At 39.3% G+C, this 72,089-nt stretch overlaps 4 protein-coding genes and 1 pseudogene across 8 annotated transcripts; 3 read left to right on the top strand and 2 right to left on the bottom strand.

The window, feature by feature from the left end:
- LOC18785659 (50S ribosomal protein 5, chloroplastic) lies at positions 19,476-20,983 on the top strand. The gene is made up of 2 exons (XM_007218486.2): positions 19,476-19,651; positions 20,313-20,983. The coding sequence occupies exons 1-2, from the start codon at positions 19,546-19,548 to the stop codon at positions 20,663-20,665; spliced, it is 459 nt and encodes a 152-aa protein (XP_007218548.1). The 5' UTR covers positions 19,476-19,545; the 3' UTR covers positions 20,666-20,983.
- Positions 23,119-23,457, bottom strand: LOC18787257 (annotated as a pseudogene).
- LOC109947286 lies at positions 27,847-29,034 on the top strand. Its single transcript, XM_020557219.1, has one exon. The coding sequence runs from the start codon at positions 27,847-27,849 to the stop codon at positions 29,032-29,034; it is 1,188 nt and encodes a 395-aa protein (XP_020412808.1).
- LOC18787238 (beta-glucosidase BoGH3B) lies at positions 41,860-50,248 on the bottom strand. 4 transcript variants are annotated; one of them, XM_007218884.2, is made up of 12 exons: positions 49,683-50,248; positions 48,389-48,648; positions 47,248-47,452; positions 46,892-46,982; positions 46,611-46,756; positions 45,751-45,994; positions 44,830-44,934; positions 44,509-44,691; positions 43,984-44,194; positions 42,926-43,418; positions 42,417-42,496; positions 41,860-42,289 (listed from the first exon to the last, which is right to left on the bottom strand). In XM_007218884.2, the coding sequence occupies exons 2-11, from the start codon at positions 48,612-48,614 to the stop codon at positions 42,424-42,426; spliced, it is 1,977 nt and encodes a 658-aa protein (XP_007218946.1). In that variant the 5' UTR covers positions 48,615-48,648; positions 49,683-50,248; the 3' UTR covers positions 41,860-42,289; positions 42,417-42,423. The 4 variants fall into 4 exon arrangements, with proteins under 4 accessions (XP_007218946.1, XP_020413935.1, XP_020413936.1 ...); XM_020558346.1 differs by lacking the exon at positions 49,683-50,248 and adding an exon at positions 49,100-49,176; XM_020558347.1 differs by lacking the exon at positions 48,389-48,648 and having other exon boundaries at positions 49,683-50,246.
- On the top strand, positions 60,899-63,316 carry LOC18785465 (inactive protein RESTRICTED TEV MOVEMENT 2). Of its 2 annotated transcripts, XM_020558660.1 has the most exons (3): positions 60,899-61,347; positions 61,817-62,558; positions 62,637-63,316. In XM_020558660.1, exons 1-3 carry the CDS (start codon positions 61,209-61,211, stop codon positions 62,992-62,994), a joined length of 1,239 nt encoding a protein of 412 aa, XP_020414249.1. In that variant the 5' UTR covers positions 60,899-61,208; the 3' UTR covers positions 62,995-63,316. The 2 variants fall into 2 exon arrangements, with proteins under 2 accessions (XP_020414249.1, XP_007220699.1); XM_007220637.2 differs by having other exon boundaries at positions 60,904-61,347; positions 61,817-63,316.

The following is a 72,089-nucleotide window of genomic DNA, read 5'->3' as shown; positions in this document are numbered from 1 at the left end:
CTGGCCACCTTCTTCTTGATCAAAAATGCCAGACATTGGTGGGATTCAGTCAAGAGGCGATACAGGGATCCTTTAACCATTACATGGCAAGTCTTCAGAGCTGCATTTGACAGTCAGTATTACCCACAAGCGTACCAGAATTTGAAGATGCAAGAGTTTTTGCAGCTGGAACAGGGGATGATGACTGTATTAGAGTATGAGAAGAGGTTTCATGATCTGTCTAAATATTGTCTCCCACTGGTGGAGGATGAAAGTAAGAAGTGTCAGCTGTTCACTATGGGGTTAAAAGCCTCCATCCGAGATATTGTGATCAGTCAGCGGTTGACCAATTTTGGTGATGTGGTGATGTCTGCCTCGCTGATTGAAAGCAGCCAGATGATGGCCAGACCACGGGGTGAACTCCGTAGGCAGCAGTTTGAAATAGGTGGTCCTAGTCAAGGATCATCTAAGAGAGGCAGTTATAGTTCGAGATCATCCAGTGGTCGCAGCTATGGAGGTTACCGACCTGGATTCAGCTCCAGCGGAAGTTCCAACCAAAGTAGCAATTCTGGAAACCGCTTAGGGGGTAGTACAGCAAGAGGTGCTGGAAGACAGTTGCTGTCAGGATCTGGCAGGAGGAGTCGCCCCCAATGCGCCAGGTGTGGTAGGTACCATTCTGGGCCTTGCCAGCAGGGTACTACTGGATGTTATTACTGTGGACAACCTGGACATTTTCGGAAGGATTGCCCGTTGTTCCTGCAGACTAGAGAGACCACAAATGCGCCAATTCCAGGGACAGTTATGCAGGGTCGATCACAGGAGATACCACCATTTGTGGAGGCTTCGTCCAGTGGTGGTGCCCAGACCAGTGTGGCCAGTCGGGGTAGTAGTCAGCAGAAGGGACGTGGTGGACGTTCCAGAGCCACAGGCAGAGTATATAACATGTCCCAGCAGGAAGCACATGCATCGCCTGACGTAATTACAGGTATTTTACCGGTCTTTGGCATTCCTGCTAGAGTTTTGATTGACCCTGGGGCTACGCACTCGTTTGTCACACCTAGTTTTGCCCTTAATGCCAACGTTAGACTTTCGGCTCTGCAGACTGAACTGGCGATCTTAGTACCTACAGGAGAGATTTTTAGGGTAGGTACCGTGTATCGCGATAGTACAGTGCTGGTGGGAAATGTGTTTTTGGAGGCAGATTTAATTCCCTTGGGCATGGTTGACTTGGATGTCATCTTAGGGATGGATTGGTTAGCCAGACATCGTGCCTCAGTAGATTGCTTCAGGAAAGAAGTTGTATTCCGTAGTCCCGGACGACCTGAAGTAACTTTTTATGGTGAACGCCGAGTGCTTCCATCTTGCCTCATTTCAGCTATGACGGCAAAACGGTTGCTGAGAAAACAGTGTTCAGGATACATAGCACATGTCATTGATACCAGAGATAATGGGCTGCGATTGGAGGATATTCCAGTCGTACAGGACTTTCTAGATGTATTTCCTGAGGATCTTCCTGGATTACCTCCTCAACGGGAGATTGAGTTTGTTATTGAACTCGCTCCAGGAACAAATCCTATTTCTCCAGCACCATATAGAATGACACCAGCAGAGTTGAGGGAATTAAAGACTCAGTTGCAGGAGCTGGTAGATAAGGGTTTCATCCGCCCCAGTTTTTCTCCATGGGGTGTTCCAGTTTTATTTGTTAAGAAAAAAGATGGCACCATGAGGTTATGCGTTGACTACAGACAGCTGAACAAGATCACAGTGCGGAATAGATATCCCTTACCTCGCATTGATGACTTGTTTGATCAGCTGAAGGGTGCCAAGGTCTTTTCTAAGATCGACCTGAGGTCTGGATATCATCAGTTACGGGTTAGAGAAGAGGATGTGCCTAAAACTGCGTTTCGAACGAGGTATGGGCACTATGATGGGCACTATGAGTTCCTGGTGATGCCATTTGGATTAACGAATGCGCCAGCTGCATTTATGGATCTCATGAACAGAGTGTTTCGACGTTACTTGGATCGCTTTGTGATTGTGTTCATAGATGATATTCTGGTGTATTCAAAGAGTCAGAAGGCACATATGAAGCATTTAAATCTTGTGTTGAGGACTCTGAGAAGAAGACAATTGTATGCCAAATTCAGCAAGTGTCAATTTTGGTTAGACAGAGTGAGATTCTTGGGACACGTGATCTCGGCAGAGGGCATTTATGTTGATCCTCAAAAGATTGAAGCAGTAGTAAATTGGCTACGACCAACCAGTGTTACTGAGATACGAAGTTTTCTGGGGTTAGCCGGGTATTACCGTCGCTTTGTGGAAGGGTTCTCCACCATAGCGGCACCTCTCACCTATTTGAAACGGAAAGGAGTTAAGTTTGTGTGGTCAGATAAGTGTGAGGAGAGTTTCATTGAACTCAAGACCAGGCTGACCACTGCTCCGGTTTTAGCACTTCCGGATGATAGTGGGAACTTCGTGATCTACAGTGATGCATCTCAACACGGACTTGGGTGTGTGCTGATGCAGCATGGTAGGGTGATCGCCTATGCTTCTAGACAACTGAAGAAGCATGAGTTGAATTATCCTGTTCATGATTTGGAACTTGCTGCAGTAGTTTTTGCCTTAAAGATTTGGCGGCATTATCTTTATGGAGAAACATGCCAAATCTTTACAGATCACAAAAGCTTAAAGTATTTATTCACCCAGAAGGAATTAAATTTGAGGCAAAGAAGATGGTTAGAGCTAATAAAAGATTATGACTGTACCATCGAGCATCACCCAGGAAGAGCTAATGTTGTTGCTAATGCACTCAGTAGAAAATCTTCAGGATCTATAGCTTATCTTCGAGGGAGATATTTACCATTGATGGTGGAAATGAGGAAGCTCAGAGTTGGGCTAGATGTGGATAATCAGGGAGCACTGTTAGCTACTCTCCATGTGAGACCAGTGCTAGTAGAACGAATACTCGCAGCTCAATCTCAGGATCCTTTGATTTGCACACTGCGAGTGGAGGTTGCAAATGGCGACAGAACTGATTGTTCTGTAAGAAATGATGGAGCGTTAATGGTAGGTAACAGGTTATATGTCCCTAATGATGAAGCTTTAAAAAGGGAGATTCTTGAGGAGGCCCATGAATCAGCGTTTGCAATGCACCCTGGAAGCACAAAAATGTACCATACTCTGCGAGAGCACTACTGGTGGCCTTTTATGAAGAAAGAAATAGCAGAGTATGTCAGAAGATGCTTAATTTGTCAGCAAGTAAAAGCTGAGCGACAGAAACCATCAGGGCTATTGCAACCACTTCCAATTCCTGAATGGAAGTGGGAGCGGATTACGATGGATTTTGTGTTCAAGCTGCCCCGAACACACAGTAAGCATGATGGAGTATGGGTCATCGTGGATCGACTCACCAAGTCCGCTCATTTTCTGCCGGTGAGAGCAAATTATAGTTTGAACAAACTGGCGAAGATTTTTATAGATGAGATCGTGAGACTTCATGGAGTACCAGTATCCATTGTGTCAGATCGAGAGCCACGATTTACATCCCGGTTTTGGACAAAGTTAAATGAAGCTTTTGGAACCCAATTGCAGTTTAGTACTGCATTTCACCCCCAGACAGATGGTCAGTCTGAGAGGACCATTCAGACACTAGAAGATATGTTAAGAGCTTGTGCACTTCAGTTTCGGGGTGATTGGGACGAGAAGTTACCACTTATGGAGTTTGCATATAATAACAGTTATCAAGTAAGTATCGGAATGTCTCCATTTGATGCTTTGTATGGGAGACAGTGTAAAACTCCATTCTATTGGGATGAAGTGGGTGAACACAGATTGGTCGTATCTGAGGATGTTGAACTGACCAAGAAACAGGTGCAAATCATTAGAGAACGACTCAAGACAGCCCAGGACCAACAAAAGAGCTATGCGGACAATAGAAGAAAAGATCTTCAGTTTGAAGTTGGAGACTGGGTGTTTTTGAAATTATCACCTTGGAAAGGTGTAGTGAGATTTGGTAAGCGGGGGAAACTAAGTCCTCGCTACATTGGACCCTATGAGATTATAGAGCATGTGGGTCCAGTCGCTTACAGGCTTGCCTTGCCTTCAGATCTAGCTCGATTGCATGATGTTTTCCATATCTCCATGCTCCGAAAGTATATTTCCGACCCTTCCCATGTATTAGAGGAGCAACCAGTAGAATTGGAGGCTGATTTCACCTATGTGGAGCAACCAGTTCAGATTTTGGATTGGAAGATGCAAGTGTTGCGATCGAGAGAGATTCCACTTGTGAAAGTTTTATGGAGGAGTCATACTGTAGAAGAGGCTACATGGGAACCCGAAGACCAAATGCGGGAACAGTACCTTCACCTCTTCGAGTGACAGGTGCGTAAATTTTGAGGACGAAATTTGTATAAGGGGGGTAGGTTGTAAAGACCCAAACCTAAAATTCACATGTAATTAGTAATTTATTATGCGAAAAGACAATTTTGCCCTTTGACTCACTTATGAACTCAACGTTGACTTTTTGACCAAAAAGGAATATGACAATTTCACATACACCGTTGCATAGAGCACGATGACACGAGTTCATAGACACGAAGTAAGCTCGAATTGGAGTTTAACGAAGAAAATACGATTACAATATCACGAGGGGCAAAATGGTAAATTGGAAAATCAGATTTTATAAAATCGTTTCTCTCTCTCTCTTCCCCATCAGTTTCTCTCTCCTCTCTCGCTCTCTCCCGCGCGCGACGTCCGTCGCCTCCTCCCTTCCCGTCACCACACCAGCCACCACAGGGCACGCCGATCTCCGGCATTGGTACCAGCAGCTTCGTCTCGCCGCCGCCGTCACGCCACGACCTGCCTCCACCCCTGCACCGGCCGCAGCTCGCCGGAAACGGGAGGAGAACTGTCAGTTTTAGGCAAAACTTCATCTCCTTCGTTCTCCCTCAATTCTCAACCAAATCGTTCGAGTAAGGTATGGATTCTCACCTATTTTTCATGCTCTAGCTGATGGTTGGATAGGTTTTGATCGATTTTAGCCGTAGATCACTCGATTTTTGAATTGAAATTCGGCCGACTTTCGACCTCCGTGTTCGGCCACTTCCGGTAAGTTTTTGGGGTAGATCCAAGAATAAAAGTGACTCCAAATAGGGTGTTTTACCTAGGATAGGAGTTTGGAGTCCTGGTTCCGCGATTGTTCGACCACCCGAAATCGCTTAAGACACCCAAATCTGCCCGCACGTGCTGGGGCGCGTGGGCGAGGGTGGTGAAGTGATTTTGTATAGTTTTGTGACCCTCGTGTCGTCGCGAGCGCGTAGAATTTCGCAGATCTCGATTCGGAGTTCGTTTGAGCCCCGAACGAATTTTTCATATCACGCGATCCTTGGGTGCAGTGTCGTCAAATCGTTGGATCATACTGAATTTTGGATATGTCGGTCGACATGATTTCAGGATCGTGTAGGATTCGACGGATTGTGAATCGGAGTCCCGGATACTCCCAAAACGCCAACCCTAGGGCTAGGGTTTAGAAATTATGCGATTACACGATCGTAATTAATCCGACTGTCCGATTGACACCAATACCCTCAGGGCATGTGTCCTAAATATATTGGACCTTCTAGCGGCATCCGGATCATATTGTACCCGTGGGGTTCCGGATTGACTTTTTGTACTGTAGCGCTTTTTGAGTCCCAAGATACCGCTAAACGATCCCACGTGGAAGGAAAGCTGTTATGGGCATAGGGATCACTTTAAATTGACGCACGTCTTTTTAGGAGCCGGGGGTAGGGTTTTTAATTTAATACTATATTGTATTAATAGAATATTTTGGTCATTGATTCAGGCACCCGGGCACCAGTTGACCCGCAGGAGGGACCTTCAAGAGGTCCAGCGAGTTCAGACTATCAGTGAGTGGACTCTTTGTTTTCATAAAGGAATTTAAGCACTTCAATTTCAGTTATTAGCTGTTTTATTCTGTTAAATATTTTATGTTGCATGCTGCCGAGTGACATTTCTGTTAAAGACTATAGAAACAGAGATTCTTGTTCATTATCAGATAAATGGCAGCAGAATTTTAAAGGTTACAGAAAGTTAATTATTCAACAGATTTCCTTCAGAAACTTTATATTTTCTTAAATCACCTTGTACCCAGTTATTAAATGTTGCCTTCGGTTTATATTGGTTGCCTTCGTTTAGTCAGCATGCTTGACAGTTGCCCCACGAGTTCCTTGGTACTCGAACTCGTGTGGAGCGAGTAATGCGGATAAAGGTGGACTACGGTCCCCTGAATCCTGCGAGTTGCGGCTCGGATTGACTTCGTGTCACTGAGACCTGCGAGTATGTGTCACCCATGGTGATGCAAGGAATTGACGGATATAAGGAATTGACGGAAATAAGAGTACACCTAGGTGATAGTTTAAACTGTTTTCAAATGTATAGTTATATACATGCATTGATTTCAGAAATAAAGAAAATAAGTTAGTTTGTATAACTGTTTTTACAGTGGGGTTAGTATGTTCATATATTATTTTCGAAGCTTTGTTTTGGGTCCACTCACCCTTCTTGTTGTTTTGCGCCCCCAGGCAGTAGACGTGCACAGGAATCCACCATCGGGCCACTTCCCATCTTCCGTGCCTTTCTTTGATGTAGGATTTGTATTTTGTACAACGATTCACTCTTTTGTAAATTCTTAGCAGTCGCTCTGATGTTTTGCCCTAGATTGAGTTTGATCTCTTGGAATGTATATATACATATGCTGGCAGTTGGTTGTATATATGTATACTTGTTTGGCAGGTGTGAATGTTTTGGTATTGAGCCAGTTACAAGGGAAACTCTGCCGGTTTTTCGGTAGAAGTCAACCTTGTTATTTTATCATGTTTTGTATAGAAGGGCAAATAGTTCTTTTGTGCCCGACATTTGCCAAGTGTCGGACACGCACAGGTTCTGACTCGGATTCCAAAGCGGAATTTGGATCGGGTCCTGTCATGGGGTATCTCCAAACCTTCCCTATAAATTTCTCAAATTTGTCCCCCCCTTATGAAAAATTACAAGTTCTCATGAAAAATAAATGGGTTAAATGTTAAAATGGCCCCTGTGTTATAGTCATTTGGCAAATTTAGTCTATTTGTTTTTAATTTGACCAATTTAGTCCATGTGTTTTACTCCGTTAGCCAATATTATCCATTCGGTCAAATTACCATTTAAAAATTCATTGAAATTTTTATAAAAAACTATTAAGTTCAATTTATAAAATAAATAAATTCTGGAAACCTAACAACCTCTATGCCCTTCTTCTCTCATGCCGTCACCACTACCACACCCATCATGGCAACCACCATGAGCAGTCCCAACCACCACCTATTCTCTCTCTCTCTCTCTCTCTCTCTCTCTCTCTCTCTCTCTCTCTCTCTCTCTCTCTCTCTCATCCCACAGAATTTGTAATGTGCTTGAACAAATTTAGCGTTGATGGATGCTTAAGCTGCATCATCATAGAAGGCACAAGACGAATTAAGTTCAAAGTCATACCAGAACAAATGGATATAAACTGTAAAGTTATTAAAAGAGAATATTATCAACATCATCTCAAACAACCTCAACATTGAAATCCTTATTGAGCTTCTTCTAGGGAGGTGAAGATGATTTCATGGCATCAAGCCAACCGTTGGACTAACATCATCGAGCTTTCCTTGCATTTTCCTGGGGATGTATTTGTACTTGCCAGAGGAGAATGATGCTCCTTGCTGTGAGTATGGCAACAAACTAGAATGGAGGCCTAGTCTTGATTTAGTTCTCGGTGGAGGCGGCATGAGAGAACAACATAGAGGCTGTTGGGTTTCCAGATTTTTTATTATGTAATTATATTTAATACTGTTATTTGTGTTTATAATTTTTATTTATTTGTAAACTGAACTCAATAATTTTTTATTATTTATTTGTAAACCGAACTCAATGAATGTTTTAAGTTAATTTGACGGAATGGATAATATTGACTAACGGAATAGTCACAGGGATTAAATTGATCAAATTAAAAACATGGGGATTAAATTGGCCAAATGAGTAAAACACATGGACCATTTTAGCATTTAAGCCAAAATAAATTTTTAAATTTTTTTCCTCAATAAGCTTAGGCCCATTTGGTATCCTACTAGGATCCTGGGGAGGCTGTAAGAGCATTTCCACCCATTTGCCATGGCAAAGGGTAAGGGGAGGCAATGGCTGTTACTATTTACATGAATAGTGTCAACTCTTGTGTTTCCACTCATTGTCATGGCAAAGGGCAAATATTCACTTTAATTTTTTTTTACTTAAACGATTAATTTGGATAAGATTTTCAATTGTCACATGTCAATATTTATTATAAAATTCACATCTCATATTTCGGATAAAATTTTTGGATAAGATTTTCGGTTACCACGTGTCCATATTTATTATAAAATTTACATCTCAAATTTCAGATAAGATTTTCGGATAAAATTCTCGGTTACCACGTGTCGATATTTATTATCAAATACAAATCTTAGATTTCATATAAGATTTTCATCCTCTAAAATTGTGTCACGTGTCATTTCTATCTTCTGAATCCATTTATAAAACCACAGCCTTAACTCAGATTTCTCACACCATATCCTCTCTATCCTTTCATTTCTTAGATTATAGAGAATACATTCTTCTCTCAATGTCTTACACGAGGAGTTTGTTGGAGAGGCAAGACTGAGAAATTGAAGAAAGAAAGCGCAAACGAGCTGAAGAAGAAAATGAGGAGGAAGAAGATGATGATCAAGTTGACATGGCAGTGGGTATGCTCCATCAATCAAACAAAGGCCACCATGGTTTACAAGTTGGTCGTGGCCCGAACGTGGACAAACATAGGCATTCTCAAGGTAAGAATCTCTTGAAAGATTACTTTATCCCAAATCTGTTGTACTCTAGTTTTGATTTTCGAGGTCGATATAGAATGTCCATTTGTTCAATAAAATCACGCATGATGGTTGCAATTACGACGCATGCTTCGTTCAGAAGTATGATGCTACTGGGGTTTTGGGGCTTCTCCCGGAGCAAAAACTCACAGCTTCTTTATGGATGCTGGCATTTGGCGCATCTACAGACCAGGTAGATGAGATTGCTATGATGGGCAAATCCACTATCCTAGAGAGCTTGGTCAGATTCTGTAATGCAATCAAAACTCTCTACACGAGGGATTACCTCTGCAAACCTACGCCTAGAGACCTCCAAAGACTTCTACAAAAAGTCGAGGCTTGACTTTCCCATGGAAGTATCGACTGTATGCACTAATAATGGAAGAATTGCAAATGTCTGCCAAGGAGATTATGGGAATAAGAAGGGCCAAAAAACTATCATTCTGGAAGCCATTGCATTGTTCGATACATGGGTTTGGCATGCCTTTTTTTGAGTTGCAGCATCTCAAAACGACCTTAACGTGCTCAGTTAATTCCTTGTGTTCAATGAACTGTTGAGAGATCAAGCCCCTCATATCACCTATGAAATCAACAATACCATCTACTCTAGTGGGTACTACCTAACCGGCGAAATTTACTCGAGGTGGATGACATTCGTCAAAACAATTCTGCATCCCTAATTAGATATGGAAAAATCATTTGTTGCCTATCAAGAGGGTTATAGGAAAGATATGCAAAGGTGTTTTGGTATCCTCCAAGATCAATGGGAAATCATTCGAGAGGGTTGCTCGTATTTTTTATGAAGAAGTGCTTCAGAATATTATGATAACATACATCATCCCCATAACATGATTGTGGATGATGAGTATGATTATGATGAACCAAAGGTGTTCGAACCCGATCCCATGAACACGGCATTCACAAGAATTTAAGAACGGCCTGTGGGAGCAAATGGACAACTACTACAGCACAAACCGTTGATTAAGGACAATAGTTACAACAACCGTATGATTGCAGAAATTCAATCTTCTTATGTTCACGAACGATGTCCAGTTGACTTGATGGAGCACTTATGGGCACTAAGAGACAATCACAGTCAATGAAGTCAAGTTTAATGCTTAGTTTTTAATTATGCTTAGTTTTGATGTATGCAATGTTTTTAATAAATAGCTATATTATTGAAAGAGAAGAAAATGTATGAAGATTTGATGTGGAAAGTGAAGAATATTGGTATGTATTTATAGAAAGAAAAATTCAAAATTTTTTGGTATTTAAAAAAAAAAAATTCGAATTTTTTTTCAATTTTTTTTACACACAAAATGGCAGCCGTTAGATTGGAGGAAAGATTTGGATCGGAGACACCAAGACGCGATACATGGCTTGTAGTCGTTGGAGGAAAGCAAAGATGACTCCAAGCTGGTGTCAGCACACGGGATTTTGAAAAAAAATTTACCGTTGACTTCACTAGCCCTCGGGCTCAATGTGCCTTTGGGCTTGCCCAGTTTGGTGACCCCCACCATTTAGTCGGGCTGTTGAAGCCTACTGGAAATGATCACAAGGCCTAGGGCCTCCTCCTGCCCAGGCCAGCCCTCATCGTTGGAATTGCTCTAATAAGGAGTTTAAAGTGATGAGGCTTTCTGATGAGGTCAATCTCACCATCAACAAATGTAAAGAAATCATGGGACTTATACATTTAAAATGTTGTGATTTTAATTATTTTTAGATATTAAAAATAGTTTGGAATTCAATACAAAGAAGTTTTTAGATCTTAAAATCACTATTTGAAAATTCATGTTTTTAAAAAGAATCATAATTTTTTAGTAGGATATCAAACAAGCCTTACTTCCCTCCATAACTTTTTGTTTTGAAAAAAATAAAGTTCATTGATATGTGTACCTACTAGCCATAAGGCCTTCTCCAACCCATTTGGAGCTAAACTCAAATTTTCCTCTTCCAAAAAGTAACTATTTAGATTTTGCCCGGACTCAAACTGTTTTTCCCCCAACCCTTCAAACTCAAATTTTAAGTCCGCAACTTTATTAAATTGTTTACGAATTGTTTAAGTCTATTTTTTTTTAATGGACAAGTTTTCTTCATTTAACCTTTTTAAATAACTTCATAATTTAATTTTTAAACTAATTTGACCTAAAAAAATTGAAATTCCACAAATATAATTTTAGAGATTCACTAATATACCCAAAATTAGGCCAGGGCACGGATCGGTTCGAAACGGTAGAGGGCTCTTCCGTTGACCAAACCAAAGATTTCAATAGACCATTTTCTCTTCCGTTAACCAAACCAAAGACTTCGGTAGACTTCGGATTGGTTAACCTAATATTCTGTTCAAATTGGTTCGGTACACCGGTAGTACCGTAATAAAAACATACTCATAACAATTTATAATACTTTCACATAATATAATTCTTGAACAAATACATCAAATTATCCTTGTAAAATATAAAAATCCAATAGTCTAATTCATCCAAGTATGAAATCAAATAACTTAGTCACTATATCATTCAATATGTATTCAACATGAACCGGGAGTCACTAGTGTTTGTTGTTTGAACCTTTAAGTGTTCTTTTTACTAAATTCTCTATATTTATGTAAATGATTATGAATTTGTTCCACGCTGGGTTCTTTAGTTTTTCATGCTAAATCTAACCATATAAAGAACATAAAATTTTGATCAACGGTTGGAAAGTTATAGGTAAAAAAGGGACAAAGGTTGAAACTAGAAAATATAGGAAGTTCATAAATTCTTCGTTGACCAAAAAGTGCTATAGTTGTAATAACCCAAACCTTAATTAATATTTAATTAGTAATTTATTAAGAGGAAAAGACAATTTTGCCCTTGGAATAATTTATTAAACAAAGGTTGACTTTTTGACCGAGAAGGAATTTGACAATTCCACACACACCGTTGCGTAGAGTACGACGAAATGAGTCCGTAGACACGAAGTGGACTCGAATCGGAGGTTTAAGAAGAAAATACGGTTAAAATACTCCGAGGGCAAAACGGTAATTTGAAAAATCAGATTTTTTTTAAACCTCATTCTCTCTCTTCTCCCTCAGTCTCTCTATCTCTCTATCTCTCTCTCTCTCTCTCTCTCTCTCTCTCTCTCTCTCTCTCTCTCTCTCTCTCTCTCTCTCGTCGCGAACAGCCCCCCCTTAAACAGCCGATCGGTTTTCTCCTCGCCACCATCACATCCGGTCGCCATCTTCGTCGGTACCGATCCCCAAAGAACCAGCTCATCATCCTCTATAAGTCCCAGCCCTCGGCCGCTCCGCTCCGCCCCCGGTGTCGCTGGAATCTGCAGAAATCACGCGCTGTTTTTCCAAAAATTGAAACCGCTCGTTCTCCCTCATTTCTTCTCCAAATTTGACGAGTAAGGTATGGATTTCTACCTATTTTCCATGCTCTAGCTGATGGTTGGGTAGGATGGCATCGATTTTAAACGTAGGTAGCTTGAATTTCGAATTGGAATTTGGCCCATTTTGGAATCGCGATTCCGGCCACTTCTGGTCAGTTTTTGGGGTAGGTTCAAGAACAAAAGTGACTCCAAATAGGGTGTTATACCTAGAGTAGGAGTTCGGACCGTGGTTTTGATATTTGCCAGAGATACGTAATTGCTTTGGGCACCTAGCGCTGCCGGCGCATGTGGCAGCGCGTGGGCGAGGGTAGTGAAGTTGTACTGTGTCTCGATGAGATCCTTAGGTTGTCACTAGCGCGTAGGAATTCGCGGATCGCAATTTGGATACTGTTTGAGCCTCGAACGGATTATTGCATATTGTGCAATTTCCGGGTTTAATATGGTTGAGCCGTTGGATCGTAATCTTTTTCAGATATGTTACTCTAGACAATTTCAGAATCGTTTAGGATTCGACGGATCGTGAATCGGAGTCCCGGATGCTCTGAAATCGCGAACCCTAGGGCTAGGGTTTAGAAATCGTGCGATTGTACGATAGTGATCAATCCGGCCGTCCAATCGAGACCAAACCCTTAGGACATGTGTCCTAGATATATTGAAACTTCTAGAGGCTTCCGGATCATAATTGCGAGGTCATGGACTCGCGGGGTCCCGGGTTGACTTTTTGGGACTTTAGCGCCTTTTGAGTCCCAGGATACTGCTAAATTATTCCAAGTGGAAGGAAAGCTTTTATGGGCATATGAACAACTTTAATCTAACGCATGTACTTCTAAGGGCCGGGGGTCAGGATTTTTAAATTAATACTATATTGTATTAATAGAATATTATGGTCATTGAATCAGGCATCCGGGCACCAGTTGACCCGCAGGAGGGACCTTCAAGAGGTCCAGCGAGCACAGACTACCAATGAGTGGACTCTTTGTTTTTATAAATGAATTTAAGCAGTTCAGTTTCAGTTACAGTATTTGATCTTGAATTAATTTTATTCAACGATTAGTGTTTTAGAAGTTGTTCCATGCTTTTGAGTATTTTGTTTTGCATGCTGCCGAGTGGAATACCCTTTAAAGGATATATGAAAAGAAATTCTAGTTAATTATCAGATAAATGACAGCAGAATTTTAGAGGTTACAGAAATTCAGTTATTCAACAGATTTTCTTCAGAAACTTTATGTTTTCCTAAATCACCCTGTAGCCAGATATTAAATGTTGCCTTCGGATTGTATTGGTTGCCTTCGGTTTAGTCAGCATGCTTGACAGTTGCCCCACGAGTTCTTTGGTACTCGAACTCGTGTGGAGCGAGTAATGCAGATCCGGTGGACTACAGTCCCCTGAATCCTGCGACTTGCGGCTCAGACTGACCTTGTGTGTAACACTCCGACCCCAAATTTTCCCAAATTTTACCCTTATTTAATTATTTAATTATTTAAGGGTATTTTAGTCATATTTTTAACCGGAGAGAGTTTGGGACCGCGACTTGTATGTTTGGATAGGTCGTACTGAGACGAGTTCATAGACACGTAGTGGGCTCGAATCGGAGTTGTAACGAGAGAGATATGGTCAAAAGAAACCCAGTGGCATAATCGTAAATATTTCGAAATGGGATTTTTTATAAAAAACCTGGTTTTCTCTCTCTCTCTCTCTCTCTCTCTCTCTCCCCCGCGGGTCTCTCTCTCTCCTCTCCCTCGCGCGTGACAGCCGGCCACGTTTTGGCCGGCCGTGCTCTCCTCCGGCCACCAATGGCGACGGGACCGGTACCAAAATGACCGGGCCGTCGTCCTCTTCCTACCCCAGCCAGCCCCCGCCTCCAGCCGCCGCGGTTTCCCCGGAATTTGGAGAAGAAGCGGCGGATGTCGCCGGAACTTCAACGTCGTCGATCTCCCTCCTCCGGCCACCAATTCCGTCGACCCAGGTATGGATTTTGAACCTCTCAAGCTGCTCTAGCTGATGGTTGGGTAGGATTAGATCGATTCGTAGCGTAGGCAACTCAATTTTCGAATTGAAAATCGGCCGAAACTTCGACCACCGTGATCGGCCATTTCCGGCCACTTTTTGGGGTAGGTCCAAGAACAAAAGTGGCTCCAAATAGGGTGTTATACCTAGGGTAGGAGTTTGGAGCCGTGGTTTTGAGATTTTCCGGCGGAGCGTTATCGCTTTGGGCACCCACGCGCTGCCGGCGAGTGCGGTGGCGCGTGGGCACTGTAGAAAAAGTAGCGATGTGTTCCGATGAGATCCTTAGGTTGTCACGAGTGCGTAGGATTTCGCGGATCTCAATTCGGACGTCGTTTGACTATCGAACGGATAATTGCATATTATGCGTTATCCAGGTTCGATAGGTTGGGACCGTCGGATGGTCCCAAATTTAATATATGTTAATCTAGGTATTTCTAGGATCGTGTAGGAATTCACGGATCGTGAATCGGAACCCCTGATGTTCCGAATAATAATTTAAAGTTTATATTTTATATTAACTGTCAGATCGTGCGATCGTGAGCGATCCGACCGTCCGATCTGAACCAAACTGGCAGGACAAGTGTCCTGTACCTGGTAGAACCCATAGGGACCTTCGGATCGGAAATTGGAGGTCGTGGGTTCCGCAAGTCTGTTTGACCAGGGTTAGAGTAGTTTGACCCTTGGTTGACCGTGAGTCTCCCGGAGTAATCTCACTCTTCCAGGGGGAATTATCGGGAGCTAGACTATTGTGGAGGGTTACACAATATTAGAATTATTTATATCATTATGTATGGTGGTACAAGGGTACAACAGAGTCTAGAATGTCAGTTTGGAGTGCTATACGCACTACTTTAGGTACCTCCTCGGATGTTGGATCCACTACAAGTACCACCAAGTGAAAGTTAGGTCCCACGTGGCGTAGGTTATCCGGCATTGGGACAGACCCCATAGGTGGCGTTGGTTGTACCGGCGTATGGGGAGCTATGTAATATGATGTTCAGGTCTCACGTGGCGTAGGTTATCCGGCGTTGAGACAGGCCCCATACGTGGCGTTGGTTGTACCGGCGTATGGGGATATTTGTGATATGATATTGAGGTCCCGCGTGGCGTAGGTTATCCGGCGTTGGGACAGGCCCCATACGTGGCGTTGGTTGTACCGGCGTATGGGGAGATATTATGATAGTATGGCATGGTCGCACGTGGCGCAGGTTATCCGGCGTGTTGACAGGCCCATACGTGGCGTTGGTTGTACCGGCGTATGGGGAGAATATGTGAAATACAGAGAAATGATATAAGGTATCGCCCAAGTGTGGAATTAGGTTTTAGGGAAGAACTACGTGTGGCTTGATCCCTCAAGGAGGGTACGTAGGCAGCCTGAGGTTATTAGGTGCAGCCGCAGACTAAATATTAGTCATATTTTGTATTTGAATTGTTTGGTAGTTGTTGGAGAATTATTGGAAGGCCGAAGGCCATTTGTGTGGATTGCATGAAATTATATTGTGCATGCTGCCAGTTGTGGATGTTAAATGCGTTTTTATGCAGGTTGAAATTTTGGGAAATGTCCAATTTATAGGGGAGACTCTGCCGAAATTTCGGCAAGAAGTCTCGGTTTTTAGTAAGTGGGCCTGGCATCGGGGTGATGTCAGGAATTCCAAAGGGTTCGTCTCAGGTTTTGAGAAAATTCGGGGCGGGTCCTTAAATTATGTCACTGAGACCTGCGAATACGTATCACCCATGGTGATGCAAGGAATTGACGGATATTAGGAATTGACGGAAATAAGGGGTACACCTAGGTGGTAGTTTTAAACTGTTTTCAATGCCTTAAGAAATTAATGTTGACCATGAGTATGCTTGGCTTATATACATGTATAATTATATGAGTGCATTGATTTCAGAAATAAAGAGAATAATTTAGTTTTAAACTGTTTTCAATTTTACAGTGGGGTTGGGTCCACTCACTCTTTTTAATGTTTTGCGCCTCCAGGCAGTAGGCGTGCACAGGGATCCACCACCGGGCCGTTTTTCACCTTCCGCGCTTTCATTTTTGATGTAGGACTTTTGTTTTGTAAAAGGATTGACTCCTTGTAAATTCTTAGTAGTCGCTCTGATATTTTGCCCTAGACTTAGAATTTAATTGTTGGAATGTATATATACGTAGCTTAGAATTTAATTGTTGGAATGTATATATACGTATACTGGCAGTTGGTTGTATATATATATATATATATACTTGTTTGGCAGGTGTAAATGTTTTGGTATTGATCCAGTTACAAGGGAGACTGCCGATTTTTCAGTAGAAGTCAACCTTATTATTTTATCGTGCTTTGTATAGAAGGGCAATTTGGTCATTCGTGCCCGATATCCGCCAGGTGTCGGACACGCACAGGGTCCAGCTCGGATTCCAAAGCGAAATTTGGGTCGGGTCTTGTCAACAGTACCCGGGTGATAAAGAAGTGATACAATAGTGATAAAGTAGTGACACAATGGGGATAAAGAAGTGATATAACAGTGATAAGGGAGTGATACAAAATGCTAATTGTATTTAACTTTGGTTTCTTGTTTTGTATTTAAATAATAAAATAAGTATAAATATCATATCGGTACGGGTTTCCGTCGGATTAGGGATATTGTTTCCCTAGACTTAGAATTTAATTGTTGGAATGCATATATACGTATACTGGCAGTTGGTTGTATATATATATACTTGTTTGGCATGTGTAAATGTTTTGGTATTGATCCAGTTACAAGGGAGACTGCCGATTTTTCAGTAGAAGTCAACCTTATTATTTTATCGTGCTTTGTATAGAAGGGCAATTTGGTCATTCATGCCCGATATCCGCCAGGTGTCGGACACGCACAGGGTCCAGCTCGGATTCCAAAGTGAAATTTGGGTCGGGTCTTGTCAACAGTACCCGGGTGATAAAGAAGTGATACAATGGTGATAAAGTAGTGATACAATGGGGATAAAGAAGTGATATAACAGTGATAAGGGAGTGATACAAAATGCTAATTGTATTTAACTTTGGTTTCTTGTTTTGTATTTAAATAATAAAATAAGTATAAATATCATATCGGTACGGGTTTCCGTCGGATTAGGGATATTGTTTCCCTTAACCAAACCAAGCATTTTGGTACGGATTGGATCGTAATAATTAAAATTAAAATTAATTATTTAACCCAACCAAACCAAATCGTCGGTTCACAGATAATTCGGATGAGATGCGCACCCCTACCCAAAATAAGGTTGAAATTATTATAAATTAAAAAAATTAAAAAAAACTCACATGGAATGCGCTTTAAAAACACACTCAAAACTCATTTACTACATAAGAAATTGGTGTTGAAGTTCCTATAAATTACATGACTGCCATTGATGAACTTAAAAGAAGCCCAACACTAAAAACTTAAAAAGCACCCAAAACAAGCCCAACCCAATTTTATAAAAAAAACCCAAAATTACAAACAAAACCGTAGCTTCATTATTGCGTCATGTTGATTAATGGCTTTAATGTTCCACATCTTAATTGTAATGTTCCAATCTAGGGTAATAACACTGCTAGATTTCAATGACATCCTATTTCTAATGCATGTCTACCCATGTAATGTTCCAGTCTAAGGTAATAACACTACTAGTTTCCTGTGACATGCTATTTCTAATGCTTGTCTACCCTTGTAATATTCCAGTCTAGAGTAATAACACTGCTAGTTTACTGTCATGTTGATTAATGCCTGTCATGCTGCTATTTCTAATACATGTCTACCAACGAAAGGATGAAGAAAGAACAAATCAGACCAACTCAAAAAAAGCTGAGCTCATATTTTTTTTAAAAACCCAAACAATTTATTACAAAAAAATTTGCAGAGTATTAAAAACAAGTCGATCCCAGATTGTTAATACTATGTCATAGTAGTACATTGTTAATACTCTGTCATAGTACATTATTAAACAAAAATGAGATCCATAACTGAAATATGAAGAGAAACACATAATTGAAGCAAAAGATCAAAAATCTCAAGTCCAAACTAAATGACAATGCCAACGACAATGATGACGATGACGACGACAACGACGACAACTACGTGGCTAAAGAGGAGTAGAGCTCGAAGATGAGGAGTAGAGATAGGTGCATCTGATCGAGGTTCGTTCGAGGTTCTGAACAATCCAAATATATATATATATATATATATAGAAGCACGATTTTAGAACAAGAAATCGAAGGTGAAATATTGAAAATTGTATATCAGAGATAAAGAATATAGTTGGACCTGAGATTGAGCTTCAATGGAAGCTCCTCTTGCTTCAACATCGAGATAGCACCAGCGAGAAAGGAGAAAATGAATTTGATTTGGTTTTTTGCTAGATCTGATTTTTCTCTCTCAAATCCATAGTATAAGGGCAATATAGGTATTTTACATACACAAATAAACTATGAAATAGCCACTAAATTGAAAAAATTGACAGCTAAGATTGGGTATAGGGTTTCTTTATAAGACTATGTCTAAGATTGGGTATATAACTAAATTTGTAATATAATATAATTTTTGGTAGATTATTTGAGAAATGGGTGCGTATTTATAGAGTTTATAGTGAATTTTGGGTTGAATCTGATTTAAATTAATTTAAAATATTATTTTGACCATTGAATTTAAATTTCAATAGTTGGATTTTTTTTTTTTTACTGTTAAAATAACATGAATTTAATATAGATTGTTGATTTGGGTTGCTATTAGAATATTTAAAAAAAGGGGGCGAAATGTTTGAATTGTTGCCGTTGTCATGAGCGCGTGACAAAGTCTACAACTGCATCAGCGCGAGCCCCTTTCACAGCTGCTTGCTCATGAGCTGCGTCAACCTGCATGGGCTCTAGCGAAAAAAATTGTAGTCCAGACAATAGTTGGACTGATATTTTACCCCAAGTTTAAATTTTACCAAATTTTAACTCTTAATTTTCTTAGATTGTGAGAGAAATAAACTAAAAATTGGAATATTTTGAATTTGGCATCATAGATTAGAGATGGCTTAAGACATGTCATGAATTCGAGAACCTGAAGAATCCGAAGTATGTTGACGAAAAATTGAAAAAAAGAATCCGAAGTACGGGTCAGATAGGCCTTATTTTGAAATCTAATCTTAACCGTTAGTTTAAAACCAACGGCCAGTATTATAAAACTTCATCGGCTTATCCAAAAGGCCAAAACCCGAACATTTAACCAACCAAAACTGTGAGTCTTGAGAGACGACGAAGAGAGAGAGAGAGAGAGCACGAAAATGGGTCTTCTTCTCTACTCCAATCCTCTGCCTCTCACCACCGCTTCCTCTCGTTCTTCTTCTCCATTTCCAACATCATCATCTTCAACAGCTGCAACTGCAATCTGTAAGCTCTGCCTCTCTCTCTCCCTCTCTCTCTCTCTCGCCCTTACCCCCAAATTGTTTTCTCCATTTACTTTTAAGACATTGTTGGTTCAATTGTTGGAAGGCTTATATATGCCAAGTGTAATTTGAAAACAGTAAGAATGCAATTGAACATAAGAACTTTGTTGGGTTTTGTGTATTTTGGGTAGAAGAACGAACCTTCATTGCATATGAGGCTTGGGACTTGATGCTCTTCTTTAGTATCTGTGGCTTTGCATTTTTCAGTTGTGTATTATTAGTTTTACTTCAAAATTTGCATTTAACTTCGCCAAATGAAAAACCTTAATTGGCTGTTTTTGGTTGGTTTCTATGTTTCTTGGTGTGCCTTATCTACTACTTACTCAACACTCGTTCAGGTTTTCCCTCAAACACTTGGCATGCGCCCATTCTTCTTCCTATGCTTTTCTAATCTTATTTCCTGCCGCTTCCGTCCTCAACACTTCAACTTTCCTCTGCATTTGGGTTTTGCTAATCGTATTTTCTTTCTTCTTATTTGTAAACTACTCTATTATATAAATGTGTTCACTCCCTTGTTGCTCCTGTTTCGTAATTTGCCAATGTTGCATCTCATTCAGCTCATATTCATATGATAATTGTTTTTTTTTTTTTCCTTTGGTCTTCAGTTTCCAGGTTGCGCTTGAAACCCACTGATGCACATCCAAAATCTTTCAGTGGAGTTTGCCTTCGTATGCCCGCTGTCAAAAGGTTTCCATCAGTAGTTGGTAAGGCTTCCTCTGACATTGATGGCACTAGTCCAACACAGAGTAGTGAACCAGTTTCAGATACCAAGAAAGAGGTAGTACCTGTTGACAAGCTTCCCTTGGAGTCAAAGCTGCAAGAAAGGCTAGAGCAGAAGGCGAAGATGCAACTGGCGAAGAAAATAAGACTTCGGAGGAAAAGACTTGTTCGTAAGCGGAAGCTGAGGAAGAAAGGCCGATGGCCTCCTTCAAAGATGAAGAAGTTAAAGAATGTCTGACCTTTACCTCAAGCTTTCTTGCAGGTTTAGTTCTGACACTTTTTGCTTCTCAGGTCATTTCATTTAGTTAATGTAAGATCAAATGTATCGTCATATGGTGTATTTTTTTTGTTTGAATCTTGATGATTTCAATGAGAATACCATTGTCCAATATGATCTGAATTCGAATTATAGATGGCAGAAGTGCGTGCCTTCTTAGGTTCACATATGTGAGCAATTTAGTTGATTTATGCAAACACTTCATCTGGTATTCTGGTGGTTTTAGATTTTTGTTTCCAACATGTAAGCTATGTTAGATGAATAATAAATAGTGATAGTTCAAAATCATCTGCTGTCACAAACACTTGCAAGGTTGGCTGAACCCGGAAAAGCCAGTAATGCAGGCTTAACTGAAGTTTGTTGTTAACCCTTGTTACATTAGTGAGGAACTAGTCTGTAAGTTTGTTACAAGTAATTAAATAGTTCGTTGAAAGAGTTGGTCAGTTCACAAAATTTCTTTCGTCGATTCAATGGCAATCTCGCAGTTGAGCAATTTTGTTTTCAAACCATCCTCGCAGTTGAGTAATTTTATGTCCAAGCCACTGCCTCAAGGCAAGCTTCAATAGGTAAGCATTCTTGTATTTTGAAGATTCCTGCGTTTTCGTGAGAAAATTCATAATATGCATTCGAGCATGGTAGAGCAGCACTCTAGCTTCAATAATGACGCCTGTGAATCAACTAAACTGGTGAGCACCATGAAATTTCAGAATGTCAGAAATCGGATTCTGATCAAACTTTCACAGGATACATGGTGTAATTCGTAGCACCAGAAAGACATGCATTCATTTGGCTAATGCTTATACTCGGTTCAACATGGATAAATAAAGTCATTGACCAGCCCCAATAAGAAAGAAAAGAAAAAAGAGACATAAATTCATTTGCATACTTCCTCATTCTCTCATTCCCACTTTCTCATTGCATTGTTTTGACTCACGACTCCCCGGTGCATTTCTATCTAATTTATTTGTGTGAGTCTATTATAGACAGGGAGTTAATTATTATACGATTAGTTTCCAAAAGATGTAACTTGTTGAGAATTTATCAAGAATAAAGAAGTTTTTCTAATTAGTACATGTGTGGGTTAGAGTAGTTGGTGAGGGTAGTGTGTTTGTCCTCTTGCACTCAAATTCGAATCTCCCTTCCCCTAGAGTAGAATATCGCTTGTAAGAAAATTTTATATAAGAAAATTCTTTAATTAACACACCAAAAGATACTAAAACTGTTACAGTTTGTTTGACAAACAACAATCTAAGTAATCAAATGTAAGATTTGTACAATTTCAGTAACTGAATTTTGATTAATTATGTGATATGTTTTACTAATTCTTTTACCACCAAACAAAATATAGAATAAACATAGCAGCACACATTTTAAATTAGAAATCTAATACTTAATTACTAAGGGTTTTGAGAATAGTCTCTAAATTTGTGCCCGATTTGCATTTTAATCATTAATTTACTAAGGATTTGCATCCTCTCAATTACTTTTTGATCATTTTTGCTCCTTAATGTACAAACAGTCAACGTTTTTGGATCCTTTATTTTAATTCTTCATCATATTTTCTCTACTTTTTAAGTTTGTGTTCAAATGAATCTAATTTAGTAGTCAACTCTCATTTAATTTTCCTTTTTATGTTTGATTTCCACCACATTTATATCTCTTTTGGGGTCGGGGTTTCATGGAGGGGTGTTTGGGTAGCTTGGCATCAAATTTCACTATATATATGTTCACAGGCATCGAATTTCATCCAAGAACAAACTCTCTCTCTCTCTCTCTCTCTCTCTCTCTCTCATAATGGTAGAACCGTTGGTACGAGAGGAATTTAGTAAACTATCAGAGTGAATACTTGAGTTTTTGAGGACTAATGTAAATCGAGGATCAGTATATGTATGGACCGTTCGTCAGAAATAAAAATGACCTAATAAATTGACCATTTTGCTCTAATAATTGACAAAAAATGTAACAAATTATGATGGTAGGATCAATGATGCTAACAAATGCGAAGTTAAGTGACTACAACATCCATTTTTCAAATTCAATTACTAAAACGAATATTGCTCTTTAAGATTTATTAAATTTTATATGAAGGAGAATTATTCCGTGAGTCTAGTTTGTAAAGTGTAATAATTATATGATTAATTTTCAAGAGATGTAAATTGTTGAAAATTTATCCATAACAAATAAGCTTCTAAGTAACAAACAAAAAGGAAGACATAAACTCTTGTATCAGTAAAGTTTTGTATTCTTTTGAACTAATAAACCCTTTTCATATTTGACAAAAGAGAGATTTGCAAAATCCTTTGGTTAGACCTAAGCACTTACCTAAGCAAGAACAAAAGACCAATTGAATTATAAGTAGAAGCAATATACATAAGGACTCTCTAACTATGAAATCCAACATTAATTCCAATATATCACTCAAATGCCCACTGGTTCTCCTTACAGATCTCTTCTTCTTCCTCAGAAGTGAAGTCATTCATGATGTTGAAGGTCTTGTGGATCTCTTCCGGTGTCTTTCCCTTAATCATGTCTGCCACAACCTCGCAGGTCAAATCCAGCAAGCTCTTAATATTGAGATAGTTTGCAGCCAAGATTAGGTCAAACAGAATACTCTAATCCACATTCATGAACTTAGCGTCCCAGTTCTTTAGAATCTCCTCTCCATTCTCACCATTGGCCACAGCCTCCTTAACCTCGAAGATCTCGTCATCGGAGCTCTTTAGGGTTATCTTTTTCTTCCCGTCAAAGGCCATTGTTTTGCTCTTTTTAATATTAAGTAATTGCTCTTTGAGAACCCGGGAGAATTTTTTTTATTTGGCTTTGAAAGGTGGAGGGTTGAGTGGTTTGAGTTGCAAAGATTGAGAGACTTGGTGTGATTTTATAGCCTACCGCTAGCAACCTTGTCCGTGTAGGAAAAGGAGAGAAATTTTTTCTTTTACCTTGTCCGTATAAGAAATTTTCTCCTATTAGGAAAATGAAAGTCTTTAACAAAAAAGGAAAGGAACAGTTCGGTTTTTTTATATATTTATCCTCTCTTTCTTTTTGCTATCTACTGTCATATATCTTCTTTCATGCAGCCTAATTTTATGCAATCATATTATTGGGCAAGATTTTGGTGGGAGTGCATGGTAATCAAATAAACATATTTTTTATATTGAAATTAAATAAATTTAGAGTGTTGCTATTTCCACCCACCTGTTCTATTTCCCCACTCACTTTATCTTCAAACTTTTAAAGACAAATTTACCCATTTGTGAAATGACTTGTAAGAACAAATTTACACCTTTTGCTTGTCTTGTTTCTCTGCGGATAGAAGTTCAAGAAGAAAAAAGATCCAGGTTGACTCTTCTATGCCATATCACTTCCTCAAGTCAAAGCGTAATTCCTCTCATCTTACTTTTCTATGTTTCTTTGCGTTTACTCTTTGTCTTGTGAACCATTCGAAGAATTTTCTAGGTGGATTTTCTTCTTTATCCAAAAGAAAAAAAAACTAAAATTTGTAGGCTGATTTTGGAGTTTCTAAAATTGGGAGGTGTTTTTCCGTGGGACGCTTGTGGTTCAATTTCAGTAAAATTTTTGGCTTGTTTGCTTGAATTGTTTTTTTTTGTTTTGTTTTTGTTTTGGGGTTAAAGTTACAGAGAGATTTAAGATTTGTGGTTTTGGTATTACAGGGAATCTGAGCTTGGCACGGGTGGTGGTTTCTAAAGCTAATTGGAACAAAACTAGAGTTGTTTTAAGATTGGTTTTGGAGTTTTTGGGTATCCCTTAAAGCCTTGGAATGGTTTGACTTTGTGGGTATTTAGCAGAAGTGCATATATTTCATTTGGTGAAATTGTATTTGAGATTCAAGGAGTTGAAAGTTGTATTTGAGCTTTGTTTTGAAGTTCTGGGCATTTGTTTTGAAACTTATGCGAATGGATTGACTTTGTGGGACATTGGCGAAAGTTCATTGATAGGTGATGTGTGTTTGTGTTTCTTCAAAATGAATTAAAGGGTATTTTAGGAATAATGGTGGGTGGAAAGATAGGATTGTGTTTTTTCAAATTTATATGGTGGGTGGGAAGATAAGGTGGGTGGAGAAATAGGATAAGGGGGTGGAAATTGTAGCACTCTAAACTTATTGAGAATAGGACTACATGATATTCGAACACATGGCTTCATTCCATGAGAAAGCAGAAAATGGGTAGGATAAGTAAGGAATGTGAACCACATCAACAACCCACTCCTAATTGATATGATTTCTAGTTGATTAAGGATTTTAAAGTGAGAAAATGTCACTGGTTAATGCAAATATGAGAATTGAAAGTATCAATTAAATGATAATAATATGATAAATTTGTACTTTTTCATGTTAAAAAATTTTAAAATTAAAAACAAAATCAGAACACGAGTCTTATTTTTTTTGGATTTCGGATCCTCTTCTTTGATTTTCTCTGTCATTATCTGTAATGACCCAAACCTAAAATTCATATTTAATGAGTAATTTATTATGCGGAAAGACAATTTTGCCCTTTGACTAAATTATGAACTCAAAGTTGACTCTTTGACCGAAATGGAATTTGACAATTCCACATACACCATTGCGTTGAGCACGACGACACGAGTTCATAGACACGAAGTGAGCTCGAATCGGAGTTTTAACGAAGAAAATACGAGTAAACTATCACAAAGGGCAAAACGGTAATTAGGAAAAATCAGATTTTTTATATAACCTCAGTTTTTCCCTCTTCCTCTCTCTCTCTCTCTCTCTCTCTCTCTCTCTCTCTCTCTCTCTCTCTCTCTCCCGTCGCAAACCCCCCCCCCCCCCCGACAGTAAATTTTGATCGACCACCGTCGCCGCCACAGAGCACCGCCGGCGACGAGACCGGTCTCGTTTGAACCGCCGCCACCTCCTCTTCCCTTCCCGACCAATCTCCGCCGGTGGAACCGCCGGCGCGGGCCGGAAATTGAAGAAAACCGATCGGTGTTGATAGAAATTCAACCCGTTCGTTCTCCTTCAATTCTCCTCCAAATTTGTCGAGTAAGGTATGGATTTTTACCTATTTTCCGTGCTCTAGCTGATAGTTGGGAAGGCTTGCGTTGATTTTCACCATAGTTAGCTCAGTTTCCAAATTGAAATTCGGCCGACTTTCGGCCTTCGTGTTCGGCCACTTCCGGTCCGTTTTTGGGGTAGGTCCAAGAACAAAAGTGGTTCCAAATATGGTGTTATACCTAGGATAGGAGTTTGGAGCCTTGGTTTTGAGATTTTTCGATTTTTCGATGATGCGTAATCGCTTTGGACACCCATCGCTGCCGGCGCGTGCGGCGGCGCGTGGGCGAGTGTAGTGCAGTGACACAGTGTTCTGATGCAATCCTTAGGTTGTCACGAGCGCATAGGAATTCGCAGATCTCAATTTGGATACCGTTTGAGCCTCGAACGGATTTTCCATATTGTGCGATTATCGGGTTCACTACTGTTGAGCCGTTGGATCGTAATCAATTGTAGATATGTTATTCTACATCATTTTAGAAACGTGTAGGATTCGACGGATCGTGAATCGGAGTCCCGGATACTCTGAAAACGCGAACCCTAGGGCTAGGGTTTAGAAATTATGCGATTACACGATCGTGATTAATCCGACCGTCCGATTGACACCAATACCCTCTGGACATGTGCCCTAAATATATTGGACCTTCTAGCGGCATCCGGATCATATTGTACCCGTGGGGTTCCGGATTGACGTTTTGGACTTTAGCGCTTTTTGAGTCTCAAGATACCACTAAACTATCCCACGTGGAAGGAAAGCTGTTATGGGCATAGGAATCATTTTAAATTGACGCACGTACTTTTAGGAGACGGGGGTAGGGTTTTTAATTTAATACTATATTGTATTAATAGAATATTATGGTCATTGAATCAGGCAACCGGGCACCCGTTGACCCGCAGGAGGGACCTTCAAGAGGTCCAGCGAGCTCAGACTATCAGTGAGTGGACTCTTTGTTTTAATAAATGAATTTAAGCAGTTCAGTTTCAGTTATCAGCTGTTTTATTCTGTAAAATATTTTATGTTGCATGCTGCCGAGTGAAATGTCCTTTAAAGCTTATAGGAACAGATATTCTCGTTAATTATCAGATAAATGGCAGCAGAACTTTAAAAAGTTACAGAAAGTTAATTATTCAACAGTTTTGCTTCAGAAATTTTATATTTTCTTAAACCACCTTGTACCCAGTTCTTAAATGCTGCCTTCGGATTACATTTGTTGCCTTCGGTTTAGTCAGCATGCTTGACAGTTGCCCCACGAGTTCCTTGGTACTCGAACTCGTGTGGAGCGAGTAATGCGGATAAAGGTGGACTACGGTTCCCTGAATCCTGCGAGTTGCGGCTCGGACTGACCTCGTGTCACTGAGACCTGCGAGTATGTGTCACCCATGGTGATGCAAGGAATTGACGGATACCAGGAATTGACGGAAATAGGGTACACCTCGGTGATAGTTTTAAACTGGTTTCAAATGTATAGTTATATACCTACATTGATTTCAGAAATAAAGAAAATAAGCTAGTTTGTATACCTGTTTTTACAGTGGAGTTAGTATATTCATATGGTATTTTCTAAACTTTGTTTTTGGGTCCACTCACCCTTTTTGTTGTTTTGCGCCCCCAAGCAGTAGACGTGCACAGAAATCTACCACCGGGCCACTTCCCATCTTCCGCGCCTTTCTTTTGCTGTAGGATTTGTATTTTGTATAAAGATTTACTCGTTTGTAAATTCTTCGTAGTCGCTCTGATGTTTTGCCCTAGACGGAGCTTTGAACTCTTGGCATGTGTATATATATGTATGCTGGCAGTTGGTTGTATATATATACTTGTTTTGACAGGTGTAAATGTTTTGGTATTGAGCCAGTTACAAGGGAAACTCTGCCGATTTTTCGGTAGAAGTCAACCTTGTTATTTTTATAGTGTTTTGTATAGAAGGGCAAATAGGTCATTTGTGCCCGACATTCGCTAGGTGTCGGACACGCACAGGGTCTGGTTTGGATTCCAAAGCGGAATTTGGATCGGGTCCTGTCAACTTGGTATCAGAGCATTAGGTTTAATTTCCTGTAGACTTCGCACTTTGTGCATCCTCGTTTTCTTGAAAAGCTGTTTCTTGTGACAGTAAAGATGGGCCCTAAACGTGGTGGTGTCCGTAGAGGGACTAGACAGTCGTCCCGACAGAGGGAACAGGATCCCCAGCTCGGGCAAGAGGAAGTTCATGTTCCTGCACCGGTACCTGAACCGGTAGAGCAATCTGTTGTTGGAGGTTCGTCAGGAGCCGTACCTGCTATGCCTCCTATGCAGGGAGATCCCCACTTTCAGCAGACCTTGGAGTTGCTGACTCAGGCTTTAGCCAGGACTGGGCAGCCCAGAGATCCCTCCCTGGGATATGCTAATCAAGTGAAGAGAGTAGGGGCCACTGACTTTGATGGTGATGGTACCCCAGCAGTAGCTAAGGAGTGGATTGAAAAGATGGAGCGGATCATGGAGGTCATGGCTGTTCCACAGAACAGTAGGGTTACTTTGGCCACATACTTCTTGATCAAACATGCCAGACATTGGTGGGATTCAGTCAAGAGGCGATACAGGGATCCTTTAGCTATTACATGGCAAGTCTTCATAGCTGCATTTGACAGTCAGTATTACCCACAAGCATACCAGAATTTGAAGATGCAAGAGTTTTTGCAGCTGGAACAGGGGATGATGACTGTATTAGAGTATGAGAAGAAGTTTCATGACCTGTCTAAGTATTGTCTTCCACTGGTGGAGGATGAAAGTAAGAAGTGTCAGCTGTTCACTATGGGGTTAAAGGCCTCCATCCGAGATATTGTGATTAGTCAGCGGTTGACCAATTTTGGTGATGTGGTGATGTCTGCCTCGCTGATTGAAAGCAGCCAGATGATGGCCAGACCACGGGGTGAACTCCGTAGGCAGCAGTTTGAAATAGGTGGTCCTAGTCAAGGATCATCTAAGAGAGGCAGTTACAGCTCGGGATCGTCCAGTGGTCGCAGCTATGGAGGTTACCGACCTGGATTCAGCTCCAGCGGAGGTTCTAACCAAAGTAGCAGCTCTGGAAACCGCTCAGGGGTTGGTACAGCAAGAGGTGCTGGAAGACAGTTGCTGTCAGGATCTGGCAGGAGGAGTCGCCCCCAATGTGCCAGGTGTGGTAGGTACCATTCTGGGCCTTGCCAGCAGGGTACTACTGGATGTTATTACTGTGGACAACCTGGACATTTTCAGAAGGATTGCCCGCTGTTCCCGCAGACTAGAGAGACCACAGATGCCCCAACTCCAGGGACAGTTATACAGGGTTAATCACAGGAGATACCACCATTTGTGGAGGCTTCGTCCAGTGGTGGTGCCCAGACCAGTGTTGCCAGTCATGGCAGTAGTCAGCAGAGGGGACGTGGTGGACGTTCCAGAGCCACAGGCAGAGTATATAACATGTCCCAGCAAGAAGCACATGCATCGCCTGAGGTCATTACAGGTATTTTACCGGTCTTTGGCATTCCTGCTAGAGTTTTGATTGACCCTGGGGCTACGCACTCATTTGTCACACCTAGTTTTGCCCATAATGCCAACGTTAGACTTTCGGCTCTACAGACTGAATTGGCGATCTCAGTACCTACAGGAGAGATTTTTAGGGTAGGTACAGTGTATCGCGATAGTACAGTGCTGGTGGGAAATGTATTTTTCGAGGCAGATTTAATTCCCTTGGGCATGGTTGACTTGGATGTCATCTTAGGGATGGATTGGTTAGCCAGACATCGTGCCTCAGTAGATTGCTTCAGGAAGGAAGTTGTATTCCGTAGTCCCGGACGACCTGAAGTAACGTTTTATGGCAAACGTAGAGTGCTTCCATCTTACCTCATTTCAGCTATGACGGCAAAACGGTTGCTGAGAAAAGGGTGCTCAGGATACATAGCACATGTCATTGATACCAGAGATAATGAGCTGCGATTGGAAGATATTCCAGTTGTACAGGACTTTTCAGATGTATTTCCTGAGGATCTTCCTGGATTACCTCCTCATCGGGAGATTGAGTTTGTTATTGAGCTTGCTCCAGGAACAAATCTTATTTCTCAGGCACCATACAGAATGGCACCAGCAGAGTTGAGGGAATTAAAGACGCAGTTGCAGGAGCTGGTAGATAAAGGTTTCATCCGACCCAGTTTTTCTCCATGGGGTGCTCTAGTTTTATTTGTTAAGAAAAAGGATGGCACCATGAGGTTATGTATTGACTACAGACAGCTGAACAAGATCACAGTGCAGAATAGATATCCCTTGCCTCGCATTGATGACTTGTTTGATCAGCTGAAGGGTGCTAAAGTCTTTTCTAAGATCGACCTGAGGTCTGGATATCATCAGTTATGGGGTAGAGAAGAGGATGTGCCTAAAACTGCGTTTCGAACGAGGTATGGGCACTATGAGTTCCTGGTAATGCCATTTGGATTAACAAATGCGCCAGCTGCATTTATGGATCTCATGAACAGAGTGTTTCGACGTTACTTGGATCGCTTTGTGATTGTGTTCATAGATGACATTCTGGTGTATTCAAAGAGTCAGAAGGCACATATGAAGCATTTAAACCTTGTGTTGAGGACTCTGAGAAGGAGGCAACTTTATGCCAAATTCAGCAAGTGTCAATTCTGGTTAGACAGAGTGAGTTTCTTGGGGCACGTGATCTCTGCAGAGGGCATTTATGTTGATCCTCAAAAGATTGAAGCAGTAGTCAATTGGCTACGACCAACCAGTGTTACCGAGATACGAAGTTTTCTGGGGTTAGCCGGGTATTATCGTCGCTTCGTGGAAAGGTTCTCCACCATAGCGGCACCTCTCACCTATTTGACAAGGAAATGAGTTAAGTTTGTGTGGTCAGATAAGTGTGAGGAAAGTTTCATCGAACTCAAGACCAGGCTAACCACTGCTCCGGTTTTAGCACTTCCGGATGATAGTGGAAACTTCGTGATCTACAGTGATGCGTCTCAACAAGGACTTGGGTGTGTGCTGATGCAGCATGGTAGGGTGATCGCCTATGCTTCTAGACAACTGAAGAAGCATGAGCTGAATTATCCAATTCATGATTTGGAACTTGCTGCAGTAGTGTTTGCCTTAAAGATTTGGCGGCATTATCTTTATGGGGAAACATGCCAGATCTTTACAGATCACAAAAGTTTAAAGTATTTATTCACCCAGAATGAATTAAATTTGAGGCAAAGAAGATGGTTGGAGTTGATAAAAGATTATGACTGTACCATCAAGCATCACCCAGGAAGAGCTAATGTTGTTGCAGATGCATTCAGTCGAAAATCTTCAGGATCTGTAGCTTATCTTCGCGGACGATATTTGCCATTAATGGTAGAAATGAGGAAGCTCAGAGTTGGGCTAGATGTGGATAATCAGGGAGCGCTGTTAGCTACTCTCCATGTGAGACCAGTGCTAGTAGAACGAATACTCGCAGCTCAATCTCAGGATCCTTTGATTTGCACGCTGCGAGTGGAGGTTGCAAATGGCGACAGAACTGATTGTTCCGTAAGAAATGATGGGGCATTAATGGTAGGTAACAGGTTATATGTCCCTAATGATGAAAGTTTAAAAAGGGAGATTCTTGAGGAGGCCCATGAATCAGCATTTGCAATGCACCCTGGAAGCACAAAATGTATCATACTCTGCGAGAACACTACTGGTGGCCTTTTATAAAGAAAGAAATAGCAAAGTATGTTAGAAGATGCTTAATTTGTCAGCAAGTGAAAGCTGAGCGACAGAAACCATCAGGGCTATTGCAACCACTTCCAATTCCTGAGTGGAAGTGGGAGCGGATTACGATGGATTTTGTGTGCAAGCTGCCCCGAACACAGAGTAAGCATGATGGAGTGTGGGTCATCGTGGATCGACTCACCAAGTCCTCTCATTTTCTGCCGGTGATAGCAAATTATAGTTTGAACAAACTGGCGAAGATTTTCCTCGATGAGATCATGAGACTTCATGGAGTACCAGTATTCATTGTGTCAGATCGAGACCCACGGTTTACATCCCGGTTTTGGACAAAGTTACATGAAGCTTTTGGAACCCAATTGCAGTTTAGTACTGCATTTCACCCTCAGACAGATGGTCAGTCTGAGAGGACCATTCAGACACTAGAAGATATGTTGAGAGCCTGTGCACTTCAGTTTCAGGGTGATTGGGATGAGAAGTTACCACTTATGGAGTTTGCATATAATAACAGTTATCAAGTGAGTATCGGAATGTCTCCATTTGATGCTTTGTATGGGAGACAGTGTAGAACTCCATTCTATTGGGATGAAGTGGGTGAACACAGATTGGTCGTATCTGAGGATGTTGAACTGACCAAGAAACAAGTGCAAATCATTAGAGAACGACTCAAGACAGCCCAGGACCGACAAAAGAGCTATGCGGACAATAGAAGAAAAGATCTTCAGTTTGAAGTTGGAGACTGGGTCTTTTTGAAATTATCACCTTGGAAAGGTGTAGTGAGATTTGGAAAGCGGGGAAAACTAAGTCCTCGCTATATTGGACCCTATGAGATTATAGAGCGTGTGGGTCCAGTAGCTTACAGACTTGCTTTGCCTTCAGATCTAACTCGATTGCATGATGTTTTCCACGTCTACATGCTCCGAAAGTATATTTCCGACCCTTCCCATGTGTTAGAGGAGCAACTAGTGGAGTTGGAGGCTGATTTCACTTATGTGGAGCAACCAGTTCAGATTTTAGATTGGAAGACGCAAGTGTTGCGATCGAGAGAGATTCCACTTGTGAAAGTCTTATGGAGGAGTCATACTGTAGAAAAGGCTACATGGGAACCCGAAGACCAAATGCGAGAACAGTACCTTCACCTCTTCGAGTAACAGGTACGTAAATTTCGAGGACGAAATTTGTATAAGGGGGGTAGGTTGTAATGACCCAAACCTAAAATTCATATTTAATGAGTAATTTATTATGCGGAAAGACAATTTTGCCCTTTGACTAAATTATGAACTCAAAGTTGACTTTTTGACCGAAAAGGAATTTGACAATTCCACATACACCGTTGCGTTGAGCACGATGACACGAGTTCATAGACACGAAGTGAGCTCGAATCGGAGTTTTAACGAAGAAAATACGAGTAAACTATCACAAAGGGCAAAACGGTAATTAGGAAAAATTAGATTTTTTATATAACCTCAGTTTTTCTCTCTTCCTCTCTCTCTCTCTCTCTCTCTCTCTCTCTCTCTCTCTCTCTCTCTCTCTCTCTCTCTCTCTCCCTCCCGTCACAAACCCCCCCCCCGAGACAGTAAATTTTGATCGACCATCGTCGCCGCCACAGAGCACCGCCGGCGACGAGACCGGTCTCGTTTGAACCGCCGCCACCTCCTCTTCCCTTCCCGACCAATCTCCGCCCGTGGAACCGCCGGCGCTGGCCGAAAACTGAAGAAAACCGATCGGTGTTGACAGAAATTCAACCCGTTCGTTCTCCTTCAATTCTCCTCCAAATTTGTCGAGTAAGGTATGGATTTCTACCTATTTTCCGTGCTCTAGCTGATGGTTGGGTAGGTTTGCGTTGATTTTCACCGTAGTTAGCTCAGTTTCCAAATTGAAATTCGGCCGACTTTCGGCCTTCGTGTTCGGCCACTTCCGGTCAGTTTTTGGGGTAGGTCCAAGAACAAAAGTGGTTCCAAATATGGTGTTATACCTAGGATAGGAGTTTGGAGCCTTGGTTTTGAGATTTTTCGACGATGCGTAATCGCTTTGGACACCCATCGATGCCGGCGCGTGCGGCCGTGCGTGGGCGAGTGTAGTGCAGTGACACAGTGTTCTGATGCGATCCTTAGGTTGTCACGAGCGCATAGGAATTCGCGGATCTCAATTTGGATACCGTTTGAGCCTCGAACGGATTTTCCATATTGTGCGATTATCGGGTTCACTACTGTTGAGCTGTTGGATCGTAATCAATTGTAGATATGTTATTCTAGATCATTTTAGAAACGTGTAGGATTCGACGGATCGTGAATCGGAGTCCCGGATACTCCGAAAACGTGAACCCTAGGGCTAGGGTTTAGAAATTATGCGATTACACGATCGTGATTAATCCGGCCGTCCGATTGACACCAATACCCTCGGGACATGTGTCCTAAATATATTGGACCTTCTAGCGGCATCCGGATCATATTGTACCCGTGGGGTTCCGGATTGACGTTTTGGACTTTAGCGCTTTTTGAGTCCCAAGATACCGCTAAACTATCCCACGTGGAAGGAAAGCTGTTATGGGCATAGGAATCATTTTAAATTGACGCACGTACTTTTAGGAGACGGGGGTAGGGTTTTTAATTTAATACTATATTGTATTAATAGAATATTATGGTCATTGAATCAGGCACCCGGACACCAGTTGACCCGCAGGAGGGACCTTCAAGAGGTCCAGCGAGCTCAGACTATCTGTGAGTGGACTCTTTGTTTTAATAAATAAATTTAAGCAGTTCAGTTTCAGTTATCAGCTGTTTTATTCTGTAAAATATTTTATGTTGCATGCTGCCGAGTGAAATGTCCTTTAAAGCTTATAGGAACAGATATTCTCGTTAATTATCAGATAAATGGCAGCAGAACTTTAAAAATTTACAGAAAGTTAATTATTCAACAGTTTTGCTTCAGAAATTTTATATTTTCTTAAACCACCTTGTACCTAGTTCTTAAATGCTACCTTCGGATTACATTTGTTGCCTTCGGTTTAGTCAGCATGCTTGACAGTTGCCCCACGAGTTCCTTGGTACTCGAACTCGTGTGGAGCGAGTAATGCGGATAAAGGTGGACTACGGTTCCCTGAATCCTGCGAGTTGCGGCTCGGACTGACCTCGTGTCACTGAGACCTACGAGTATGTGTCACCCATGGTGATGCAAGGATTGACGGATACCAGGAATTGACGGAAATAGGGTACACCTCGGTGATAGTTTTAAACTTGTTTCAAATGTATAGTTATATACCTGCATTGATTTCAGAAATAAAGAAAATAAGCTAGTTTGTATACCTGTTTTTACAGTGGGGTTAGTATGTTCATATGGTATTTTCTAAACTTTGTTTTTGGGTCCACTCACCTTTTTTGTTGTTTTGCGCCCCCAGGCAGTAGACGTGCACAGGAATCCACCACCTTGCCACTTCCCATCTTCCGCGCCTTTCTTTTGCTGTAGGATTTGTATTTTGTATAAAGATTTACTCGTTTGTAAATTCTTCGTAGTCGCTCTGATGTTTTGCCCTAGACGGAGCTTTGAACTCTTGGCATGTGTATATATATGTATGCTGGCAGTTGGTTGTATATATATACTTGTTTTGACAGGTGTAAATGTTTTGGTATTGAGCCAGTTACAAGGGAAACTCTGCCGGTTTTTCGGTAGAAGTCAACCTTGTTATTTTTATCGTGTTTTGTATAGAAGGGCAAATAGGTCATTTGTGCCCGACATTCGCCAGGTGTCGGACACGCACAGGGTCTGGTTCGAATTCCAAAGCGGAATTTGGATCGGGTCCTGTCATTATCTACTTGAATTTTGTTATCCATATGTCACTTCATTAAAATTTAATCCAAGGGATATAAACTAGACACATCATCCTGAAAATAAAAACCCTATTTTCTTCTCCCTTTTTTCTTCCTCCTTTCTCTGCAATACCTCCTTCCAATCCCAGTCTTACCAAATTGTTAGGCAGAGGTATCCCCATTATTTAATTTCTAGCTCTGCATAGTAAATTATAATTGCATATTGATATTGCTTCCAAAACAAGGTTATATATTTTATGAAAGAAGCAGCAAGAGGAAAACTAATTGTGACTTGGCCATTGCCATGGAACCAATTATTACACGAGGATGTGTATTAAGAGATATTATAAGCCTCTGGAATTGTCCAGAGGTCGTGTGTATTGATATTGATTATATAATGCTATACAAGAGTCCTACACCAGTAAGAGATAACTACACTTTACATGATAAAGAGGTATACATGATAAGGAACTGTAATTCTAGGATAAGTACACGTGAGGAATACAATGGATAAACTAAGTGGTAACATTAGGACTCTCCAGATCAGGATTGGATTATGCACGGCTCTCATTACACCCTCGCAAGCTGACGGGGCAGTGTTGCACAGGAAGCTTGGAAACAATGTAGAGAAAATGAGTAGTGGAAAGTCCCCTAGTAAAAATATCAGCCAATTGATCGTGAGTTAGAATATAAGCAACCTGTAACTCATGATGAACAACCTTCTCTCATACATAATGAAAATCTACTTCAATGTGTCTTGTGCGATAGTGAAAGACTGGATTAGAGGCTAGATAAATCGCACTAACATGATCACACCAAAGCTGAGGGCATGCGAGAGGAAGCCGCAGATCACGAAAGAGAGAGCGGAACCAGGAAAGTGTGGTTGTGGTTTGAGCAAACTGTTGGTATTCGGCTTCTGTGCTAGAGCGGGAGACACCCTTCTGCTTCTTAGAACTCCAGGACACCAAATTAGAGCCAAGAGAAATGCAGTAACCACCAATGGAGCGACAATCATCCGAAATCACCAGCATAGTCAGTGTTGGAATAGGCAGTTAAGCATAATGAACTAGGTTGATAAAACAAACCATGAAAGTGATAGCCTTAAGGTAGCACAAGATACGTTTGACAACGATCCAATGAATGGTAGTGGGTTGATGCATGAATTGACAAACTTGATTGACAGCAAAGGAGATATATGAACGAGTGATTGTGAGATATTGGAGAGCCCCAACAACACTACGATATTTCGTAACATCAGGAAGAGGGTCACCATCATGAAGACTCAAACGTTTGGAACTGAGGGCAGGCGTGGAAACAGGCTTGACATTAAGCATGTTGGTGCGTTTAAGAAGATCCAACACATATTTAGATTGTATAAGATGAAGACTAGTGGCTGTCCAAGAGGCTTCGATAGCCCGGAAATAATGAAGCGAGCCAAGGTCCTTCATGGAAAAGGAGTGACCCAAATGATGAATAAGTTGAGTAATCTGAGATGGATTATTGCCTGTAATTAGAATGTCGTCAACATAAATCAAAAGATACATAATAGTGGTCCCATGAAAATATGTAAACAAAGAGTAATCCGCCATTGATGCAGTAAAACCCAAATGCTCCAAATGAGAGGAGAAACAATGAAATCAGGCACGCGATGCTTGTTTGAGCCCATAAAGTGAACGATTTAGTTTGCACACATAGTTGGGAAATTGAGAATCCACAAAACCAGTGGGTTGCCACATGTACACATCTTCGGATAAATAACCGTGCAAAAAGGCATTTTGAATGTCAAGTTGACGAATGTGCCAATTACGATGCACGGCAAGAGTGAGAATAAAACGGATGGTGGATTGGTTAACCACGGGACTAAAAGTCTCACCATAATCGATCTCGGGTTGTTGATGAAAACCATTAGCCACCAAGCGAGCCTTATATCTTTCAATTGTACCGTCAGACTTACGCTTAATATGATATACCCACTTGTTAGGAAGAACATTCATTGAAGGAGTGTGAGGAACTAAAGTCCATGTTTTAGCTTGTTGTCGAGCAATATCTTCAACTTGCATGGTCTTGAGCCAATGGTCCTGTTTATTAGCCTGAAAGAAACTACTAGGCTCAACAAGGTTAGGAGATACATTAATCATCAAAGCATATTTGGAACTGGGTTTACGAATACCTACCTTCCCTCGAGTCACCATAGGATGAGTGGTAGGAACAAACTGCAAAGGAGAAGATGATACGGGCACCATTGGTGATTGCATTGGAGAAGCAGATTCAAAAGATGCAGTAGAAGTAATAGTGCTCATGGGTTCAGGTGAGGGAGGAGCAGCATGGGCAGCAGGTGGCGTTGGGGGAGAGGAGGAAACAGCTGTAAGTGGTGGTGTAGCAGGAGAGAAAACTATGGGAGCAGAATCTGAAGGCAAGGAAGACACCCCCGTAGTCCGAGTATGAAGTGTTGAACATGGGAAAGTGGTTTCATCAAATACAACATGTCGGGAGAGAAAGACTCGACCCGTAGATGGATCAAGGCATCCATATCCCTTTTGATTTAGCGAGTAGCCTAGGAAAATGCATTTAAGTGAACGGAAATTGCAACTTGTTGTTATTATAAGGGCGAAGATAGGGAAAACATGCACAGCCAAAAATCTTAAGAAAATCATATTGTGGAGTTTTATTAAATAGCCTTTGATAAGGCGATACAAATTCAAGAAGAGGTGAGGGGAGATGATTAATAAGATAAACAACGGTTTGAACGGCCTCAGCCCAATAAGGGATGGGCATGGAGGGATGGGCCAACAAGGTAAGGCTCATATCAACAATATGACGATGCTTGCGTTCGGCTAAACCATTTTGTTCAAGATGATGAGGACAGGTTAACCAATGATTAATCCCATGAGTTTCTAAAAAAGTCCTAGACACATTATTAGTATATTCACCCCCTCCATCAGTTTGAAACGTCTTTATGCGAGATATGAACATGTTTTCAACAAGGGATTTAAATTTAACAGAAATAGAAAATACTTCAGATTTAAAACGTATGGGATAAACCCATGAATAACAGGAAAAATTATCAACAAATAATACATAATACTTGAAACCAGAAATTGAAGAATTAGATGCACTCCAAACATCTGAATGAATGATTTCCAAAGGAAACTTAGCAATAAAATTAGATGAGGAAAATGGAAGTTTAACACTTTTGCCCAAAGGGCATGATGAACAAAAAAAATTTAGTTTTATTTTGTAATAAAGGCAAATGCTGAATGATGCAAAATGGATGAGGCAGGATGCCCAAACGGAGAATGCCATACATCCTTATTGACTCGAACACCTACGAAAGCAACTCGCGAATCCAGAGGAGTTGGACTTGATGAAGATGGAAAAAGGTGAAGACCATTAATACTCGGACGACCGTGGACAAGCATCCTCTTGGTCTTCAAATCCTGTACACAAAAACAGGTAGGATAAAAGGTGAAGAAACAGTCATTGTCACAAGAAAAATGGTTAACAGAAACAAGTTTAGTAGAGGCTTGAGGGCAACAAAGAAGGTTACATAAAGAATAAGAAGAGGAACCATGAACAATATTAGAACTCAGGTAAATTACTCAAATGGTCCTCAAATTTATACCTGATTTACATTTTGGTCCCTCAACTAAATTGTTCTTTCAAATGGTCCATCAACTCTATATTATTCGCTCAAGTGGACCATTTGAACGAATAATTTAATTGAGGGACCAAAATGTAAATCGAGTATAAGTTTGAGGACCATTTGAGTAATTTACCCTTAGAACTACCAATATGAGATATAGTTAAACCTGTTCTGCCAATGACACCACCAATGGAGTCATTACCACGATATTCTCTGGGATTGTTTAAAGCACCCACATTTGGGGTAATATAAGACTTGGCACCAGTATCCATAAGCCAAGAGGAGGATCTAGGTTGCTAAGAGGAAGCAGTAGCCATGGCAAATAAGCGCTGAGTAGGAAGGCGACCTTCAAAGGCAAGATTCATGCGGTTATAGCAATCCAAGGTGGCGTGACCACCACGCCACAAATTTGACAAAGAATCAGTGAACCAAAAGGAAAGGCAGCAGGACCAGGAGCCATGGAAGATGAGGAAGCACCGCCAGAGAAAGAAGAAGAAACACCACTGGAAGAAGACGAAGCCGCACGAAGAACACCAGATGTGGAAGAAGAAAAACTACCACGACCACCATGAAAAGAGGAACTGCCAGAAAAACCACAACCACCACGCTGTCCAAACGAGCCATGGCCTCAAAAACCACCACGTCCACGTGAAGCAACCATAGCAGTACCCACGTTGTTCATGATAATAGCAACAAGATCGAAGTCACTCATCGGGGAGCCAGAAAGAGCAAGGTTGTCAGCCAGAGAGTTCATCTTGTCTAGAAAGTTAGGCATCGAGAGATCACCGCGAGTAGTTTGCAGCAAGTCACCACGAAGCTGGAGCAGTCGATTTTGATTTTGGGAAGCATAACGTTTTTCAAGAGATAATCAAGTGAGATGTGCTGAGGTAGAACAAGCAACGGTGGCAAGCACAGCAAGAGAGAGAGACCCATTAAGCCAGGACAACACCATTTGATCATGTTGAATCCAGTCCTCATAAGCCGGATTCACCTTGTCGGTTGGTTTACCAGCAGCATCGAAGAGAAAGGCAGGAGGCCAAATACTGGTACGGTCAACATATTTCATAAGAGAGCGGCTGCGAAGAAGCGACACAATTTGCGCAAGCCATAAAGGATAGGTATTATGTTCCAACTTGACGGTCAACACGTTGGAAACGTTGGGCATAGGAGCAACAAAGGAGGAGATGGAACCAAAAGCAGAGGTCACCATAGAGAAGGTTGGGTGAGAAGAAAAAGAGGATTAAAAAATAATAATTTTTGATGTTAATAAGAAAGCTCTGATACCATGAACAGATATTTTAAGCCTCTGGAATTGTCCAAAGGCTGTGTATATTGATATTGGTTATATAATGCTATACAAGAGTCCTACACCAGTAGAAGATAACTACACTTTACATGATAACTGTAATTCTAGGATAAGTACACGTGAGGAATACAATAGATAAACTAAGAGGTAATATTAGGACTCTCCATATCAGAATTGGATGATGCACGGCTCTCATTAGTGTAGAAGTTGTACATCTTTGAATTTTTAAATTCTTGGTTGTAGTTTTATTGATCAATTTCAGAAACATATTTGACAAATGATCTATCGGCTCAATCTCTTTTTTTTTTTTTTTTAGTTCTACTTTTTCTAGATTGGGATATGGAATTAGAGGTGTCAAACGGGCCGTGCCGGGCCGGCCCGTCTCATTTAAACTCATGCTTTTAACGTTTTCGTGCCGTGCCAGGCCGGCCCATTTAGTAAAATTATTGATCTCGGCCCGGCCCAAAGCCCATGTCCACATTGAAACGGGCCGGGCCGGGCTCGTGCCGTGCCCATGCTTGTGCTCGTGCCATACTTGGGCCCAAGAACCAACCCATTTAATTTGAATTTTTTTTTCACTTGTTTTTGTTTTTCCACTAGATAATTCAAATTATAAACATTAAAAATATAATTAGAGGCAAGAAATGATGAACTATTTGAAAATATTATTCAATCAAACATCCAAACAATATGAAAGGGCAGACGGCAAAAAGTGTCCAACTCCACAAAGTCCACCTCAACTTTTCATTTTTAAACAACTGATTATTTTATATGTGAAGAAATGTCTTGCTTTGATTATAAGAGAAACGTATATGTCATATGTACTGATTAGATATCAAGTCCAATGTTGTTTAATTAATTTTTAGTTGATATGTTTAATTAATTAAGGACCTAAGTAATTTCCCTAAAATGAAAGACATCAAATATATGTTTATGATTATTAAATATATATATATATATATATATATATAAACAATGACATTAGATGTCAAATTATTGTATTTTGACTTTTGAGAAAGAAAAAAATGTTAAGTGGGCCGGGCTTGGGCCAGGCTTGAAGTAGGCTTGGGCTCGTTGAAGTGGGCTAGGCATGAGGGGCCATGGGCCGGCCTGATCCATTGGACCTCATTTTTTTATCCCGGCTCTGCCCAAGTTTTTGTGCCGTGCCGAGCATGACCCATTAATATTCATGCTCGTGCCGTGTCGTACCTCATTTAAACGGACTGGGCTGATGCCGTGTTGGGCCGGCCCGTCCCATTTGACACCAATTAAGAAAACGAAAAAGAAGAATTTAATAGAAAAGGCCCACCTGACGACGAAGAAGTTGAGTTGGTGAAGCAATCACCAATTAATACAGAATGATTATTTCCTAATTTAATCCTTTTTTTCTTTAAATATGCGGTTGAGAAGTCAAGCAGATCATGGTAGGAAAAATCAAAACAGAGGATTCGAATTCAATTTTTTATTTTTATTTTTAAACACAACTACCCATTTTATCTTTCTTAATTCTAAAATATAAAAAAATGAAAATGAAAAACAGAAAACCAATTGGCACACTGTGCCAATGGGCCTGGCTAGCGATTCCTTATGTGTAATGCTAGCGGCAGCCCCTATTCAAATGAGAAATCTGTTCCTTTCAGAGGACTTGAGCATAAAGGCTCAATATAAAGTATGAGGACTAAACCTGATTCTTCATATTTAGCATATATGATCAGCAATGTCCATAACCTTAACATTCTGAAATTAACACTTTAGTCATGGAGTTTTGAGTTGAGTCAATAACAATGTATTTGCTGATCAGAAGCCCCATTCCAAAGTAGTATGTGATTTATTCTCCATGAAATTATGCGAGCAAAGATAAAATACTTTGCAGGTCATTACAATCAAAATAAATCTTTGGAAAGGCAGATTGTGAATCCGACGGCTATGGCTCGACATTGAAGGATTTGGGGGGCATAATATAAGCAACTGAGAGTACTGACAAGAACATGAACATGAGGCAATTGCTGCTGTCAATGCACCAGAGGTTAATAATATCTAGTACTTTGGCTGTGCTCATTCTACCAAATCCAATGCTGTGGAAAAATACTAAAAACCTTCCTGAAATTTAAGAGTCAACAAACAGCTTATGAGCAAAAGAAAATGTATACACAAATGCTAAGGTGCAGCAGAGAATTATGCAGTAGTGAAAAAAGAGAACCCAATTATTGTTCAGGTAAAACTATACCTTTAAACTATAAGCTGAGAATTAGAGCAAGCACAAGGACAAGTATGCATGGCCTTCCAATGACACCATCTGACGTCGACCTACAGACATTATCAAACTGTAATGAGTATCGTTACAGCCAACCAAAGTTTTTTCATTTCTTTTAAACTGGCGTGCACAAATGCTATAAAACATAGGTAGTAATGAAGAATGAACCTAAAGCCACCACAAGTGCCTCATAAAAATTTCATTTCCTTTTCTTTATCAGTGAAGTTTTAACGTACGAGGACTGATCACAAACCAACGTGAAAATTGCAAAAGATAAAGTTAATCAGAAATATAATTGAAAGTTAATGGCCTAAATTTGTCATTAAAGTTTCCCATGGTCCAGGTTTCGTTCAAATGCAAGAAAGAGAAAGATGGACTGAAAGCAAACACCATGATGGAAGAAATGCATCAAACAGTAGTGAAAAGAAAAAAGAGGGTAACAAGATTATATAGATGAGGTCATGATATAAATGAAAAATTACCTTGTTACAAGCTCCTTGATTGACTCAGTTTCGATTCCAAAACCTAAAGGGAAAAGTGGATCATAGTGTGTATCCCCAAAATTCATTGGGAGTTGATCTACAGTTCTGAACCATGTTCTTGGAAGCTTTCCACTGAACCCATGATCCCCAAAAAGGACATCGGTAATACCTTGGCCTTCAGTGCCTGGCAACCATGCTGCCACCAGGGCATCAATTGAGGAAATATATGGTTCAATTACAATAGGTCTGCCAGAAATTATGATAACAATGCACTTGACACTTTCACACACATTGCTGATGACACTTGGGCCAGGCTCCGCCATCGTTAGGTTCATGCTGTCTCCTGAAGTCTCAGCATAAGGGTGCTCGCCAACAACAACAATGGCATATGCAAAGTTGTTGGACTTTACAAAATTTCCATCAGGATTCTCACGGTAGATAATTTCTGTGCTCGAATCAACTGTTGATTTTATGGCACTGAGGATTGTGGTTCCTACTCATGAAAAATACTTTCGTCACTATTATTGCTAAAGTAGTTTCCTGGAATTCAAAATTCTTAAAGAAAAATGTGCTTGAAGGGTATTTGCACATAATCTAAAGAAATTTAGACTAAATCTCATTGCACAAGATAATATTCGAAGCGAAGTTCAGGAAATTGAAATATTTTTTTTTACTTTAGTAGCTTTTAATCTGCATCCATATCATGCTCATGCTTGTCATTAGGAATCATCAAGGACTGGACTAGCTAAATCACCCCAACTGTAATGTTTTTTCATTAAAAGTATGCAACAAAGATTTGGTACATTCAAAGTAACAATCAGAAAATCATATGCATGCACATACACATGGCTACATATTTCCTGTTCATTCTCACATAATTATGGAGACAATGTTTCTACATTTTACACCTAACAAGCAATTTCATAATCTTCTCAGTAAGTACTCAATGCTCTGCTTTTACATACAGCAATTTCTGTCATTCATTGTGGAACACAAAAGTACTGCATATAGACAGAAAGTTAAATATTAATAAATATAACCATGAAAGAAGACCCTACCTCTTGTATAGTTGTTGCCACTGAATCCTTGCCATTCCATTGTCCATCCACCACATTGGTAACCTAGATTATCAGCATGACTGCCAGCAACTAGGATTTTGGACACCTTCTTGGGAAGAGGTATGACCGGATTTGGATTGGTTCCGTTTTTTCCGTTCTTCAGAAGCACAAGTGATTTTCTGACTGCTTCCCTTGCCAAGTCTCTATGAGCCTAGGAAAGTTAAAATAAGAAATAAATAAGCAGCCCATTGATTCAGGGTAGTTATTACAAAGTATGAAACTTACTAAGCTCTTTATTAACATTGACAATTGACAAGGAAAGACCATGGAACTTGGAAGGCAATTTCTGGCCACTGAACGTACAAACAATTGTAATAGGAACCACTCTATCATTTTTTATTTTATAATAATCTCCACTCCATTTTTATCCAGCTAGAGAGCAAGCCAATATATGTAAATTTAAAAAAAAAAAACACAATATGAAAGTCGCAAATCCTGATATTTGATAATCTCTGATAAACTGACCTGGCTTCCAAGCTCATTGACTAGGCTGAGATCAGCCAAAGGGTTCTCAAAAAGACCCATGGTGAACTTGACAAGCAGAATCCTTCCCACAGCATCATCAATTCGATCCATTGGGACAACGTTGTTTTTGACCAGGGAGATGAGATCATCAATGAACTCTATATACTTGAAAGGGATCATGATCTTCAAATCACAGACAACCATGTTCAGAGTTTTATAATCATATACTTCAGTTTCTCATTGCTGCACTGATTACAGTGTAGGAAAGACTTATCTTCTTTCATTTCTATGAGATGTTTGTTTATAAAATAAGCCACTAACCATATCAAGTCCAGCTAGAATTGAAGCTTGGACGGAGTATGAGTAGTTTGCATGTGGTGGGGAAGTAATCCTGTCAACACCCTCCCAGTCTGATATAACAAAACCCTGAATGTTCAACCAAAACACCATGTGCCGTTGTTAGCATAAAATAGTTAATACTGCAGAACATAGGGAAAGGTACAATACAGTCTCCAAAGACAACAGTTTGTAATGGTAAAATTGTTCAGCAGTCAACAAACAAGTTCAAAAAACACAATAAAATTAAGATGAGAAAATATGTAAATGCAATGAATCCATCAACAGACGCTAAGTAGCAACATCGGAAAGCAAGTAAAGAATCATGCAGACTACTTTGCAATATGCAAGAACACCTGACCACATTAATGTGCAAGTAATTTGAATTTAATTGGACATGCTGAAGGCATTAAGACGCAACATGTGGAAAATATGCAAGTTGAGAAAAGTGACAAAAACAGATCAGACCGACAAGCATTTGAAAAAGGAAAACACCCAATTGCAGATACATTGAGGGAAAAACAGTTATGAAACAGTCAACTAGTCACGAATAAGAGTTTGAGATGTCACAGAAGGGAATACCCCACAATTTAAATTACCGATAATTTTGCAATATGCAAAGACACTTTTCTGCCGGATAAGACTGAAGGCTTAAAAACTCAACATGTGGTAAATACATAATGTTGAGAGAAACCTTTCACATAACTCATGGTAGAATGTTAACATTGAGCAAGTTAGTTATGTGCTAACATCAAATATCGGTACATACATAATAACACAATTCAAATTGAAATCTTTCTGCGCATGTCATCTTATTTGCATCGTAGATAGTTACCAGAAAAACTGTAATAACCTTGGATACTACATAAAAATAAAAATAAAGGAAAAAGAAAAGGAAATTGTAACCTTAAACTTAAGGGTGCCCTTGAGGAAGCCAGTAACTAGGTCGCGGTTTGCATGCATCTTTTCCCCATTCCAACTGGAGTAGGAAATCATCACTGTTGCGACACCCTTGATGATTGAATCAGAATAGGCAGGCATGTGGATGCTAAGCAACTCGTGACGGTCAACCACAGTGTTGTTCTCATTAATGCCCCTGGTTGTCCCTCCATCACCCACAAAGTGCTTCGCACAAGCTGCAACCTTTTTACTAAAATATAATAAAACAATAAATACATCAGGAATGACTGAAACGTTGAAATATTAGTATTAAAAAACATTTAGATAAGTGCACATGCATACATTCATTCAGAAAACCAGGACAAACTTTTTTTGTTTCCTCTTCCCTCCTATTGGGCTGAATACAGGTGAGTACAGAACATAGAATTTCAGCAGTTGAAACAGAGTTTCACCAATTAACAATAGTCCAAGAAAAATAAGGAGAAATGTTTTAGTAACAATGCCTTGATACACTACTGATATATTGTGCAAGGCAACCATGAGATCAGGGAAGGTAGCTTTATCATTATGTTGGTTTAAGCTTATCATATAGTTTTAAACAATAAAAAATTACATATATAGCTTATTTATCAGGACTCACTACCAGCCAAAAATTTTGAAAGAAAAAGGAATCACTGAATTCATTTGATAAATTGAATCTATAACTACGAATACACGACATATATTACATTTACCAGATTATCTTTCTTAAAGTCACAAAATCAAGCAAATGAAAGACAAAAATCAAATGAAGGAAAATGAAAGAGAGAATGAAAAGACAAAAAAAAAAAAGATTCAAAGTACTTTATTTTACATAAAATTCATACTTTCCACCAACATATGGAACTCCTTTCCGAGAGTTTGCAGGAATATCTCCCTGTAAACCTGGAATAATCTCCGTCATTTCTTGCACAATTTTGTGATCCTCACTGTAGCTTTCATAACACCGACCCCATCTTGGATCTCTACAGACCTATATAGGAAGTTCCAGGTTAAGCAGAGAAGTCACCCAATCGAGAAAATAGTAAAGCACTCATATGACCTCATCATCCATATAAAAGAAGAAAATGTTGAAAACTTATAATTTCTTTTGCAATGTATTATTTACCGCAATGCATGGAGCAAATACATAAGGAATCCCCGTAGCTCGGGCTTCAAGAGCAGTTGCAGAACCAATTCTTCGTACCAATTCAGGATCCCTGTATACTGGAATTATTAAATAGAAAGCAGACACATTTAATAAAACATAAAACGCCCATCATCTCAAAGGATTTTGACATGCGTGGTATGTTATTTTAATGCTTGCTGGAGTATGACCCTAATGGCCCTTGTTGAAGTTAGACAGTTAAGTAGTTTTGCATTGAAAAGACAGTGAAGCAGTAGATCTCATCCTTTGTGTAATAATTGTACAATGCACTATCATGTTTTAAATATGATGCAATAGAATCTGAAATTTTTACTTGCCTGGTAGCTCCAAGCCCAACATTATGCGGAAATATTGTAGCATTATAGACATTGTTGTGTCCATGCACAGCATCGATGCCATAGATCATTGGAATGCCCAAACGACTAGCTAGAGCTCCCTTCTGAAATTCATTAATCATGTTAACCCAGTCCTCAGCGCTAGCTTCTGGAAGGGGTGCACTGCCACCACCACTCAATACACTGCCTGCACAAATCAAAACACATCATCACTCCATTTTGTCTTATCATATCATTGCATTCGATGTTATTTCTCTTCCTGCAATTCTGGTTGCTGTAAATCATGTCTAGTGATTTGATTTATGTTATCTGGTTGAATTGATGCATTCCTTAAATTAAGGTCATCAGAGAATTAAACAATAAAAAGAGCAAGGGAGGGGGAGAGAGAGAGAGAGCACATGGAACCAAAGAATGGGCCATAAAAAGAATCAGTCACAACAAACCAAAGCAGAAAACCCAACATCATGACAGAAAGTCTCTTACTCCCCAGCAAGGCAGCAAAGAATGCGAAGGAAAATGAAAGGAATAAGGGAGAACAAACTAAAGCCTTCTTAACTGCATAAAGAAGACCCAACCTCATACGAGGACAGGTCTTACTCCTTTCAGAGTCAAAGTCATATTTTCCACTTTTGTTTCCTTGGTTTTGTACCAAGCTAGAAATTCAACACAAAGGACCTTGAATACAGGGGTAAATGCTCTTAACCACTTGAGCTACAAGACTTTTGCAGTTCCATCATAGCTTGTATATCTACACACATGATAGTGAAAAGTTCCTGATCAAGTATAAAGACTAATATTGACACCTCAACTCCTCTGTAAAGGCATCTATAAGCCCACAAGAAGATGAAACGCATAATTGCTTGATTTGGAGCTAAAGCAGGAATCAAATGCATGATAACATATGAGAAAGACTATGCCAGACAAAAGGCACTTATTTCATAAGTTACACGGACACTACAAATTGGAGAACTTATGTTGATGTGCACCAAACACAACTGAAGGTTGTATTTAGACATATTTGATATAAACATACACACACACACACACACACACACACACACACACACACACACACACACACATATATATATATAATATATGTATGTATGTATATACACATTACCAATGGAGTGAGTTCTCATAGTATCAACATTGGCAACACTGCGATCAATCTGTACCATCTGACCAATTTTCTCTTCAAGAGTCATTCTGCTAAGAAGATCTCCAACTCGAGAAGCCACTGGTTGATTAGCATCTTTGTACTTGATGTAATCTGCATTCACCGCACTGAAACCCACCCACCACCAAACCAACAACATACCCACGACTGGTAATGAAACCCAAACCATTCTAACTCGTCCAGATCCAAGCTCCTTTTTTACTCTGATAAACCAACAAAATAGAGAAATTACACAATGCTTATCATTTGTTCTAGCCATTCTCTGTTTGGTCGCTGAGAAAATGCAAGAAAAGAGAAGTATAGAAGTATTTGAAGCTTATTGTCCTTGTTCAGGAACTACAGCTAGACATATGATGGGGTCCTGCGCCCCCCAGATTATGTAAAACCCATTAATATATACTAAGAGCTAATAATTATCACCAAGGAAATTCATATAATAAGCTCAATCGCCCCCCACGAACAAATTTTTAAATCCTGGTTCTGCTTAGTTTATTGTATTCTCTTTTTGATCATGTGGAACTCTATCACCATGTATTTTCAACTTATTTCACATTGCACAAAGATTCAAACATGCCCACATAAAAACACGAAAAAAAACAAAACAAAACAAGACTTCAAATAAAAAGAATAAGTCAAATCGTTGTCCTGCCATACCTACTACTCAAATCTCAGAAAAACAAAGGAGGATAAGGGGGTTATGGGTTCGGTCAGAATGGACCATTACAGAGGCTAGCCTCCCTAATTCAAACAAAAAGGCACGAAATGCCATTTGCGCTGCCATACCTTCTAGTCAGTTCTCAGAACAATAAAAGAAGAATGGAAGCCTACAAAGGAGGATAAGGGGTTCATGGGTTCAGTCAGAATGAACCACTACAGAAGCTAATCTCTCTGAATCAAACAAAAAGGCACGAAATGCCATTTGCACTGCCATACCTTCTAGTCAGTTCTCAGAAGAATGGAAGCCTACAAAGGAGGATAAGGGGTTCATGGGTTCAGTCAGAATGGACCACTACAGAGGCTAGTCTCTCTGAATCAAACAAAAAGGCACGAACTGCCATTGTCACTGCCATACCTTCTAGTCAGTTAAATCATTGTCCTGTTCCTAGCTTCCTCAGAAAGAAGAAAACAGAAACCCAATCCAATATCAACCATGTTCTCACAGAAGAACAGCATTGTGTGTGCGGGAGAGAGAGAGAGAGAGAGAGAGAGAGAGAGAGAGAGAGAACGAGAGACTTACAGAGAGTAGCAGAAAGAAAATTGGCTGCTTTAGCTGTGGATCAGTGAATGTGACTCAAACGATAAAAAGGATAAATGAAAAGGGCAGAGCTTGAAAGGAAGTGAAAATGTGTTCTGTCTTGAGTTGAGAGATCCCCCAATGGGTTTTGTAGGCAGGAAACAGGTAATGGGTATAGTGGGGGAGGGGAAGAGTGTGTGTGTATATATATACAGTCTGGCGGTTTCTATTTCCCCCTTTTGGGTTTTTGGATCCTTTTTTCTTTTTCTTCTTTCTTTTGAAGAACGTGGCTGTGGGTTTTTGGATTAGTGCAGCTGTTACTTGTTTGTGAGAGTGACGTGAGAATGTTAAGATGCCTCGTTTCAAGTTTCGTATTGGCTGGCTGGACTTTTGCATATGTGGCTCCTTTTGGTATGATCATCATCTTTCTCACCCTGACCTACTCACGACTTTAGCAAAAGTACAACAGCATCTAGAATTAAAATCTGATCGACATTAAAGAGATTTTCTACCATAATGGGAATCTAGCTTTACTAACTTCACTCCTCCTTTGCGAAAATTATTTGTTTGATGATGAAACACCAAAATGATATAATCAATTCATATGTTGTAATATGAATGAGTATGAACTTTCTAGTGAACTTTACTTTTTGACTAACTTTGATTTGAAAATAACATGTGTTCTCATCTGAATTGTTTGCAAACAATTTTTTTTATAAGCCTAAAATTAATCCATCAATTTCTTAAAAATTACATCTTAAATTAGAAAGATATTTTGATCAAAATGATAGAAAAAGTTGCTTTCGTTAAAATAAAAAAAGTCAAATTTGTTATAAAAAGAATAAAAATAAACATGTGGAGCCCACTAACTATTCATTACCGTTCATTTGGCGGCTTTGATAGAGTTACTATTCATTACTGTTCATTACTGTTCATTTGGCGGCTTTGATAGAGTTTGTCTGTCACGGGTGAACAGTGATGAATAGTATGAATAGTGATTATTTCAGCCTATAAATAAGAAGAGAAACGGAAAGAAGAAGAGAAGAAAAAAGAGAAAGAAAGAGGAAAGAGAGAGCAGAGAGAAATTCTCCTAGAGAGAAAATTCAGTGAGCCACATATATTGTAAACACTAAACTTGTAGCCCTATTATTTTACATAGTGGAAAAGTTACTGCTGTTGCTCTCCGAGGACGTAGGCATAGCCGAACCTCGTTAAATGCTGTGTCTTATCTACTTTACGTGCAGCTCTGAATTATCGCACATATCCCAGGTTATTTTATAACACGTTATCAGCACGAGAAGCTCTCAGGTATAATTTTTGTGCTGCACTATTATTTATAATACTAACCATTATGTTGATGTAAAGAAGAAAAGCCAACGCATCTAGCTTTCCACGAATATATCAGTAATATATATATATATATATATGAAAAGTTGATGGTAATATAATATACTATATTTATCTGCTTTTCTATTACTAACCATTAACAAAAATGGACCCTTGGTAATACTAAACATATTATCAGTGGGAGACCGTTACTAATACTAACAATTTAATTTATGAATTTAATTTACTGCACATTTACATTTATTTAAAAGGGTGGTGCGGGTTTATCGTCCACGCCTTTACGTTCATTTAAAAGTATGGAGCAGAATTAGTGCCCATACACGCACGTTTAATTTATGAATTTAAATTACCGCACATTTACATTTATTTAAAAGGGTGGTGCGGGTTTATCGTCCACGCCTTTACTTTTATTTAAAGTGTGGTGCGGGTTTTATCGTCCATACCAGTAATTTATTTACTAGCAATTTATTTTATGGACTAAATGTGCTGTATGATGAGTTTTTACAGTATGCAGATCAGGACCAGCAATTCCTTGACCCTCATCATACAATTACATCAGGACTTGAAGATCCTTGATGATGATATTGATATGAGAGCTGGCAGTCTCTCCGGTACTATACTTGTAAACATGTGATTGGACTTAAAGGTCCTTGATCCCTGACATGTGAATAAGGACCTGGGGTTCCTTAATGATGTAATAGTACCGTATTGGTTCATAGTGCCGTACACATGGATGATAACTGTACTGGCAGATGTACTGTACACATGAATAGATATGTATTCATGACTTGATGAACAGTACTATTCACATGAATAGTGACGTATGCATAAATATGAGCCATGGATGATAACTGTACTGGCAGATGTACTGTACACATGAATAGATATGTATTCATGACTTGATGAACAGTACTATTCACATGAATAGTGATGTATGCATAAATATGAATCATTTTGGGTAAACCGTCACTATATACAAAAGGGAACCTGCAGTTTCATGGTGCCATACACATTGATGATAACTGTACTGGCAGATGAATAGATACGTATTCATGACTTGATGAATAGTACTATTCACATGAATAGTGACGTATGCATAAATATGAACCATTTTGGGTAAACCGTCACTATATACAAAAGGGAACCTGCAGTTCCTTAAACTCATGGATGAGAAATTAAATGAGATGCCAGAAGTTCCTCAAAATATGGACAATTATGTAAGGGCTTGAAGTCCCGGAATATGTACAGAAAATTGTAAAAATGTCCATACCATGAGAATATGTGGCTTTGGCCTGAAGTTCAAAATTTAAGAGTATTGAGAACCTGAAGTTCCAACAATTAAATGGACAACCCTTGAGGTATTATTGCAAATTGTGGTACACCACATATTTCTTTGGCATAAGAAGATGATGAATTTAATAAAGTTCGATTCTGTTATAATCGACACCTCAAGAAAGAAATATATTTTGTGAATTCCGGTTGTTAAGAATACACCGCGAAATGGATAATATCAATATAAACCTCAAATAATGAATTGAGGCTCCCCACATATTTTATTATACCTGGGCCGGAAGCCCATGGATCCAAATATATGAGAGATCCTGAACTTGAAGTTGTGGGTATATAGTAGTTAATGCTCTTCACTACTATATTGCGATATTATCGTGGCTTTTACTCAATTCATATTTCATGTCCATTTGAAAAGGGCAAATAAATTCTGAGTTTGTGCCCAGGCCAAAAGTTCCGGGCTACCATGCAATTTGGGAAAGACAATGTGGTTATTTGAACCTATAAGGCACAAGGTTCCAAACCGTCATTTTGAAAAGACGTAAAAACCACAGGTGCAAGTTTAAGAATTGCGCAATTATTATTACAGAAACATACAACATATAGATTTTTTCCACCTGCAATGAAGGTGCAGGCCCTGTAAAATCTATAAAATTACATTATGTTCTGGAAGCCTCTGAAGGAAGTGGACGGCGCCTCTTAAGCTTAGCCATGAGCTTCTCGTGGTCTCCCAAAATTCTTTCATTGGAGACCTGCAGCATGTCTAGCCTTCTCAGTGTATCAACTGAGTACGAACTCACCAGTTTCAACAAGGAATTATTCTCTCCTTTAAGTTTCTCAACCTCCTGTTGAGACTCATGAAGCATTCTTTGGAGAGACGAATTTTCAGTTGTCAGCTTCTCAACCTCGTTTGCTCTAACACGCAAACGATCAGCCATGTTAGAAACAGAAACAGCACTCTGAATGCTAAAAGCCATTGAGTCATTAATAGCCTCTTCCTCAGACCTCCCTATTAACAGCATTTCATCCATTGGAGTAATGAAATTCCTAGCTACTATGACAGCAGTAGCATCATTCATCATCACAGAATCATTAACTGTGAGATGACGATTTTGGGATACAAAGGATGGACGCCAAACTTTGGCGTCACTGTTTGCTGTTGGAGCATCATTTAAATTGAAATAATTTGGGCAGGAAGAAGAGGAAGCCATTTTTTAGAAGGTTTCGAAGAAAGTCTTAGGAAAACTAAAGTTTCAGAAAATGAAGAAATTTGAGTTGAAACGCAGTTGCTCCAATCAAGTTTTACAAAGGCCATATCTATAGGAGGAAATATGGCTACTGTTTTTCAGGACCCCAATATCTTCTTGAATCCCCATATTATCTTTTTCTTTCCTAGAGTCCAAAACTTCACGTGGCCTCTAATAATGCCTGTCGGCACTTTCGGCGTTTTCAAGCATTATTTTCAAAGCCGATCTTGCTTTACGGATTTCACGGAGCTACTTTTTCAAAAGCATCCCGAGAATCTCGCACTTTTTCAACAGCATCCCGAGAATCTCGCAATTTTCCTATGGTTAATTTGAAATTCACCGGTTCTACCTATTCATTGTATTTGTGTATAAATGTGTTACTAACGAAATTTTCTTTGCAGAAGACATCCAGTTTACTCCATACCTAGTGATGCGATATCTACTTGTTCTTCTTATCAGTAAGCACTCAATATGCCCGAGAAGCAAGACTATCTCTGATCATCCATTCAGGAAGCAAGACTATCCCTGATCATGTTTCCGCTACATCAGGGAACTGTGAAGGCGACCTTATGCTCTAATCTCCGGAAGTCCTTCTAGACTAGGAGATATGAGAGCTTATTGTCTGCTCCCACCAGCTTCCTTCCCTGATTGCTTACCTTACCTTGCAATCAATATCACAATTTTTGTATCTTTTCTTTCTTTTTATAACTCTCTGTTCATAAGAGATTTTATTTCTTTAGAATGAACATCTGAAGAATGAATCCATGCAGTGATCATAACTCTGAGAGTTATTTGTTTTTGACAGAGAAAAGAATTGTGATTTTTGCTCTTGCAGGATATAACAAGATCATCAAGCGATACTGGGCCGATACGAGCTTGAATGATACTTGAGAAAAGTTTCTCCCACCTAAGGATGTAAGCAATACTTGTGTTATTTTATGCTTATATACCTATTTGATATTTTATCTTGAAAGGTAACCAAATGGGGAGATAAGTCCGTTCCAAAAGAATGGCTTGTATGTATCCATGAATTATTAACGCAAATTTTACAGATTGCAAGTTGGATACATTGAGAATACACTGCACAGATTAAAGTCTCATAAGAACAGAATATGGGTATAGCAGTGATCAATATGATGCACGCCTGTTGCGTAGCAAATGATGTGGATTGAAGTCCCGAAAGGACAATCCTTTGACATGTCAATATTGATATTATGCACGCCTAATGCGTAGCAAATTATATGGGTTAAAGTCCCATAAATTAATTGACATGTATGTATTAATCGCCTGTTAATGATGTGGATTGAAGTCCCGAAAGGACAATCCTTTGACATATCAATATTGATATTATGCACGCCTAATGTGTAGCAAATTATATGGGTTAAAGTCCCATAAATTAATTGACATGTATGTATTAATCTGTGGCATGCCTGCAGCATGACAGATATATGGGTTCTAAATGTTCCAACTCCCTAAATGGAGATTATCCACGCCCTGCTATAAAATAACGCTCCATTGGAGGTTATAATCTACATTCTCACATAATAAAAGCCCCCTGCAGTGGCTTGGGTACCCAAAAGCAAAGAAATGCTTATAATTGATGCATGCGCATGCACATGAGAATGGTGGGATCATAAATTGATGAATGACAAATTTTTGATTTTGGAGTAGCTACTCAAATCATCAATGGGCTGTGTTGATTGGAACCACGTTCAATTATTAAATGTCGACAATATCATTGGCCAAAATGGAATGAGGCAATTCCATTATAGATGAGAATGAACGTGAAAGAACAAACCCACAGTACGAACCCTAAAAGATGTTAATATTAAAAGTTATACTTGGGTGTTCGGAATAAAAAGGGAATATACCTACTTTGTATGACACAATGTTTTTGACATAAACAAGGGATGTTGGGTTTTCTCCATATTTATAGATTCAATTATGCCCCTTTATTGCACATTTACGGAGACCAACATGTTATCTTTAAGGGTTATTAAATGCACAGAGCATATCACCTGAAGTGATTCCCTAAAGATGTATAAATAGCTGGGTTAAAGCTATATAAATGTGTCATAGAGTTTAATCCCTTTAAACAAAATCCTTGAAAGGATTGAAATTGCATGAAGCAAGTCTGTGGACATGTACCTGAAGCACAAAATCTGTACTCAATGTTAATGTACATAAATTGCCTCAGTGAGTATATTGATTATAATGTGTTTGCAACACATTAAAGCTTCTCAAGAATTCCAGAAATATTTGTCTCGACTTAAAGATCGAGCATTATGCCAACGAGATACTTGCTTATACTAAGAAAGTATTGAAGCATTTTTATGAGGATTATCCGTTGGGCACTTTAAGGATTTTCCGGAAGTATGTTGGACCGGACATCATATTTTCAGATAAGGCTCAACTCCATCACCATCATTTTGGGATGATGTGAGGTATATTTGATGCTATTTCCGCATAACACCATGTATGGGCATATTCTTTCAAGTGAACTTATAAATAGCCCAAGCGTTATTAGATATGCGGACTCTGAAAATTTCTATGATTTACATAGAGATAGCTCACTGGAAATATATTTACTATATGAATTGTTGGTGGCTACATCATCCACTCACTCCGAAAGATTCTCAATCCAAAAGATAGTCATGAAGACATCAGGGGGAGATATTAATCAGGGGGAGCATCCAGAAGTATGCTATACAGATTGTTGTACTCTTCTTTCCATCAGTTCTCTACCTTACTAGGTTTTCTCCAAGCAAGTCTTTAATGATACAACCGACATATCATTAGTGGTCTCCAAGGGGGAGTGTTGTAAAAAGAATAAAAATAAACATGTGGAGCCCACTAACTATTCATTACTGTTCATTTGGCGGCTTTGATAGAGTTACTATTCATTACTGTTCATTACTGTTCATTTGGCGGCTTTGATAGAGTTTGTCTGTCACGGGTGAACAGTGATGAATAGTGATTATTTTAGCCTATAAATAAGAAGAGAAACGGAAAGAAGAAGAGAAGAAAAAAGAGAAAGAGAGAGCAGAGAGAAATTCTCCTAGAGAGAAAATTCAGTGAGCCACATATATTGTAAACACTAAACTTGTAGCCCTATTATTTTACATAGTGAAAAAGTTACTGCTGTTGCTCTCCGAGGACGTAGGCATAGCCGAACCTCGTTAAATGCTGTGTCTCATCTACTTTACGTGCAGCTCTGAATTATCGCACATATCCCAGGTTATTTTATAACAAAATTAAATATTGAAAAGATCCAACTGAAATTTTGTTGAAAGATTTAAAGGCACTAGATTTGATTACACTAATGTCATGTTTATTAAAATAAGGAGCTGAATTTTAGTTACGGATTACTCTGGTGTTCTTTCAAATACAAACGATAGTTTAAACTAGAAGAAGAGTGAGGGTTTCACACACACATTACTAAGGTCTCTTGGGGATTCGAACTTGAGACCATTAGTCTGCGAGTTAAGACCCTTTTCCATTGAATTCTAATTATTACTTCTGTGTAAGGGTGGGCATTTGAACTGATGAATTGGTAAACCAAGCCGAATCGAGTCAAACAAAATCAGAAGAAAAAAAAAATGTGTTGACAAAAAAGCAACCTATGCTCAAAAAACTTAACAGGCCCACTTTGGATTGGTTCCCATCCTAATTCTTGTCTTGAAAAACGAGTATAAATCGAACTAGACCGGATATGTTAAGTTTACTTACTCATTTATATTCAAAATCATTAGTAAGCCTAATTAATATTTAATAACATTAGTAACTCCAAGTAATATCTAGATATTTTAGCCCAATTAATACCCAAATATACCAAGTAAATAATTACTCTAGCCTAATATATTTTTATTTTTGGTTAACCATATCTATTCTGGTTGCAATTCCGTCTTTCTCTCTTTCCCGCCTATTTCTTTCTATTTCTCTTCCCCTTTATTTCTTCTACCTCTTTCTTTCTTATTTTATCCATGGTACATATTTTTCTATAAATCATATTTCTCTCTTCTTCACATCTTTATATTTTTATCTTTCCAACCTGAAAATCGAGCTGAACTAAACCGAAATTGCATAGGTTTGATTGAGTTCGGTTTTTCTAGACACTTTCTATTAAAACCGAACCGAACCAGATTGTGTATAAGTATGAATGTGTATATTTCTGCTTTATTCACTTCCTGAACAGTTTCTGTGCCCATTCTGGATTGAATACCCTTATATCTTGGTAAGATTAGGGTCAACGGTTTCTGATTTTGGTTTTAATTAGAGGAGAGAACCTAACCAAACCGAACCATGCCCACCCGTACTCCTGTGTTTACTTCACATAAAAAGGATTGAAATGCAAAATCCATAATTTTTTTTTACAAGTCTAAAATGAATCCGTCAATTTCTAAAAGCATACAGTATTACATCTTACATTAAAAAATATTATTTTTTTTTTTTTGTTGCCAAAGTTAGAAAGAGGAGGGAGTTTCTCACACACACACTCACTATCAAGGAATCATGGAGTTTCAAACGTGAAATCACTTAGATGTAAACCAAGACCATTTTCTATTGGACTAGATCCAATTGGCAAAAATGTTGAGCTAGCTCGTTTCAAGTTTTGTATTGGTTGTGTGTGTGAGGCTGGACTTTTGCATTTGTGGCTTTTTCTAGTTTAATTATCTTTTTTTTTTTTAATAGAAGTATCTTAAAAGTTAAATCCCCTAAGGCTCCGTTTGGTTCAAGAAATGAATTTGAGGGGAAATCATTTCCCATGTCATTTTTCAAGGGATGAGAAATGCACAATTCCTTTCCCACGTTTGGTAATGCCGGGAAAGTAACCGGGGAATAACATTTTATTTCCTTTCCCATGTTTGTTTTGAGTAGGAATGGAAAAAAAAAGTTTGTATAAATTTTCAATTATACCCATATTAAATAAAATAAAATAAGAAAGAATGCATTTAATAATATATTGTAATTCTAAATTGTTAATTGGGACAAAATTGTCATGAAAAATGTGTATTTAATGTTGGTTCATTTCCCCAAACTTTCCCATGATGAGGGAAAACAAAACCCAAATTGGGAAGATGACTTCACTTTCCCCCCTACTTTCCCATGGGCCAAGCAATGATTTCCCATGTCTGGATTTACCAAACATGGGAAAGTAATTGATTTCCCATCTCCAAGTTTCCTTTCCCATGAACCAAACATGTCCTAAGGATCTTAATATCATACAAGTCAAACCACACTCCAGTAATCATATCTAAAGGAAAATTACTAAACCAAATACATGAATGATTGTAGTACTGTTCCTCTTTTGATAAAAGATCAGCTAACATGTTGGCTTCTCTGTAAATGTGAGTAATTGAGACTTGTGAGAACTTTCCCAATACTTGCCAAATATCTTTTGCTATTGAATGTAAACTACATGGTGCCTTTTTCTGGTTCAAAACATCATAATTACATGTTTATTACCCTGCCTACTCATGACTTTACCAAAGGTACACATTATCTTGAATTAAATGTTATTGATACTTATAGTGTGTTTACTAATCAGGAATTGCAATTCGAATCAGGGATTCATGTGTTTACTTCACATCAAGGAATTAAAAAGTTAGCGAGGATCACACAAAATTAGGAATTCAATTCTAGGGTGGGAGGTGGTATTCTAATTTTTGGAGAACTAACCCATTTGGAATTCATCTTTTTTTACCCATTATATCTTCACACAATTTTGAAAATACCAAATTTGCTATCTATTTTAACCTAACAACGAGGACATTTTAGTAATTAGAACCATTCATGTCCTAATTCCATATGGTTTAGTAAACAACTTCAATAGGGATCTAGAATCTAACTCTCCTCAATCCATATGGTTTAGTAAACAACTTCAATGGAAAACTGGAATCTAATTCTCCTCAATCCAACTCCTCCTCAATTCAATTCCTCATAATCCGATTTATGGATTAGTAAACATGCCATTAAAGAAAATTTTCTACCATCATGGGAATCTACTTTCATTAATTATGCTCCACCTACTCTATAAAAAATATTGTTTGATAGTGAAATATCGTCACGTGATATAATCAAGTAATATCAATGAGCAACAAATTTTCTAGTAAACTTTATTTTCTGCCCAATTTTTATTTGAAAATAACATTTTTATCATCTGAATCATTTGCGAATAATTTTTTTATAAGCCTAAAATTAATCCATCAATTTCTAAAAGCATATTAAATTACTACTTACATTAAAAAAAAAAAATGTTTTGATCTAAATCATAGAAAAAGTTACTTTTGTTAAAATAAACAAGCCTCTCTGAATAAAGAAAAAATAATAATATTTAGAAGGTCAAATTGAAATTTTGTGAAAATATTTAATTACACTAAGATTGGTGGTTTCTAACTTTTGTTTAAGATTTAATTTTATAATTAGCATTTGACTCATTTTTTAGGTGAGCAAAGGGCTTTATTTTAAATCAATAGAGTTTTTGATTTCTTATTGTCTAGGGCTTTCGCTTTTCGTTTTTGGCAAGTGGTGATGATACATAGATCAGCAAAAAGACATACGCATAAAAGTATTTGCCCAAGGAGGAATCCTAGAATTTCTTATTAAGATATATTTTCTCTAAATGATGAGGGTAAGAATGTCGTTTTATTGCTTGGACAAAAGTTAAAAAAAAGGCAATTTATGTTAAAAGTCGGGAGTGCCCATCATAATTAGTAAAACCTAGAGGGTAGTGTAAAACTGGCATGAAACCTCAAATCCATTGTCTAGCCCAAAGTAAAATCTTCCGTTAAAAACAAAAAAAACAAAAAAGAAGCCCAAAGTAAATCTCAATCTGAAGTCGGCTTGAACTCAGTAAACTCCAAAAGTTCATTCCAACATGAAGTAATTTTTGGTATTTGCTTTTCGTAGAGGCGATATTAGAAGATGGGAAAATCGAACACATAACCTTATGTTTGTGGATAATTAACCACTTGAGCAACAAACTCATTTATTTGAAGAATTTTAGATTGACATCACGTCTAAGAATTTTTCAATAAACCCGGCCAAAAGTCTGGGTTTGAGCCACCGTAACTCGCCCTATTGAAGTGAAGTTCATCCCTCATAAGTTAACATGCGCATGAACTTCACCCTCCATTGAAGCAAACAAGATGCTATTACTGAAGAAAGTAGTGAGGTAAATAATTGGAGGACAAACAGTTGAATGAGGGAGAGAGAAAGGGTTTATTGTTTTTAATTAAAACAAACAATTAAAGAAATGAGGATAAAATATAGAAGAAACATGACTCAAAGTTTTTTGGTTGTGAAATGTACAACATAGTTTTTCAGAATAAACTAGAGAATCCCTATTTGGTGGGTAACCAACCCAACTTTATATTTGTTTGCATGAGACGTTATACCTCGTACATGACCATGGGACACTTAAAATTGTAAAACACCACAAAACCAAAGCAACTAAAAAGGAATAATTTCATTAATAAGAAAACCCAAAGAAACAATCAACACACTAGTCTCAAACATTGTTGCATATATAAAATGTGACACATGGCCAACATTTTTCTACAATCCAAAGGCAATCATAAGGTATACAAGAAAATCAAATCAACAAAAGGCAAGAGAGAGAGAGAGAGAGAGAGAGAGAGAGAGAGAGATGGCAATGAGGCAACGTTTTGGTGGAATCTCTAGTACCCGTCCAAGACTATCGTCTCGTTCAATTTATGAAGAGTTCAAGCCCCACTTTGAATTGAAGGAAGAGCAGGAAGCTCACGTTATACATGTTCATCTGCCTGGTCTGTACTTTACCCAACTTTATCACTCATTTTGTAAATAAGAATACACAATATTCATGGGTAGATATGGGTTAGGTCAGTTGGAAAAGGTAACGTTCCCGCCCCCTAAACCAAGTTAGATCCCCCTCCCAATACATTAAAGTAGTTTAGAATATTGCCTTGTGAAAAAAAAAAAAAAAAAAACAGGTTTTTGTCAAAACTAGCAGAAGTTCAAAAAGTTAAGTTTCCAAAAGCTAATAGCGAAAAATGTTTCAATGCTTTTGTGTGTACTTTGTTACGTTGGAACACTTGTTTGATTCATATTGATTCAGATACATTCATAAAGAAGAATTTAGATGCACCCACAAGATGTAAGATTATAGGAGAATTTTGTATTTTAAAGAGGAACCTATAATTTTGCGAAGCTACTAGCATAAAATTCCTATACATGTTACGTTATATGTCACTTTCAATTTGTTTGTGTTTTCAGGTTTTGTGAAGGAGCAAGTAAGGATTACATTTGCGGCTTCCCCTGGTGTAATTAAGGTTGATGGACAACGGCCTCTTGGGAATAACAAATGGAGCCGTTTCAACCAAACCTTCCCTATTCAAGAAAATTGCGACGTGAGTAAAATTCATGGCAAATTCAACAATCAAATTCTTACCATTACAATACCAAAGCTAGGCATCACTCAAGTAGGCCCTAAAGAAGCAGCCAAACCAAGCCAACAAGCACCACCTACCTCTTCAAAAACTCCAACTGCTTCTGCTGCTGAGGCAAAGCCACCGAAACTGCCAGAGGACCTAATTCCGTCAAAACCTGGTTTGACAGCAACTGCAGGCCCTCAGAAAATTAGCTCTTCTGAGCCAAAGGCACAAAAGGGTCAGGAAGTCATTTCACAAGCAGCTACCTCTGCTGCTCAAGATGAAAAGCAAAGGGATAAGAGAAGTGCTCCTCCAGCTGCAGGCCCCCAGGAAGCTGCTGCTGAGCCAAAGGCACAAAACTCTACTTTTAGTGCCAGAGATGAAAAAGAAAGGGATGACAAGAATGGTGGTCATCCATTAGGCCTTCCGAAAAGCGTTGCTGAGACAAAAGTACACAAGGATAAGGATGAGGCTCTTCCAAAAGCAATTTCAGCAATCCAGAATGAGAAACAAAGGGATGAGAAGAGGGTGATACCTTTGACTAGTCCTGAAGGAGGCATAAGTGAACCTAAGTCACAAAGGGGTAAGGATGAAATTCCTCCAAAAATAATTGACGAAAAGAGCTTGGAGTTTACTGCTGAGCATGTTGATCCAAAGGGTCAGAGTGGGAAGCCTGCAGAACCAAAGAATGCTGAGAGAGTTGCTGAAACCAGTCTGCAGAAGGAAAGAGAGGCCAATGAGAGAAGCAAAGAAGCAGGGGCTGTCCCAAAGATTTTAGAAAAGGCAAAGAGAAAGAGCAAGAGTTCTGGGAGCGCTGTTGACCGAGAGAAGCATACAGAGGAGGATTCCATTGCTGCAAATGTGATGGCTGCTGCAAAGGAGGGCATGAGAAATCTAGGAGAGGGGGTGAATGATGAAGAGAAGCAGATGTTGATCAATATGGGAGCAGCTGTTCTTGTTCTTCTGGCACTTGGGGCTTCTGCTTCCTACAGCTTATGGTCCTCTGGAAAAACCATGAACTAAGCCCGGCCAATATCTTTTTCTCATTTGATTACAGATATGTCAAACCTACCTATCTCCAGGAGAAATCTATGTAAATGGGGTTTCGTTTATATCCTTGGCTAGCAAGACGATTAATAAGAAATGCCCGTAGTTTATGTGTTCTTCAATAAAAGTGTAAAGGAGAAATTAAAGAACCAATTAGTTAAAAGTAAGGCTCATGTAGGGTATTAACGCAGAGACCTAACTGAAAACGAAACCGTAAAAAAATTCCAACTAATTGACCTATTCTTTAATTTTTCTGGAATAGCTAGCAATTCCACTTTGTTACAAATTGTGGATTCAACTCCTTATATATTAGTTTCAAAAGTACAAATTGTGGAAGAAGAACAAGTGAGTGCTGTATAAACTGGCAATGGTGTTTCTATACCCCAATGTGCAACCAAATTTACAGCCTTCCTTTTAATTTTGATAAGCAATTAATTCAGCAAAAAGGACCCCATAATAAACAGCAGGACAAAACTAAAAGAAATCTAAACAGAAAATCACAACTTTCGAAATACCACATAGCCACATTGCCCAAAGCACTTAATTTCTAATGGAAAAAAAAGTTTTGAAAAAACATCTTATGGGGATGGCAATGCATTTCATAACCCCATGTTCCAAATACTCCTCTACACTTCTGGGAAATCTCCTGGCAATGGGTCTTCCCCAAATACAATTTATAATTAATGAATTGCATACTTTAATTTGATTTTATTCCAAAACCCATTCAAGGAAAATAAAAAGCAAATTCTTCAATTCGAAGTGAACTATCAAGAGCGGGAAAGAGAGGCTTACCCATTATCGGTGCGTTCATCACCTTTATGAGTTTAGAAAGCCAAGGCTTGCGTGTTTATAGTGATTCCGAGAGAAGCTTTGCAAATGGATGCGTTTTGATGCTTGAACTGGCAAAGCAGAAGAGGCAACATGAAGAGGAGGAGGAGGAGAAGAAGTACCGAAAACCCTTCAGCGCCCTCAACAAGAACAACGCTTTCCCTCTGGTTGGTGGTAGTTGATGGCCTACCAAACATGCCCTTACAGTTTCAACTGTATTTGTAGACTTGTACAATATAAGGTTACTTGTAAACCAACTATAACCTTGTGGGTAGGGTAAATGCATTTTAATAAGGCTTAAATATCTTAAATATCAAAATGTTCCTTGTGTTTTACTTTTTTTATCGGTCAATTTAGTTCTCGTATTATTAATTTGATCAATTAAATTTTTATGTTTGTATCCTTTAATCAATGTGATATTTCCATCCAAATTCTGATAAAATTGAAAGAATTTTTTTTAAATCAATTAATTAAATTGTAATGAGTACAAATATTCATATTCAAATAATAAAGAACTTAAATAATTAAAACCCCAACCTCAACTCTTCCAACATTTCTGAGTCCTGTAGCAAAAAAAAGTTCCTCAGTCAATCGAATGCCTACTATTTTCTTGCTCTTGATATTTTTCATACTCCCACCATCATCCCTTTCCTCTCAGCTCCATTGATTGAAAATAATTTATTGGAAATTAATATTATAATATTTAATTTTTAATGTGTGAATGAAAAAAATTGTTTTGTTTAAGTATGAAAGTAGGCCTCATGGGCCGATGGGGGTCAGCCCGGCCCATCGAAAAAAAGCCCGGCCCGATCTATTATGGGCTTTGAGATGGCCTAGTCCGCCTTGGGCCGGGCTAGACTTGGGTTTGGGTGTTTGAAGCCCGGCCCATAGACCCGGTCCGATTAAGCCCAAGAAAGCCCGGCCCAGCCCGCCTATAAAAGCCCGGCCCGTTAGGCTTGCGTACATATATAATTATGTATAAATAAAAGTTTAGGTTTAGGATTATATCACTTAAATCAGGTATATAATTTATTTCATTTCATTTACTTTTCTTTACTCATTCCTAGTTTATAATTGGATGATTAGCACATTAATTTGTGTCATATATATTTATATATATATGAACAACATATCACATCACCGAATATAATCATATCACGAAACATAATCGTACCACCAAATATAATCATGCTTTTCTTGAACACATCACCAAATATTTGCATATTTATTCATACCATCCTTTAAAAAAATATTTTTTTGATACTTATTATTTTTAAAAATTATTTCTTAAAACGTATTATGATCTAATTATGTAATAACCTCAAAAATAATACTTGATTTTATTATTTTTGTGGAAAATCTTATAAGTTGTGTGACTTTATTGGGTGTTTTATGAATTTAGTTTGATGTGAAAATATTGGAATTAAGTGAGTTTAATCTCAAATTTGGCCTAAAATGCCCTTATGATTAAGTTTATGATTTTTTTTTAATAAAGTAGGGCCCGTTTAGGCCCGGCCCAGCCCGATGGGCTTTCTCAAGCACGACTCATGGGTCAGGCTTGGGCTTTGAATTTTCTAAAAAAATTTGACCCGGCCTGATATTTTCTCTCTCCTCTTTAAAGCCCGACCTGGCCCAGCCCAAGCCCAGTACAGTTGCATCTTTCTTTTGCACAAGTGGCGTCATTTAGTGAACAATGTTGATGTTGCCTTGCTTAAAGATGTGGAAGGAGTGATGGAAATATACGGTCAAAAGAGCTGCAATAGTTTTGACTGGGCTCTACCAGTCGAGCAGCATAGTGGTACTGCTCGCCTAGACTCAGGCGCTCGAGCGCCTGCTTGAGCGGTAGAGCTCAGACTCAAGCGGACATAGGTGCTCGAGCGGGACACGCTAATCCAACACATATCCCTAGCGAATTTGGACAAATTTTCTCCTAGTTTTGGTGTCCCTTAAGTTTCATATTCCTTCTATAATTGTACCAAAGCCCTATGACATATAAATATGCAATTTAGTGCTAGGTTATTGTAACGTGAGAAAGCTAAGGCATCAAATTGGGTTTAAGCCAAGGGTGAGAGAAAAGAGAGCTAGGGTTTGTGAGAGATCAAAGGGGTTCTTCATTATAACCAAAGGGGTTATTTCACACTAGTGATTTTCTCGGGGATCACCAAGAGGATGTAGGCTTGTTGAACCTCTATAAATTCTCGTGTCCTTTGTATGCGTGTTTACTTTGTGGTTTCGTGTGAGCTTTATCTTTGCGTGGGTTCTGTGTGATAGTTGTGCAGTCCATCAATGACAAGGTATTGGAGTGTTTTTGCACAACAAGTGGTATTAGAGCCGCGGTTGTGGCTTACAACTTTAAGAGTGGCTGTGTGTTAACAATGGCATGCGACAAGGATGAAGAAAGTTCTAGTACTAAATCACCACGTGTATCAAGTACCAAGATTGAGTTAAAACCGTTCACCGGCAAGGAGAACTTCACGATTTGGCAAAGAAGGATGAAGCATGTCCTTAAACAACAAGGTCTAAGCAAAGTCTTGGGAGGCAAGGAAAAGAAGCTGACAACCATGACATGTGCGGATTGGGAGGACCTAGACGAGCTTGCTAGAGGATCCATTGAACAACATCTAACCGATGAGGTGTTGTGTAATACGATGGAAGACACCGCGAAGCAGACATGGGAGAGAAACTAGAAGAGATATTTGTGGCCAAATCGTTGTCCAACAAGCTCTTCTTGAAGGAGGAGCTTCACTCTCTAAAGAAGAAGGAAGGCGTAAGCATGATGAAACACGTGAGCTCTTTTAATAGGTGTATTGCTGACTTGCAAAGGATGGATGAGGTTTATAAGTCTGAACACAAGGCTGTGATGTTATTGACATCCCTACCACTTTCTTATAAACATTTCCGCACGATGCTTATGTTCGGGAAGAGAACCTTGAAGCATGAAAAGGTCATGCAAGACATCCTGACGAATGATAGAATGGTTCAACATTCTAAAGTTGTCTCTCAAGGTGAAAGGCTTGTAGCAAAGTCTGGAAGAGACGTCGATCGAGAAAGCATGATGGCAAGAAGAATAATAGGGGAAGATCAAAATCCAAGTTTAAAGACGGTTGTTTTAAATGTGGGTCAAGGGATCATTGGAAGAAGAATTGTCCTACATGAAGAGAGAAGAGAAACAAAGGGAAGAAGCTGGATGAAGCTGGAGTCGCAGAGGATAGCGATGGTGAGCTTTTATTTACTGATAGCATTGTTAATACTGATGCACTTGCTATCTCTTCCAGGGTTTCATCTTCTGATTGGATTTTGGATTTCAGGTGCTCATATCATATGTGTTCAAACATATCTTGGTTTGACACATATGAGGTGGACTACGACGTTGAATTTATGATAAGGGACGACTCAGTTTGTAGAGTAGAAGGAACAGGTACAATCAAGGTGAAGATGCATGATGGCGTGGTTAGGACATTGGGTATGGTTAGGTACATACCAAAGTTGAAGAAGAATCTCATATCCCTTGGTACTTTTGACAAGAATGGCTATTCCTACAAAGCCAAGGAAGGGAAGCTCATAACCTCAAAGGGTTCACTTGTGGTAATTAAGGGAGAGATTCAACCTAACTGCCTATATCAACTATGTGGTACAATGGTGACTGGTGGAGCAACTATATCTACTAAGAATGACTCAGAGGATGCTCAGCTTTGGCACTTGAGGCTAGGGCACATGAGTGAGTGAGCCAAGCAAGAGTTGCACAAATGGAAGCTTATGAAAGGAGTGCACAGTTGTAAGCTTGAGTTTAGTAAATTATGTATCATGGGGAAGCAGTCGAAGGTGACATTCAAGTAGCAAGACAAAGAGAATAGGAGCATAGGGGTGCTCGATTATGTTCACTAGGATATGTGGGGCCCGCGCTGGTCAAGTCGTTTGGTGGAGCTCGCTACTACGTCACATTCTTGGATGATTTTTCTAGGAAGGTTTGGGTTTATTTTATGAAGGAGAAATCTGAGGTCTTCACCAAATTCAAGGACTAGAAGGCAGAATTAGAGAACCTTACGGGAAGGAAGATCAAGATCCTAAGAAGTGACAATGGAGGAGAATATAAAGATGCAAATTTCTGGAGTTTTGCAAGAGCGAGGGTGTCAAGAGGCATTTTACCGTGAAGAAGATGCCCCAACAAAATGGAGTCGTGGAAAGGATGAATAGAACTCTCATGGACTATGAGAGGTGCATGAGGATTCATGCTAGCTTGCCTAAGGATTTTGGGCGGAGGCGGTTAACCACGCTTCCTATTTGGTTAACTGATCGCCATCGAAGTATCTTGATTTTAAGTTTGCAGAAGAGATATGGTCTAATAATCTATTGATTATACTAATATGAAAGTATTTGGATGCAGTGCCTATGATCTCATGCCTAATGATGAGAGAACCAAGTTGAAACCAAAGACTCTTGAGTGCATATTCCTCGGCTTTGAGAGCGGTGTGAAAAGTTTCAAGTTATAAGATCCAATGAACCGGAAGAAAATACTTAATAGAGATGTTATGTTTGATGAGAAGACCATGCCTATGATCAAAGTCAAGAAAGCAGAGGCGAAGGAGGATGTTGTTGAAACAAAGATAACCGTTACAATTTCACCAAGTAGGGTATTCGGGGAAACTTCAAGTATGCAGCCAACTGAAGACTGAGGTGGAAAAATTTGGGCAATAACAACAAACTCAAGATGATGAAGAAGAAGAGGCTCAAGTTCAAGTGGAGTCGCCATCTATAGCTAGGTCCAGGTCCAAGAGAACCATCTGTTGAGGCCCAAAATTCCAAGAGGCTAAGCCCAGATTAATTCTTGGCCCAACACAAATAATTGAACGCAAAAGAAGCTCAATCAGAACAAAAGAGAATTTGTAGGACGTACCAATACAAGCTACGGGCCACGTATCATGCCAAGCAAGCACGTACAAAAGAGCCCAGAGCATACCAACTTTACAAAATCACGCTCACATATCCATTCGGTGTTACTTGCCCCGATTATAACCTATCACGACATAATAATAAAACTCAAGCACAAGCGTAAATGTCATGCAAGAAGAACCATTATTCTAACACCAAGCTATGCCACAAGCTTAAGTGGGCCCAAGCCACAAAATTACCCGGGGCTTGCTGAGAAGGTTGTGGTGTGGATGGGTACAAGCATTCACTAGGCCCATTTAAAGGATCAAGAAATGAGAATTTTAGGCTACTTGGGAGCACCAAAACTCAAGCCCATTTCTTGGCCCCAAAAACATGGGCTAGCATGAGAGAGAGAACATGACCCAATGCCTTAGGAAGAATATAGTAGTTTGCTTAGAAAACCCAATGTTAATTAGAATGCCCAAATACTTTGTTAAAAACGCAATAGGCAAACTGCTTCCAGCAGCTTGACGAAAACAAGCTGACCAGTTGCTGAGAGTAGAATATCATCGACCCATGGCCTTGGGAAAAGCCCAGCCCAACACTCTATAAAATATCTAGCAAACACGTTCAGCCTTTGCCCAAATGAGTCAACGGAAGCCAACACAAAAACTAGAGGAAATCCATGCGAGCAAGAGGTTTACCCGTTGGGTAAACAGCATGTCCATTCCCACCTTTTTCTCTGTTAGCTCCTATAGGAAAAATCGAGAAGAAAGTTAGTGGTGCTTCACTCCTTTGGAGAAAGACCAGCCATGCCAAAACCTTGGAACCACAAAGAACTCCTTACCTATGCACCTTGGATAAGAGAATTTCACCAAAGAAGATAAAGTGGAAAGAAGTAACGAAAAAGGAAGGAAAAGGTTAGATGAAATTAGGGTTCTTTGTGGCTATAAAAGAAGGCTTCTGCTACCCAGAAAACCAATCCATTCAGGGCCTGACCAAGCTTTATCAAGCAACTGAAAATTTACCCAAGCCACCCAATCTTCTTCTTTGTTTGTTTTCTTCTTCCCTTAAGGAAGAAATCATTCTAATCTTCCTCTGCCCACCTCAAACCCTTGTTCTCTGTAAGAAATTCATGCTTCTCTCCCTCTCAAATTGCTAAACTTGTGAAAGCTTAGCTCCCATGCCACAAGCTTCTCAAGCTAAGCTAGTAATCGATTTATCATGTTTATTTGGCTATTGCTGAAAAAAACCTAAGAGTGTTTTTCTAAAGTTTCATCAGACTTTTCAAAAACTCTTTTGGGAGCTTAGTTTCAAACTCAGGCACTTGGGGAATTTTGTTTCTTTTTCTTCTTACGGCAGCCCAAGCCCATTCGTCAGGCTGCTGGAACAAAAATACCCCTACACCATCAAACCTCCTCAACATGAGTGAAGGTGTAACACCCCGACCCAATTTAAATGTCTTTATCAAATTTATATTCGTGAATTTACAATTTTTCCCTTTGGGATAGGGTCACTTTAGTCACTTTTTAATCCGGAAGGATTTTGGGGAAATGAGTAGCACCATTGCTTAGAGCTCACTCTCATGAGTTCGTAGGCACATAGTGGGTTCAATTCGGAGTTAAAACAAAGAAGTTGTGGTCTACGGAAGTGCAGAGGCACAATTGTAATTTTTCTAAAGTTGGATTTAAAACAACCGGTCAGCTCTCTCTCTCTCTCTCTCTCTCTCTCTCTCATTTCTCTCTTCTCTCCCTCGCTATGCACTCTCTCTCCTCTCTCAGTCGGCGATTTGTCGTCGTCCGACGAACAAATTCCAAGAAACTTCTGCCAAAATTCTCACATATCTCTCCTCTACCCAACCCATCCCTTTTCCTAGCTCAAAAACCTGACGTCTAGTGACTATAATGATTGTAATTTTTGGCAAATTTTTGACGCCGTTTCTGGCAATTTCGGCGACTGTTTCCGTCGACCAAGGTATGGATCTTCATCCTATTGACTTGCTCTAGCTGTTAGTATAGGTATCTTGGATCAATTTTGAGATTTTACAAATCGTTCAATATACCCATTTTAGCGAACGGTTTTGGCTTTGATAGTTGCGGTCAATTTTTGGTCGTGGTCCAAGACCAAAAGTTATTCCCCTATTTGTGTTTGACATGGTGGTATAGGTATACAATCCCCTTCAGTTGAGGGATCCCTCAAATAGTGTTATGCACTCAGTTGTTGGATCTCTTTTAATGAGATCTTGCGGCTGTGGTTGTTTTTAATGTTTTAACCTGTTTTCTCTCTAATGACCCGCAAATACAATCACCCGAGAAAAGCTAAGGCACACATGCAAAAAAGAACGACAGAAGGGGAAGAGCCCACCATTTCACCATCGCAAGCTAAAGAGCAAACCCGCCGTTGCGAGCATAGCTTGCGAGATTCCTATAGCAATTAGGTATGAGTATCGGTGGCTATGGTTTTTTTTTTGTTCTCTCTCTTTTCTCCATTTGGGTTGCGGTTTTTGATTTGGGGTTCTAAGATAGGTTTCTAATCTGGTTTGAAGATTTCTGAGCAAGCGGTTGAGATTACACCTGATTTTTTACGGGTTTGTTGATTTCGAGTATCATGCATATCTGATTTCTGAGAGGGTTCTAATGGATATGAGAAAATAGAAAACCATTTGATCTTCTTGATTATTCGAATAAACTTTGATTTTTGAACAGCTTTCTCTACTTTGTGTTGATTTTTATTGAGTTTCATTCATGCTTCTCATTTTTTTTAAAGAAAAATAAATGTCAATGGGTTAGTTCTAGGACTCATAATCTGCAATAATAGGGAGAATGAGTTTGTAAAAATTTAGGTGGTTTACTTATTGTTGTTAAGGTAACAGATATAATTGTTTGAATTGGTTATGGAATGCAGAAAAATGGCCTAAATTTGTTTGAATTTGCTGAGTGATAAGCAGGTATGGTATCCTGGGTTATGGTTGTTTAAGTATCTGGACTGAGTTTTGAGAATTCATCAACAATTCTACTATTTTTTTTTCTTATTGATTACTGTAGTTTTGGGTATGATTTGAGTATTGTTTTTGCCTTTTCCTCTGCTTCCTGGTTCATCCTTAAGAGTTGTAATATCATGGCAGGTCATACTGGTTTGTTCCATGCCTTGATACCTGTGTATCAAGTTATGAAAGAACATTTATAGTGACTAGAAGCAAGGGCAACACTATAATTTCATTTTCTCTATTTGTCCATAAGGCAGTCGTGGGCTTATTTTTCCCTCTCTCCACTACTGATAGAAACTTGATCACCTTGATTCATATAGATTGCAAGCACTATATAACACACTAAGAATCTCTATCTGTTGTGTCTCCTTGTCTCTGTATGCGGCCT

This window comes from Prunus persica, chromosome G2, assembly GCF_000346465.2.
Source record: "Prunus persica cultivar Lovell chromosome G2, Prunus_persica_NCBIv2, whole genome shotgun sequence".
Classification (NCBI taxonomy): domain Eukaryota; kingdom Viridiplantae; phylum Streptophyta; class Magnoliopsida; order Rosales; family Rosaceae; genus Prunus; species Prunus persica.
The sequence above is the reverse complement of the archived record's forward strand: the minus strand, read 5'-3'. Positions and strand labels throughout refer to the sequence as shown.

What these genes read in the sequence shown, in the direction of transcription:
- LOC18785659 (XM_007218486.2), top strand. Translation starts at nt 19,546, where the DNA reads ATGGGTCTTCTTCTCTACTCCAATCCTCTGCCTCTCACCACCGCTTCC. An exon ending in AACAGCTGCAACTGCAATCT is followed by an intron (nt 19,652 to 20,312) that starts GTAAGCTCTGCC and finishes TTTGGTCTTCAG; the next exon opens with TTTCCAGGTTGCGCTTGAAA.
- LOC109947286 (XM_020557219.1), top strand. Translation starts at nt 27,847, where the DNA reads ATGGGCCCTAAACGTGGTGGTGTCCGTAGAGGGACTAGACAGTCGTCC.
- LOC18787238 (XM_020558345.1), bottom strand. Translation starts at nt 48,704, where the DNA reads ATGGCTAGAACAAATGATAAGCATTGTGTAATTTCTCTATTTTGTTGG. An exon ending in AGGGCACCCTTAAGTTTAAG is followed by an intron (nt 44,935 to 45,750) that starts GTTACAATTTCC and finishes TTGAACATTCAG; the next exon opens with GGTTTTGTTATATCAGACTG. An exon ending in TGGCAACAACTATACAAGAG is followed by an intron (nt 43,419 to 43,983) that starts GTAGGGTCTTCT and finishes TTTCATGAGTAG; the next exon opens with GAACCACAATCCTCAGTGCC.
- LOC18785465 (XM_007220637.2), top strand. Translation starts at nt 61,209, where the DNA reads ATGGCAATGAGGCAACGTTTTGGTGGAATCTCTAGTACCCGTCCAAGA. An exon ending in TATACATGTTCATCTGCCTG is followed by an intron (nt 61,348 to 61,816) that starts GTCTGTACTTTA and finishes TTGTGTTTTCAG; the next exon opens with GTTTTGTGAAGGAGCAAGTA.